The sequence below is a fragment of the Emys orbicularis genome, chromosome 10 (assembly GCF_028017835.1).
Source record: "Emys orbicularis isolate rEmyOrb1 chromosome 10, rEmyOrb1.hap1, whole genome shotgun sequence".
NCBI lineage: Eukaryota > Metazoa > Chordata > Testudines > Emydidae > Emys > Emys orbicularis.
In genome coordinates, this window is record NC_088692.1 from 41,255,598 (window position 1) to 41,327,686 (window position 72,089).

Genomic DNA, 72,089 nt, shown 5'->3' on the forward strand with positions numbered 1-72,089 from the left:
GCCTGATGCTGCCATCCTACAGCAGGCAAAACTCCAGTTAACTCCAGCGGGAGCTTTGCCTGAGTAAGAATGCAGAGTTGACTTTAGGGTTTGTAAAGAGCTTCATCCTGTTTGCTAGATTAGGATGTTTTCCATGGTCCCAGACCGGGATGCTGCAGAACATGCATTTAATGATACTATAACAGCCGCCACCTGACACTTCATGTTTGTCACTTGGCCACTCAGAACATCCAGGCAGCCATGAGGACAGAACTCAGATGCTCCTCTTAAAGCACAGACCACTTGAGCCCCAGGAGAATCACCATAAGCTGTTAGCAGTATGAGGCCTAGGAGACGCATCTGAACAATTCTGATTGTGCCCAGTAGAGGCACAAATTCATTAAAATAGGAAGCAATTTCTTCAGGGATGTACTCTGTCTATTTACTGTCCCAGGGTCAACCCAAGAAATGCCTGAGGGAAGTATCTCACTTCTTGCAATCTGATCACTAACCATGGAACCTAGCTGTCTTCTGTCATGGTCGGTGGAGCTACCCCAGTGTGAGAGCAAGGAGAATCAGGGCCTTGTACTGACGGGGATTCAAGGATACTGGGGCTTAGGAAGCAGCATAGGGTTGCCAACTTTCTGTTTTCTGAAAACTGGACACTACAACAGGAGAACCGGAACCCCCACCTCCCCCGTCCCCACTTCTTCCCCTGAGGCCCTGCCCCTGCTCTGCCTCTTACCCTGAGGCCCCACCCCCATCACTCACTAATCTCCCCCTTCCTCCTTGCTGGATCCTGTCCACCCCCACCCTCCAGTTGGGCTCCCTCTGCTCCGGGGTTAGGACAGGAGCCTGCCTGCCCCTGAGATGTAGATACAGGGCTGACCTTACCATGTGGCGAACTGAGACGGCCACCTCAGGTGCCAGACTGTGGGGGGGCGCCACTAGGACCCAGAGTGTAGAAAATTGTGTCTGCTGCTGGTGCATATGTAATTCTCTCTGCTCTATATGCACAGAGATGGAGTGTTGTGCTGGAGGAAGGAGGGCACAAGAGACATAAGAGGCAGGCAGGAGAAAAGGTGAGAAGGAATAACAGAAAGCAGCAGGAGCTGCAGGGGGAGAGAGAGAGAGAGGAGGAGGAGCCTCTTATGTACCTCTCTAGCACCCCCAGGAGCCTGGACTGATTAACACCAGCTTCTCAGGGAGCTTTCTGTTTCCTGCTGCTTCCCTGAACCTACTTGAGGAGAACAGGCAGTCAACTGAAGTAGTAGGAGCCAGTTAGGCCCTTAAGATGCTGATATCTTCCCTCACTCAGGCCCAGCTACCAGCCTGCTTATTTGTCCCCTTCAATTGAGTGTTGAGAGCCACTGTAGCTGGCACAGAACAGCAGTCATGAGTGAAAGAAGAAAACACCCCTCTGGGGCAGCATTCAGAAAAAGAAAGGAAGCTTTTCTATCTAAGCAGGAAGGAGCTCTCCTCAGGGCTGCCCGGGGGGGGGGGGCAAGTGGGGCAATTTGCCCCAGGCTCTGGGCTCCACAGGGGCCCCCACGAGAATATAGTATTCTATAGTATTGCAACTTTTTTTTATGGAAGGGGCCCCTGAAATTGCTTTGCCCCAGGCCCCCTGAATCCTCTGGGCGGCCCTGGCTCTCCTGAGATACATAGACACAAATGTTCACGGTGAGCCTTCTGGCCCCAGTGAGGATGTGAGTAGTGAGGAGATGCCTGATCTTCCAGTTAGTCAGAGTGCAGGTGACCTGGCAGCTACTGCCGCATCCATATCTCCATCTCAAATGGATGTAACCATGCACATTCCTGAAGAAAAGTGTAGATCAGAGAAGAGTGTGGTGGAGGTTCAAGAAACAGCTGCTGCTGAGTTTAGTTCCTTAAGTCTAGATGATCCAGGACTGTGGACTCACTTGAGCAGTAGCCTGAGGGTCTTCCTTGTACTGCATGGGCCACAGCAAGTGAAAAACTTCATGTTCCCCAAAGACAATGAAAATAGAAGTTTCCATCCAACACATTACTGGCGTGAAATCCCCAATGGTGACAAAGTGGAGAGGTCATAGCTTATGTACTCAAAAACCCAGAATGCTGCGTACTGTTTCTGTTGCAAACTCTTCCAGTCTAATGTTCCAGCCATATTGGATTCTACGGGAACAAAGGACTGGAAAAATCTGGCTAGAAATCTGGCATGCCATGAGAAGGCAGCAAATCACAAGAGAGCATTCCATAGGTGGAAAGAGCTTGAGATGAAACTAAGGTTAAAGGCCACCATAGATGATCAGCATCAAGAGAAGATTGCATCAGTCTCTGTACTGGCAAAATGTTCTGAAAAGGCTCATTGCCATTGTGAGAATGCTTGCTGCCCAAAACCTAGCACTGCGTGACACTTCAGATCAGCTGTATGTGCCAAACAATGGAAATTTCCTTAAAACTGTGGAGCTGATGGCTGAGTTTGATGCTGTACTCCAGGAGCATCTAAGAAGAGTCACCACCCAAGAAATGTACACACACCACTACCTTGGAAAAACAATTCAAAATGAGATCATACAGCTACTGACAACAAAAGTCAAATGGAAGATTGCGGCAGATCTGAAGTCAACAAGATATTATTCTGTTATTCTGGACCACACACCTGACATCAGCCATATGGAACAAATGACTTTAATGGTGCATTTTGTAACAGCAGAACCTAGTGAAAATGTCCCTGCAATGGTGACTGTCAGAGAGCATTTTCTATAATTTATTGACATTGATGATACTACAGGAGCTGGTATGACAAATGTGCTTAAAAAGCTGGAAGATACGGGAATTGCGATAGCTGACATGAGAGGTCAGGGCTACGATAACGGTGCCAACATGAGAGGAAAGAACGGAGGAGTGCAGACACGGATCCGAGAGTTAAACCCTGGAGCTTTTTTTGTCCCATGCAGTTCTCATTCGTTGAACTTGGTGGTCAGTGATGCAGCATCAGCTTCTAGTGAGGCTGCTGAATTCTTTAATGTAATTCAAAGCATCTATGTATTTTTCTCTGCATCAACTCATCGATGGCAAATTTTGAAGCAACATCTGGGAACATCCTCTCTGACACTGAAACCACTGAGTGCCACATGATGGGAAAGTCGAGTGGAGGCAATTAAAGCCTATCAAACACTAAATTGGGAAGATAGATGATGCCATAGTTGTCATTATGGAGGATAATGCCATGACAGGAACTGTTCGTGGGAGAACAGTGGCAGAGAGAAATGGAATCACCAGAAACATACATAACTTCAAATTTCTGTGTGGCTTAGTGTTGTGGCATGACATACTGTTTGAAATAAATGTTGTAAGCAAGAGACTCCAAAGTGTTGACTTTGATATATCTGGAGCAATGGAACAACTGGACAAAGCAAAGTCATACATACAGTCTTACCGGTCAGATGAGGGATTTCAAAACGTTCTGAAGAGTGCACAGAAGTTGGCAGAGGAACTTCACACTGAAGCTATTTTCCCATAAGAGACCCCAAACAACAATTCAAAGTTGAATTCTTTAACCAGGTGCTAGATTGTGCAATACAATCAGTTGAAGAACGTTTCATGTAGCTCAAGGAACACAGCAATATATTTGGGATGTTGTATGATATTCCAAAACTCCTCACTATACCCAGTGATGAGCTGCCACAATCTTAACAACTGGTTCCCTCCTCACCCCATGAGAGCGTCATGGCCCGCCCCCCGGGACACCTGCCCCTTCCAACCCCCTGTGTTCCTTGGCAGCGCCTGGAGCCGGGCCGGGCCGCGCCTGGCAGCCAGTAGCGTAGCTAGGGGGTTCAGGGGAAGCAGCCGCTTCCCCTCAGTACATTTTTCAAAAGCGGCGCCTGCCAGGCCGCCGCTGGGGTCCTGCAGGCAAGTGGGGGGGGCCAGCACGGCTGGACTCCAGAGGAGCCATGGGGGTGGGGCGGCGGGCGTGGCCAGAGGAGCGAAGGGGCCGGCTCCTCAGCCATCGCGACCCAACATCGCCGCCACCACCTCCTGCGGTGGCTCAGGGCTCGGCGGCCGAGCAGTCCGCAGCTGGCGGGCAGATCCCCTCTCCCCGGCAGCTTCCTGCTTCCGGGCCAAGGGAAGCAGGAAGCTGCCGGGGAGAGGGGATCTGCCCGCCAGCTGCAGAGCGCTCGGCCACCGAGCCCTGAGCTGCCACAGGAAACGGCCGCGCTGAGCGTGGGGCGCGATGGCCGAGGAGCCCGGCCGCTTCGCTCCTCCGGCTGTGCCCGCCGCTCCCGCAAATGGCTCCTCCGGAGTCCAGCCGTGCTGCCCCCCACTTGCCTGCAGGACCCCAGCGGCGGCCCGGCAGGCTCCGCTTTTGAAAAAAATGCTGGGTTGCCCCGGCCGAGGGAACCAGGAAGCTACCGGGGAGAGGGGATCTGCCCGCCAGCTGCTGCCCACCCCACTGCTCTGCTCCCCCCAGGCCTCGGGAGAAGCGAGCAGCGCCCGCCTGCCACCCCTACCCCTGCGCCCAGCCCCCCCCACCGAGCCCCTCCGAGGGGGGGCACAGCATGGCCGCAGTGTGGCCAGAGGAGCCAAGGGGGGCGGGCGCGGACCGGCCAGAGGAGGAGCCAAGGGGGGGCGCCTTTTTTATGTTTGCTCCCCCTGCACTGAGAAGCTGGCTACGCCACTGCTGGCAGCGCCTGGAGCCGGGCCGGGCCGGGCTGGGCAGCGCCTGGAGCTGGGCCGGGCCGGGCCGCGCCTGTCAGCGCCGGGCCGGGCCACGCCTGTCGGAGCCGGGCCGGGCTGGGCCAGGCCGCGCCTGGCGCCGGGCCGGGCTGCGCCTGGCAGTGACTGGCGCCGGGCTGGGCTGCGCCTGGCAGCGCCTCGGGCCGGGCCGCGCCGCGCCTGGCAGCCCGCTGCCCAGAGCATGCAGCGGGGCGAGCTGAAGCTGCAGGGGAGGGGGAAAAGCCAGGGACTAGCCTCCCCGGCCGGGAGCTCAGGGGCCGGTCAGGAGGGTCTCATGGGCTACCGTAGTGGGTGCCCGCCCCGCCCCTAAGAGCCAGAGGGACCTGCCGGGGGGCGAGGTGGGGAGTCCCGGCGGTGTTTACCTGGGGCGGCTCCAGGGAAGCATTCGTCAGGTTCCTCTGGTTCCTAGGGGCAGGGTAGCGTAGCTGGGGGGGAGCAGGGGGTTACCTGCCGCGGCACGTGGCCCTCCTTGCGCCCCCTGCTCCAGCTCACCTCTGCTCTGTCTCCCTGGGCCTGAGCGCGAAGCCGTCGCTTGCTTCTCAGCCATCCCAGGCTTCCCGCGCAAACAGCTGATTCGCGGGAAGCAGGCGGGGAGAAGAAGCAGGGCGGAGCATTCAGGGAAGGAGGCGGAGGCGGAGCGGAGGTGAGCTGGGGCCGGGGGCGGGGCGGGGAGCTGCTGGAGCTTTACCGGTTGTTAAATTTAAAAGCCCTTTTATAACCGGTTGTCCCGCGTGGGACAACCAGTTCTAAAAGGGCTTCTAAATTTAACAACCGGTTCCCACGAACCGGTGTGAACTGGCTCCAGCTCACCACTGACTATACCTGAAGAAGACCTACACCAGCAATGCAGGGCACTAGAGACAGTGTTGACACATGATGACATGCGAGATATTAATGTGAGTGATTTAGGTGATGAACTGAAAGCCCTTTCAAGATGCATTTCAGCAGGATCAACTCCAAAGGTTGTTCTGGAATATAAGTGCACAAATAAGATGACCACCCTCTTTCCAAATGCTTTTGTTGCTTTGTGCATACTTCTAACACTTCCTGTACCAGTTGCCAGTGGAGAATGCAGCTTCTCCAAGCTGAAGTTAATAAAAACACATCTACGCTCCACAATGACACAGAAGAGGCTGGTTGGCCTTGCAACCATCTCAACAGAGCATGAGCTGGCCCAGACTGTGGACCTTCAGCAGGAAGCAGTTCAAATCTTTGCAACCAAGAAGGCACGGAAAGCACCACTTTGATTATTCAAATAGATTAAAAATGCCAGTGTTTACTATGCAGACAAGAAAAGTTACATTTGCTGTTCAGGCGTTTGAAAGTTAAGTGTTACTTAAAATTTTTGAACAAGGCATTTTAAGTTGTTAGTTCTCCTTTATTGGGGTAGGTAGCAGAACAGTACCATGAGAGGAGTAGAACAGGAAGAAGGCAGAATTGAGACCTTTCAAAGTTTTGGCCCAAGCGAGGGGACATGGGGGCGTCATTTGAGCTCCCCGCCTCAGGTGCCAAAATGTTGTGGGCCAGCCCTGTGTAGGTAGGAGGTGGCCCCAGTTGAGCAGGGGCTGGCATGGGTTGATGACCCAGCGCCTCATCCTTTGGCCCCCTGACCCTTGGTAATTGGACTTTTGGTGTCTGGTCAGTAAATGTGACCGGACACTGTACAGGCAGGGCTGGATTAAGGTTATGAGGGACCTTAAACTAATGGGAGGGAAGGGCCTAAGTATGAATTACATATTGCAAAAAAAATTATGAAGTCATCAAACATTTATCTACATACATATTTTCGTATTATTTATGTAAAATTAACAAGTTAACTCTCACTACACTCAGTTCTTCAAACAAACAATTTTTTCCCCCTAGCTTAGCTGTAGCAAAGTCATGAATGAGGTCATCGTAATTCAAAGACCTGACTATTTTATTCTCAATGCTCAAGAGGGACAAAGCACTGAGATGCTCTCGAGTCATGGTGGATCGGAGGGCATTTTTTACCCTTGTTAGAAGAGAAAAGGAATGTTCGCCACTACAATTAGTGATCATTGGTGACAAATACAGCCATAATGCAGTTTCAGCATTTGGGAAACTTTCTATCACATTGAATTCAGTGATAACTCGGTACATCCAAATAGATTTGCTTTCATCATATTTTCTCAATATATCTGAGAGTGATGTGAATTCAACAAATTGAAGACATTCTTTAGTAAATCTACTGAGAGATCGTCTGGATACTTTTGACACAGACGTTTGATACCTTCACTGACTTTGGAACTTGAAATGTTAGGTGAAAAATTTGTCAGTACACTTATGAAAATATTGACAAAACCTTTAGCCTTGATCCGATGTTCTAATGAACTCTTCAGTTTGTCGATGATTGTGATGAAGGTATTAACTCTGAAGGCCTCCTTGTCACCGAATGAGTGGGCAGTTGCATCATCGCATGTCTTCTGTCTTTTGTGAGGTTTTTACCCACGAAAGCTTATGCCCAAATAAATCTGTTAGTCTTTAAGATGCTACCAGACTCCTTGTTGTTTCTGTCTTTTGTGGCGTTTGGCTGACTTATATTCATGGTTAGCAGTCCTTGCAGCCTCCTGAATTTCATACTCCTCAAAACTATCCTGCATTTGTTGAAGAACAGTTCCAAGACTCCTCCTCAGCTTTACAGCAGTGGAAAGGTCAATCTGAGCACTTTGCAAGCTTAGACTACACCTGCTGAATGGCTTAAGTATATCATTCCAGACCTCACACAAAATACCAGTTTCCAAAGTGCGCATTGCATCACTCAGGATCTTCGCATCTTTTCTTGTTGCTGATTTTTGAGATTCATCATCCTTGATGCCCTCTAACGCTCCAAGGATGTTGGGGTATCCCAGAACAACTGCATTCACAGCTTCAGCGTTGGCACTCCACTGTGTCCCTGAGAGTGATTTGGACACTGGGCATCCCTTTGGTAGTGAATCTCTAAGAATCATCCAATGATTGGTTGATGAAGAGAAAAAATTATACAATTCTTGGACAAATCCAAAAAAAGAAACTCTTTCAACACAACAACCTATGGCAGTCTGGCCAACAAGGTTGAGTGAGTGTACAGCACAAGGCATGTAATCAACCAAAGCATTGCATTCTTTCATCTTTGTCTGCATCCCTGAATATTTGCCACTCATATTACTTGCATTGTCATTAGCTGTTAACTGATAATGCAGCTGCTCACTCATTGCACGACTGGTAATGTATGCAGTATTCTTCCAATCATTGAAGCCTTTCAGAACATTCCCTAGTTTTTGGTAGCAGAAAACAGATGGCAATAAAAACAGTACACTTTCTTCTTAGAAGGCGAATAGATGAGCCATTCTTGCTTGCCAATCTGGTAGGCTTCATATGTTCAAACACTGATTTGGTCAGAACAATTCTGATTGGTGTACTCTTGCTTTTTCAATGAAAAGTAAGCATCTAGATTCTGGCATTTCTGTGCGCCCTTCTCAGTGCAATATGCAGTGAGGTCTTGAGAAGTCATGTCCCACTCACCTGGATCGTTGGAGAAGGATATTTTTGTATTACTATCACTGGGAAAGTCTTCAGAGGAGTGGGGTGAGACTGCAGCTAGAGAAATCACAGGAGGCTACTCCTTTTCATCAGGTGCAGGCTCAGCAGGTTCACTTGGGCTGGTATTCGCCTGGACTTCCTCACCACCAGACTTAGTAGAAGGAAAAAATGTTAGAGAATGAGTACCTTTCAGCACTACATCTTGCCTTTGCCATCTTTCTTTGGCCTCCTTCAGTTTCTGCCATCCTCCTTTCTTCGACATGGTTTCTATTGTCCAGTGTAGGCCTTCTGTGTACAAAGTTCAATATTGCTTGGGCCCACAAATGTTTACTTAGCCCACAAAGACAAAATCACAATCACCATAAATTGAATTCACTATCTTGATGGATTAATTTGTACAAACAAATATCTAATGAGACAAAGAATTTCCGATGGCCCCACTACCGTCACTCAGCTGTTACTTCAATATGGAATGGAGGGCATACAGTAGGGCCTAAATATAGGAGGGCCTAAAGTAAGGCCTAAAAATAGGAGGGCTTAAGGCTATAGCCTTATTAGCCTATAGGTTAATCCAGCCCTGTGTACAGGCCCCCTTTCAATCGGACTTTCCGGTTGAAAACCGGACACCTGGCAACCCTAGCAGCAGCTTGCTTGTAGGAAGAGGCAGGTAACTTCCCACAGACACACTCAGCCCTACAGTGCCTTACTCTCACCCTCCCTGTTCTGTTCTCATGTGCATCCCTGCAACCTAGGTCAGCTCCGTGGGGAGTGGCTAGGTATAGGGGAGACTAGAATTAGGTACAACAGGAGTTTGGGGCTTGTGCAATGATTTGATGAAAGTTGGCCTCAATTCCAGTCCTTGGGGTAGCTGTATCAGAACAACCCTCACAATATAGACAGGCTAAGCTGCTCTTTGAAATCAGTGGGAGTTAGGCACCTCATTCCCTTTGAGGATCTGGGCCCAAGGGACTTGTCCCAGGTCCCACAGTGAGTCAGTGGCAGAGACAGGACCAGAACCCAGGACCCCTATTCTCACTTCCCTCTGCTCTGAGTGCTGAATGCCACATCCCCTGTGAACCTGGACTGACAGCAGTGGCAGGGGGGAAACTATTAAAAACGTAAATATGCATGGGAAAGTCTCTCCATCTGTGGGTGGGTTGGCCCTTTAAGGGAGTTGGGCTTAGTTATCCTCCTCCCAGATGAGGGGTTTTGGCTTGGGCAGGTGGTTGGGTCAGGTGACTGAGCATCACATGACAATAGCCCCAAGGCAGGGCTTTCCATAAGACCTACAGGAAACAGCTGTAATGGAGCAGTGAGAAGGCCTGGGAAATAGCTAGAAAAGGCTGAGGGGAAGAGTGTCTGGAGTGGGGCCACTGGAGCTCTCCTGCCTGGGGGGAAACAGCTTGAGAGAGAGAGCCAGCACCTGAAGCCCTGATACAAGAGTAACTGGGGAGCCCTGAGGAAGGAATCAAATGTGCTTATGGAACCCTGAGCTGAAGGTGAGGAGTTGAAAGACTTCATTTGCTTGGACGTCTTGTTCACTCCCAGAAGCAGTGGGTAGACTTCATGACGTGGCTGGAAGCACTGGAACTGGTGCAGCCAAGAATGGGAGACTAAAGTGCTTACTGCTGGCTGAGAGGAAACTGAGGCACAGAGCAGCAGGTACTAAGATGATTTTGTCCTGTTCTACCTAAGGCACCTAGCACACTTGGGGTGTTACCACAAAGTAAATAATTGGTCTGATCTATGTGAACTGCTTCCTATGAATATAATTCCTTCTCTGCCAGGACATGCCCCAGTCACCCACTCTCTACTCCATTACAGCGTCTAAACAAACAGATGGGGAGATGCTGGCTGGGGAGATGCTTTAGTCCCTCTCTCCATTCAGACACAGGATGATTTAGCACTTGGAGCCACTGGTGTCAGTGCTCAGATAGAGAGATGGGGAAGTGTTTACATTCTGCTTCTGTCTTGCTCCAGTTAGCAGGCGTGTTAAAAGCACTCAGATTCCTTTCACTCACAACAGAATTGTTCCTTCTTCCCCCACTCCTCTCCTATGAGCCTCTGCAGCTTTCTGATATCACCCAGTCCCTTGAGGCACCTGAATCCTTTTTTCCTGGCCTTGCTGTGCTCCCTGAATTGGGGCCATTGTCAACAACTCCTCTTTCTGTTTTTTACCACCCTATACATCTGTCCCCACCTTCAACAGCAACCCCCTTCTCTCATTTCCATCCTTCATTTGCTCAGCAGAGTGGCTGTAAAAGAGGGCTTCTTCCAGTTCCCCACACCAATAGCTGACTGTCTTTCCCTCTTCTCTTAGCATGGACACTGCTGTGTTATGGCTCATAAAATGAGTTCTTGCTGCTGCTGAAGGCGCCTTACAGCACCATGTTCTCGGTAAGCTCTGTGCCGCCTTTGAGGCTTCAGCATTCTGTGGCACTGCTGTACCAAGGCATCACTGGCCCATGGCTTATCTCTCTAGCCATTCCTTCCTCATTTCTGGAGGTGGTTCGTCCAAGACGCCACCCAGAGTCCCATTGACTTTGCTGCTTCTCTTATGGAATGGAACAGGGATGAAAGTAGGAGGGTTTTAATAGAAATTGCTCAATAAACCTGTGGGATATTTAAAATATTACATCCTTTCTCTCTAGGCTTTTGACCCTTGTACAGAAAAGGTACAATTCTCTACTAAATTCTCTAGAGGGGGCTGAAAGACCTTTAGAAAGGTGATTGTTTTCTGTTCGATTCTGTAGGACTCTTCTAGAAGGGTTGGCTCTCTGCTCTGCTCTTTTCTTTTATCTACTTCTGCCTCCATCACCTCTGAGCACCTGTAGCTGCCATTCAAGCCAATGGGATCTGAAGATCAGGCCTGAATATGGATTAGGGCGTGGATCTTTGAAGGTATTTAGGCTTCTATTCCCATTGATTTCAATGGAAGGTAGAAGTCTAAACACCTTTGAGCATCTGGGCCTTGGAGCCTTGCTTTGGGCACCCCATCAGGAAGTCTTGGCCTCCATTTTTCTCCTGCCACCAGAAGCAGAATGAACTGCCCAAGGCTGACACTCTGGCGGAGCTTCAGACAGTGGGAAAGGGAAGCTCATTGGGCTTCAGTAAAGCATAGCCTAACCCCAGTGCTTCACCTCCCCCAGTTGCCATGGTGAGGCATTGTGCAAGCCAAACAAGTTTCCCTTGGGATGGACCTAGGAGAAGTGGCCTAAACTGGCCAGCCACATACAGCTGTGGCCTCAATGCCCAGCAGTTGTCAAGTGGGCTCAGGCATACCTGGGCTCCAGTGTCTTGCCAAACATAGCTGTGGCCTGCGGGAGGGGATGAGAGAAAAGAGGGAGGGGAGAGGGAGTGTGACATGGTTGCAGGTGCTACTTAGTGCTAATTGGACAGGGGAGGAAATCTTCATCAAAATGCTTGTATTAAAACCCAGCAGCTATTTCCCAGGTCACTTCCCCAGGGGATTTGCTGGCCGCTTTTTGGAGGATGAGCTGTGTCACTCAAGGGCTAAATGGAGGGCCAAAGCCTGGGATCTTGCTCAGGCAAAGCTCGCAGGACCAAGCCCTGAAATCCCCTGTTTGGTTTTCACCCAGACCTTATTCAGACAAATGAAAGCCTTCCAGCCAGCTCCTCAGCTGATGGAAATCAGTGCTTCAGTGGAGCTCTGCCATTTATCCTAGCAGAGGGTAAAAAGGGGAGGTTAGAACCTCAGGAATGTGGCATCTAGTTCCACTCTTGGCATTGCTGGGACACACCCATTCTTCAGCCCAGCTCCACTCGGTCATTCAGACTCTTTGGGGAGTGATAGCCCATCACCGCACCTTGAGCTACTCCCCTCGTGCCACCTGTCCGCAACTAGTGCAAGTGTAACCCACACACCTCCTGGGTGTGCTATTCTGTCCCAATTAGTGGCACTGAGACCACTTAGAGAGAGAGAGAGATAAAATGAGTCTGCTCTACAGCCTTAACCAAGCCAGCTGGCTTTTAGCTCATGCAGTAGAGCAGGGGTCTCAAACTCAAATGATCACGAGGGCCACATGAGGACTAGTACATTGGCCCGAGGGCCGCATTTACTGACACCTCCCCCGCGCCGCCCTCGGCCCCGCCCCCACTCCACCCCTTCCATGGGCCCCGCCCCTGCCCCGCCTCTTCCCACCCCTTCCCTTCCCCCATTCCAACCCCTTTCCTGAAATCCCCACCCCAACTCCGCCCCCTCCCTGTGCCTCTCCCAGGGGGTGCAGGAGGGGTGTGGTGGGGGCTCAGGGCAGGGAGTTGGGGTGTGGGGTGCAGGAGGGGTGCGGGGTGCAGCAGGGGGCTCAGGGCAGTGGGTTGGGGTGCAGGAGGGGTGCGGGGTGCAGCAGGGGGCTCAGGGCAGTGGGTCAGGGTGCAGCAGGGGGCTCAGGGCAGTGGGTTGGGGTGCAGGAGGAGTGCGGGGTGCAGCAGGGGGTCGGGGTGTGGCAGGGGGCTCAGGGCAGGGAGTTCGGCTGCAGGAAGGGTTCGGGGGGTGGGCTCCGGCCCAATGCGCACCGGGGGCAGGGCAGGCTCCCTGCCTGCCTGCCTGCCTGCCCTGCCCCCGCACCGCTCCAGGAAGCTGACGGAATCTGGGGAAGGAGAGGCGCAGGGGTGTGTGTGGCTGTTGCTTCAGGCACCGCCCCCAGCAGCTCCCATTGGCCACGGTTCCCCGTTCCCGGCCAATGGGAGCTGCTGGGGGGCGGAGCCTGAAGCAACATCAACACGCACCCCCCTGTGCCTCTCCTCCCCCAGGTTCCGTCCACTTCCCGGAGCGGCGCGGGGGCAGGGCAGGGCAGGCAGGCAGGGAGCCTGCCCTGCCCCCGGTGTGCGTCGGGCCGGAGCCGCTCTAGGTAAACACTGGGGGAGGGCAGGGGGGCCGTGAGGAGTTCGCAGGCCGCAGAAAATAACTCCGCGGGCCGCGTGTTTGAGACCCCTGCAGTAGAGGCTCACACACTAAGCTCCAGAGGCCCCAGGTTCAATTCCGCCCACCAACGACCAGGATCTATCAGTGTTATACAAGCAGCGGGCTTTGCCTGAGTAAAGTGCGCTATAGGTGGCATCCTATGGCTCCATGACTTATTTGCTTTCACCCATTTGTTTTCCAGCTGATGGGTCTGCATTCCGAATCCTGGCTGCATAGCGCACTCTGAGATGCTGTACTAAAGATGATGGATGCCATCATAAAAATAGGCCTGGCAGGCACACTCCGCAGCCTGGATGGAAGGTAGTGACTTTTCTCCTTCAAGGGAGGGGTGTTTATAACTCTTCCCATGTGACAGAAAGCCAGTGAGAGGAGGGAGGCTAGTAGCATTACATTGTCTGAATGGAGCTGATCTTAACCAAGGAGAAGGATCTGTCACCACTGGGCTCCTTTGTTTTAAGAAATACACTCTAAGATCTTGCTCTGATGCTCCAGAATGGCCCTAGCTCCTCCTGTGCATTCCCTAGCCAGGTTGTATTGAGCTCTCGTAAAGCTTTGCTAATGCCCTGGGTCTTCAGTGACCTACTGGTATTGCCGACCTGGGTGCTCAGAGATCTGGTGAAGCAACTCAGACCTCCTTGGTACCAGTTCCTACTCCACTAGCACTGTATTTCACAGAGCTGCATGCTCCCATACATGGCTAGGTGTGTGCATGCCTGTCTGTGGTGAGTCTGCTGTGCATACAGTATGGGTGAGGGAAGGAAAGTTCTATAGACAAAAGCAACCAGAACTAACCCTGTTGAGCTCTAATAGGAGACTGTGCAGTGATGAGCTAGTTATACATGATGAAAAGCTTGGGTGGGGAAGAAATGACAAGAGCCAAGGCTAGCTCTGTTCATCATACATGATAAAGAACTCATGTCACAAGCTGCCTCTGTCTAGGGAGAGGTAACCATTAGCTGAGGGGAGGGGGTTACCCCCAACTTCATTAGCATGTGGAATAACTTCCTTAATGATCTTCTGGGAGCTGGTACTGATTCTGAATTGGATATTTATGGAATAACCATGTCTCTGGTATAGCAAATGAATAAGTAGACAATTCATGCCTGTGGACCTTTTGCTTCTTTCTGTCTTCAGTGCCCATGAGTGTGTGCGTTTGTCTCTGTGGATACATGTGTCTATGGCTGACCAGAGAGGAAGGTGGGCCCACTGGTTAGGGCACTAGCCTAGTGCTTGGGAGAACTGGGTTCAAACCCCTGCTTTGCCATAAGACTTGACCTTGGGCAAGTCACTTAGTCTCTGTTAGCCTCAGTTCCCATCTGTACAATAGAGATACTAGCCCTGTCTTCTCTCACAGGGGTGGTGTGAGGATAAGTCATCAAAACATGGGAGGAGCTCAGATCCTGTGGTGCTGGGGGGGCATTGAAGTACAATAGATAGAACCTGTGTGTGCATGTAGCTGTCTGCATATATGGAAGTTTGTGGTACATGTCTGTCTGTTTATATATGTGGTCATGCATGGCTATGAATATTCATGTCCCTGGTTATGTCTGATCCTCTAAGAAAAGGCTGAATATGATGCCAGTTGCTGTGCTAACTGCCTTGGAATCCTAGAAAAACCCCTATATCTGTCCATCACTGTACTATCTAGGGCATGGTGTACAACATGAACATCTTCAGCATTTGCAGCAAGAACTCTGGAGAAATTCTTCTTTTGTCTGGTACTGGGCATGTTTCTTGACCTCTGGCAGTTATAAATCAGGGCAGCAGGTGAGGGAGATCATTGAAATGTCCCTCCAAAACAACATGCTGAGCTAAAGAAGCAAGTGAGCTAAAGGGAGTTGTGATGGGTTGTCACCCTTGGGGTGCAGTCTGGGAGCTGTTGGAACCGCTGTGCCCCTTAACCATTCAGCTGGGCTGGCCTCTCTCACACTGCTCTGCTGGTGACTCGGCCAGCCTCTCCAGGACCTGTTATCACCCAACACGACAGCAGGTGGCACCACACACCCAAATGAGTTACCTGAGTGCTTTACCTACGCCACTCATAGACAAACAGAAGGCCTGCAACCAACTTCCCAGCTCCCCAGCCTTGCACCCTTACTGGAGTATAAACCCAGAATTATGCCATCTTGCCCTGCCCAGGGATCTGTATGGTGCAAGCTCATTAATTAATTTGCTCCCCCCTCGATGTGGGGAAGATATGCAACAAGTCTGTGTTAACCAAGCTGAGATTTTCCCATATATGTCACTCAAACACACTGGTTAAGATAAAACAAGTTTATTAACTACAGAAAGATAGATTTTAAGTGTAAGTGATAGCAAACAGATCAAATCCTAGGTTACCTAGGAAATAAACAAACGCTAACTAAGCCTTAAATCCACTAGATAGGATTTAAGTATCAAAGGGGTAGCCGTGTTAGTCTGGATCTGTAAAAGCAGCAAAGAGTCCTGTGGCACCTTATAGACTAACAGACGTATTGGAGCATGAGCTTTCGTGGGTGAATACCCACTTCGTCGGATGCATGTCAGATAGGATTTGAATTAGCAATATCTCACCCAGACTGATGATACAAGCAGGTTTACAAATTCTTGAGGCACAAGCTGCATCTGCTTTGCAGCTTGGGTCTCCCTCCCCCGTTCCAAGTCCTTTGTCTTTCAGAGGTTCTTTCAGGTGTTGAGTTGTAGAGGAGTGAATACAAATCATGATGTCTCTCCCCACCTTATATAGTCTCTCCATATGGTGGGGACCCTTTGTTTCAAGCTAAGTTCCCAGCCCAGTTTATGGAAAAATAGGTGTACCAAAATGGAGTTTAGTATCATGTGGTCTGGTCACATGCCCTTGCATGTTTTACTGAGTCATAACAGCCATTATCCATAGGCTGTCTGGAGTGTTCTCAGGAAAGCTTACCAGGTGCGGGATAAGCTTCTCCCAAGGCCTATTGTTTTTCTTAATGGCCCATTACATTGAATAGGCCCTTCACAATCAGCTGTCTAGACTGGAAGCATCTTGCCTATTGGATATCACTCAAGTGTAACCACGTTTGAAATACAGATACATAGTCCATATTCATAACTCCAGATACAAAAATGATACATACACACAAATAGGATAATAGTATTCAGCAAATCATAACTTTTCCAATGACACATCACATGACACATTCTGTACAAGGTGCATCATAATTATGTCATAATTACATTATAATCGTGCCACTATGTTGAATATGGGGTGCAGAATGTCACAGGTGTCACCCAAATCCTCCTGGATTCTGATCTCTGCTTCTTCACAACAGAGAGAGAGGGTGAAAAATGTGAACAGAGGAGGAGTTAGTTTGCATAGTCAGTGCAGTCTACTGTCTGATTGAGGAGGACAGCATATTGTGTTGAGCCAGATCTGCAGCTGTTGTAAATCTGCCTAGCTCCACTCAGGACAATGGATTTACATCAGCTGAGGATCTGACCCTTTCTCTAGTGTTTTATGTGGGATTTTGTAAAAGGCTTCCCCAGAGTGATAGAAATGATGGAAGAGAGTCTCTCGCTGTCATAGAATCATAGAATATTAGGGTTGGTTGAGACCTCAGGAGGTCATCTAGTCCAACCCCCTGCTCAAAGCAGGACCAACGCCAACGAAATCATCCCAGCCAAGGCTTTTCCAAGCCGGGCCTTAAAAACCTCTAAGGATGGAGATTCCACCACCTCCCTAGGTAACCCATTCCAGAGCTTCACCACCCTCCTAGTGAAATAGTGTTTCCTAATATCAACCTAGACCTCCCCCACTGCAACGTGAGACCATTGCTTCTTGTTCTGGCATCTGCCACCACTGAGAACAGCCTAGCTCCATCCTCTTTGGAACCCCCCCTTCAGGTAGTTGAAGGCTGCTATCAAAACCCCCCTCACTCTTCTCTTCTGCAGACTAAATGACCCCAGTTCCCTCAGCCTCTCCTCTTAAGTCATATGCCCCAGCCGCCTAATCATTTTCGTTGCCTTCCGCTGGACTCTCTCCAATTTGTCCACATCCCTTCTGTAGTGGAGGGACCAAAACTGGATGCAATACTCCAGATGTGGCCTCACCAGTGTTGAATAGAGGGGAATAATCACTTCCCTCGATCTGCTGTCTCTTTAAAGGATGTCTGAAATTATTCTAGCAATCAACTTAGTGCGGGTGCAGAGTGTCAGACTGATGACAGTGGGGACTGAAGTTCTCTGCCCACCTCCAGAATAAGAAATGCCAATTGTCTCCCATTGGCTTTTGCCAATGGGCCTCAAATCAGCTGCAGGTCAATGGGATCACTTCAATGGGATCAATTTTGTATCCATGGCCCCATTCAGTCATTGACCTCTCTGATGAGGCTGCCAACTGCATGTGGAAACTTGCCCATTAGAAACTGGGCTGAGACTCACCAGCTCATTCCACCAAGGCCAATGAACAGCCACCAGATACATGACCTCTGTTCCCTGCTGACTTGGGCTGAATTCCAACCAGTGTCCTAGTGATGAAAGGCTCTATATTGTGTTATCCGCCCGCAACGCCGTCTGCTCCCCACAATCTGTAGCTTAAAGCATGTAAACCCCTCCAGCTTCGACGGGTCTGCTTCCTAGAATGCTTAGGTTACATCCGTATTGGGTGTGTACCTATGTCCTCGTTCATGTGCATGTGGGTTCATTTTGGGGTTTGCTCTCTATCAAGGTGACATGTTTAACTCTGGCAAATGGTATGTTCTAGCACAGCTTCTCCTCAGGACAGCAGGAGGTTCCTACACGGGCTAGTGGAAATTTAGCCAAATGAATCAGTTTGGTTACCCCAAGGAGAAGTACAAGAATGTTTCTGGGCACCTGTTTCTAGCCTCTGGGATAAGTAGAAAATTGCCACAAGCAATCTACTGGAGATGTAGGCTCGGTGCGCCCTCTAGTGACCAGAGACAGGAGCACAGATACCGCTCTGTTCTTGTGGCTATCACACAGTTTGATCCTGTGTAAGCTATACAAAGAGTCACCTCCAGTCAAGGAAGGCATGCTGGCTAGGCAAGGTGGAGGGTTCATCTGCCTTCGGAGGACGAGGGTCCTGCTTTGTGACTCAGCCTCATGAGTGTTCGAAATGTCCATACAGCAAAGCCTGCTCCCAGATGGGAGAGACTGCTGACTCTTGCTGTTCAGAGCTTGGACTCCGACCTGGATCTGAACATCCCCAAAATGTTCCGGGGTGGAGGGCCTTGAGTGGGGCCCATCACTAGTTAAACCATCTCTGGCATCTGGTTTCCAGCTGGCAGGTCCAAGAGAATCAATGCAGGATTTCTCCACTGAGCCACTGAGCCCACGAAAGCTTATGCCCAAATAAATTTGTTAGTCTCTAAGGTGCCACAAGGACTCTTCGTTGTTTTTGCTGGTACAGACTAACACGGATACCACTCTGAAACCTGTGTGAAGTCTGTTCTTAGAATAATGCAACAGCAACTGTTTCTAAATATCTGATGGATCCAATTCTGCCACCTCTGCTCATGCCAAGTAATACCTTACTCCTTGAGTAGCCCTGTTGATTTCAGTGGGAGTGCTTAGGGGTAGGACACTGCTCAGTCTGAGGAAGGGTGGCAGAATCTGGCCCTTTGTAATAAATTAGGTGCCCAGAACCTTATAGACCAATCAGGAGGTCGTTGCCCCACCTGACAATCAAGGTCTAACCATCAGAGGAGTAAAGTTCTGGAACAGCCTTCCAAGGGGAGCAGTGAGGGCAAAAGACATATCTGTCTTCCATACTAAGCTTGATATGTTTATGGAAGGGATGGTATGATGGGATAGCCTAATTTTGGCAATTAACTGATCTTTGACTATTAGCGGTAAATATGCCCAATGGCCTGTGATGGGATGTTAGATGGGGTGGGATCTGAGTTACTAGAGAATTCTTTCCTGGGTGTCTGGCTGGTGAGTCTTGCCCACATGCTCAGGGTTTAGCTGATCACCATATTTGGGGTCGGGAAGGAATTTTCCTCCAGGGCAGACTGGCAGAGGCCCTGGGGGTTTTTCACCTTCCTCTGCAGCATGGGGCACGGGTCACCTGCTGGAGGATTCTCTGCACCTTGAAGTCTTTAAACCACGATTTGAGGACTTCAATAGCTCAGTTATAGGTTAGGGGTTTGATACAGGAGTGGGTGGGTGAGATTCTGTGGTCTGCATTGTGCAGGAGGTCAGACTAGACGATCATAATGGTCCCTTCTGACCTTAAAGTCTATGATTCTACATGCATGGCACGTGGGCTGCTGGCTGCATTTGGAGGAGGATATGAGAATCTCGCTGAAGTAATTTCCATAAGGCTTGGTGGGAGCGTGTGTTTTGAGGAGGGCTTGGGCAGGCTAAAACTGACAGTTTGAGTACAGGGAGAGTCAGAGCAGTGATGTGAAGGTGAGACAAGGGAGGGATACAAAGGAAATGCTGGGGTCATCCAGGGCCTGTCTTCATAGCCTAGCCTCAGTCACGTGACATAGGTCACCCCCAACACACAGCAGTGGTCAGTGGCTCCTGTTAAAGGGGGGGGGAGGTGAGAGGCAGGGAGCAAGAGATAGGCCCAATCCAAACACCCCAAAACTGTGGGCAAGTTCAGAATGGAATTTCACAGCTGCCCTTAGGAGCCAGATTGTCAAACAAATTCAGCAGCTAGCCGCCCCCCTTGATCCAATAATCCAGCTATTTCACTGAGCTCCTGCAAGGGCAGTGGAGCACTCAGCACCCCCAGTGGGGCTGCATTTTCCAAAGGGCTCAGCAACCCGCCACTTGTGATGTGCTGGACCAAACCCTTTGCTTTGGGGGTGTTTGGGTGGCTCTCTGGTTTGAAACTAGGGCTGTCATTGCAATATTAGCTGTGGATTATCGGTCCCGGGAGAGCTGCCATCTTTCCCAGAAACTTAGTATTCCCTTCAGAAGGCTCTTTCCTGCAGATCTCCCACGTGCCTGTTCTCATGCCTTTTATTCCAGGCAGTGGAGTGGGCGAGCAGAGCTCTAGGTTAATAGACTGAATTTCTTGGCACCCCTATATCTTACTGGCTGAATGTGTTCTGATGTGACTGCTTTTGAGTAAACAATATTGTGCCTACCGTTGGGTGTGTTGTAGTAAGAGCTGGGCTAGAGAACTTGGACCAACATCGCAACATCAAACACAGATCTAAAAACCTTGAGTGCAAACCTGCCTGTCACCCTGTGTCCTTGGACAGTGCTCTGGCCCTGTACACATTAGCTAACTGACTCTCACAACAGCTCAGCAAGGGAAGTAGTGCTCTCCATGCTGTACCTATAAACACTGCATTGTCTCTGCACCTACAAATCCCACAACACCGCCCCCCATCCCGTACAGGGAGGGGCTTTTTTATAGCTATAAACCGTATTAGGAGAGGCTGTCTGTACCCCTACAAACCCTGGAACCTCCCATCGCACACCAGGAGGGGCTGTCTCTGCACCTCTAACAAACAGTAGTCTTATGGTCCATGAGTATGAAAGGGACTGGGGTCAGAATCATGGGGCTGGCTTTGCTCATGCCAAAATGCCCAAAGCCAGAAAGATGCCAGGTTTGCTGGCCAGATGTAGCTCCTTGCTGGTTAGACAGCTTCCCGCTGTAAGTGACAGTGGTGGGAAATAGAGATAAGGTTTTGGCTACACTGTTACGGGATTATATTTCACCTATAACGCGGTAAGATTTTTTGGCTCCCGAGGACAGCTTTATATCGAGGTAGAGGTGTACCTTCTGTTCTCGCAACTCATCTTCCTCTACATCAGGCAGTTACTAGCAGGGGTGGCTCCAGGCACCAGCGCATCGAGTGCATGCCTGGGGCGGCAAGCCGCGGGGGGCAGCCTGCCGGTCGCCGTAAGAAGGAATGGTGACTAGTAACCAGGGACGGCTCTATGTATTTTGCAACCCCAAGCATGGCAGTCAGGCAGCCTTCGGCGGCATGCCTGCGGGAGGTCTGCCGGTCAATGAATTTTCGATTTTGAAAAGTTTTTGGGAAATCAACAACGTGAAACCGCGTTATATTGAACTTGCTTTGATCCACTGGAGTGCGCAGCCCCCCCCCCCCCCCCCCGGAGCACTGCTTTACCGCATTATATCTGAATTCATGTTATATCGGGTCACGTTATATCGAGGTAGCAGTGTACCATGTATCAGGAGGTAGCCGTGTTAGTCTGTATCCACAAAAACAACGAGGAGTCCAGCTTATCAGTGAGAGGAAGGACGGGCTGGTGACCAGAAAAGCCCTAGGCTGGGTTCAATCCCCTGTTCTGCCTAGACTCCCTGTCTGACCTTGGATGAGACATCTCTTGGTCTCATTTCTCATCTGGGAAATGGGGATAGGCCTCCTTCCTTTGTCTTATAGCCTGTGAGCTTTCTGGGGCAGGGATGTGGTGTGTGTATGTGGCGTAGCACAATGGAGCCCACATTTCAGCTGGGGCCTACAGACACTACTGGGATAATAATGTATGATGGGGAGGGGGAGCCTTTTAATCAACTAATGTGTGTGATATTGATCTTCCCTTTTCACCCACAATCCTCACCAGAGATTGGTGCCAAGGGGCCTGTGACTCTTTAGCAAAACTCAGTTTTTACACTAGATAGCCAGCCAGGAAAATCCTTCCTCTGTTGTTTCAGAAGGTGTTTCTGTCATATCCATCTTTTCACCCATTCTGTATGTCTGTCTATTCAATCCTTCTCTCCATTCCATCTGTCTGCCTATCTAATCTATCAATCATAATCACATTTGCAATATAATCATCCTCATGGTGTCTGGGCACCACAGCACTTCTGTGATATAGGCTTTGTTCCTAGGAAAGAGGCCTATAAAAGTATCACATCAGCATTGCACTGTTCCAGGGAAAATGATTTTGAAACTAGGTGCCATCACCTGACCAAAACCCACATGAAAGGATGAAGGTCCTGATCCTGCATTGAAATCTGCATGCATGCAGCCCTGCACCCAAGAGATCATGGGGCTTTGCATGGGGAAAGGGCAGACTCTGCACTCATGTGGAGCTCATTGCAGGATTTGGGTCTAGGTATTGGATAAAGCAAATGAAAGTCACAGTAAATGACTCCTCAGGAAGGCTGCTCTGGCCACAGTGTGAAGGCAAAATAGTGAGTGTGAGGAAATTAGGGCATCTCGCAAGAGACGTCCAAGAGGCCGGCCTGGTGGCAAGTGCATTGAGCTGTCTGTAGGAGAGCCAGGATTTCTGCTTAGGTTGGCAAAGCCTGTGGATGCTGGGGAAGCAGCATGTTGATTGCTAGTCATTCGTGCTGCGGAGGCTTGGGAGAGTACCATCCAGCCCTTCTAGGCCAGAGGGAAAACTGGTACATGGGGGATGTAGGTGGGGCAATTATTTGGAAAGAAACTCAAAGCTGGATAGTTTTGCTTTTCCTTGTGAATTCCCGATCAGCCACATTTTCACCACTTGTTCATGCTGCCAGAGGCTGGCATTTGACAATAATCAGGAGGACATTTCCTTGAGAAAGTATTTTCCCAGTGAAACTGACATGATTTCCCATCTGTGGGGGGAAAATGGGCCCCTCCATTTCAGGGGGATGGAAAAGTGTGTCATGTGCTTGTCACAAGAATCCTACATACCGAGCTAGCTTTGATCTAGCTCAAGTACCAATAGCAGTGAACCTATGGCAGCATGGGCAGCAATTGCTCAAGTGCATGCCCAGGGTCCTGGGTGGCTTAGATTTTTAAAGATATTTAGGGACCTAAAGATGCAGATGGGTGTGTAGTAAGGTTTTCAAAGTGCCTAGGCTGCTTCATTTATCCTGGAGGTATCCCCTTGGTCCCTAAAAAGAAAATATTTGCTCCAATATTCACTCTGCCCCCATTCCCATTGAAAGCAGCAGGAGCATGGTTGGGTAGCTTTGGGATTATGGATTTCTGGATCTGGCTGTGGATTCCTTTTCTTGGAGTGCTTCACAAACTGGATTTTGTTCTTTCATAGAACTACGTTCAGGAATAGACGTTGCCTGTGGAACTCGACCCCTTCAACAGTTGGGGGCGCTGAGATCAGAGGTTTCAATTTGGGCCCAGCTCTGGTCTCTGCATTTTAAAGCTTATTTAAATGGTGATTATTTTTATTACTATTATTAGAGCCACCTTTGTGCAGATGACAAAAGCTTCTCTGATACAAAGAGGGATTTTTGAACACAAGGCAAGTGGATCTCTAGGATACCAGGGCTAAATATAAACAGAGTGCCTGCCTGCCATCTCAACAGCCCCCAGGTGCAGCATAGATTAACTTGTCAGGTCTATTTCATTGACAACTGAGAGCTAAAAACAACTCCTACAACAAGTGTTCACAGTGAATTTATGAGCAAGGCATCTTATTAGCCTGGTCAGAATTACCTTTGTATGTGCCAGGGACTTCTTAAATTAAACAAGCATGGTCTTGCGGTTAAGGCACTGGGTCTGGGATTCTGGGTTATAGTCCTGTCTCTGCCACATGCTCGCTGTGTGTCCTTGGAAGTGGCACCCCATCCTTCTGTGCTTCAGTTTCCTATCTATAAAATGGGGATACTGTCATAATCTTTCCTTTGTCTATTTAAATTTGAAACCTTCAGGGTAGGGACTGTCTCTTACTATATGTATATACAGTGCCCAGGACAGAGGGCGCCTGATCTTGGTTGGAGCATTTAGGTGCTATCACAATAATTACAGTTCTGCCTACTAGCTGAACTACAGCTTCCATTCCTCTTGGAGTGGCTTCCTCAACCCCGCATCAAAGCTCTGCTGCCGTATGGGACTACACCTAGCCAGCATGGATTGGACATTGGTGAGGGGTTGTTCCAGAGAGGTGTGGGGTGCTGTGGACTCTGCTGCTATAGGGACACTGTAGTGGGACGGATTGGCCGCCCACAGACTCGGAGGGGGAGGAGCCCCTCATTGAACCCTGGTGGGCGGAGCCACGCCACACTCAACCCTTCTGTTGGAAGTTAGTGGGCGGGATCAGAAGTACAAAAGGTGGTCCGGAGAACTCAGCTGGAAGGCAGCCGCCGGAGGAGCCAGACCCCTCCTGTAAGTTCCCGAGCTGGGAGACTGCTGCAGACCCCAAGGGAGCCAAGGACTGGCCAGGTCCACCAGGGCCATTTAAAGACCCGAGCACGGAGGAGCTGCAAGCACTGACAGAGGCCTTCTTCCCAGATGACCAGGACGACCCTCTACATCTACAGAGACAGGTACACCCTGAGGGGGAGTTAGGGAGTGGCCCGGGGTAGCCGACCCATGTCTGGCTGTAACGCTGACAGCAAGTGACTCAGCGTGTTGCAGTCAGGAGCCTAGCTGACCTAGTGACAGACCACTCTGCCACTACTAGGGCCCTGGGCTGTGATGCAGTGGAGTGGTTGGGCCTGAATTCCCCCCTGCTACCCCAATCTATGGGTGGCAGTTTCCCACTCTCTTAGGCAAGAAGCCTGCACTTGTCGGCCCTCCACCAGAGCTAGGAGGCCCAACTGTTTGCTGCTCAGCCTGAATAAGAGACCTGAGCCAGAGACTCTTTGCTGCCCCGCCCGACCAGGGGACTCCGTAACTGTGTGTGTTGTTCAGCCCTTAATGCCGGCCCAAGCTCATGTCTCCCATTGCCCTGCTGATTCCCCATGTCAGGCAACCCCCAAAGACGTACTGGGGCGGATTGGCCGCCCACAGACCCGGAGGAGGAGGAGCTTCTCCTCCTCTCCCCCCCACCCCACGGACTACACTTGGTGGAGAATGCAGGCATCGGCCCAACCCTGGTGCCCTGACCTGATCCGGCCCCGTCTGGGGCTGTGGAGAATCCCCCTCACTTCCTCAGTGCCCATAAGGCTCTCCAAGATGGGACCCGAGGATGACCCATAGGCATTCCTTGTCACCTTTGAGCAGGTCGTCATAGTGGCAAGGTGGCCCCAGGAGCAGTGGGCCACTCTCCTGGCCCCCAACTTGACCGGGATGGTGCAGATTGCCTATCGGGGGCTTCCTCTGGAGGAGGCGCAAGACTATGGGCAGGTGAAGTCGCCCGTCTTCTATGCCCTCAACATCATGCCAGAGACCTTCTGTTGGCAGTTCCGGATGACGACCTACCTGCCGGGTGCCCGGCCCCATGTCGTAACCCAGGCAATTAAAGACCTCTGCTAGTGATGGCGTCTTCCAGAGCGATGCTCAACGAGCGAACTCACCGAACAGGTCGCCCTAAAGCAGTTCATCAAGGTGCTCCCACCCCACGGTAGGGCTTGGGTACTCCGCCACTGCCTGATAACCTTGAGTGCCCCTTGATGGAAGACTTCCTGACCGCAGAGACCCCCCATCGGACCAGGAACTCGGGCCATGGGCCCCGCACCGAGCTGACGGGTCTCTGGGTTGGCACGGGGCCCGAACCCAAGACCAGACGCCGATTGGGCATCTGCAACCCTGACAGCCAGCCCCAGGACGTCCGTCAGCAATCCGGACCTGTGTTTCACGGAAACCCAGAGCACCCCAGCAAGGCGGGCTGGGGCTCTCACCGAAGCCCTCCCCCAGAGATGCCACCTCAGCCAGGACGTCCAGAAGTGGGACCCTGCTTCTCCTGCAGCCGTTTTGGGCATTTTCAAGGGAATGTCCTGAGATGGACTGCAGCTTTGGCCAGGTCTGTACTGGAGAGTCCCTTGCCCACAAGCAGTCCACCCTGAAGCTGACAACACCTGTGGGGGTGGGGCCGAGACGAGTCGTGGCCCTCCTGGACTCAGGGTGCGGGCAAACCCTCATCCATCAGGGAATCGTCCCCAACCCTAGAGTGGGGGGGGGGGGAGATCAGACTCCAGTGTCCATGGGGATGTGAGAGCGTACCCCCGCGTCAGGATATTCCTGATGATAAATGGTGTCACAGAGGAAATGACAGTGGGGTTGGCCCTCACTCTCGCCTATCCCGTCATCCTCGGCTGAGACTGGCCGGGCTTTAATGACTTGTTGCGGGAGGCCAGCCTCGGGGTACCTCCTACCTGGCCGGCCCTAGAGGGAGACCCCATTGGAGACGGGGACACCAAGGCCAAAGAAGATGCAGAGGGGAGACCGGGAGGAGAGGACCCCAATGAGTCTGGGATCCCGACTCTGCCTCCAGATCCCCTGGGGAAGGCCCCTCGACAACTCCCCTATCCAAGACCAGCAGGATGACCCTACACTCCGTCATGCCTGTGACCAGGTGGCCCACATTAATGGGGCCGTGACGGACACCCAAAGAGCAGTGCAATGGCCCCTATTTGAACTTGTAGTAGATTGCCTCTATTGGGTAGAGCGGGACCCACAAACCCAGGAAGTTCGGACCCAGCTGGTCGTTCCCCGGTGTCATCGGAAAGGCATTTTGAAGCTCGCGCACGACATTCCTGCGGCCGGCTATTTGGGACAAGAAAAGACCCTGGCCCGAGTCCTATCCCACTTCTACTGGCAGGGAGTCAATCACGAGATAAAAGACTATTGCTGCTCATGCCCCAAATGCCAGTGGGCCGCCAGACCAGGGATGCCGAAAGCGCCCTTGGTCCCCTTGTCCCTGGTAGGTGTTCCCTTTGAGCGAGTCGCAATGGACCTGGTGGGATCCCTCCCAAAGATCAAGGCCGGGTCTGGAATATCCTCATCCTAATGGACTATGCAACCCGCTTCCCCGAAGCTGTCCCACTGAGAAACACCAGTGCCCGCACCATCGCAGCCAAACTGGTGCAGGTATTTGCCCGCGTGGGGCTTCCCCGGGAAATCCTGACCGATCAAGGGACTAATTTCACTTCCCGGCTGCTCCGTCAGGTGTGTGCCCTCTTGGGCATTAAGAAGCTGTAGATATCAGTGTATCATCTGGAGATGGACGGGCTCATCAAGCGCCTCAACAGGACTTTGAAGGTATGTTGAGGAAGTTCCCTTCACAAGAATTGCAGTAGTGGGACCAATTGCTCCCACCATTGCTCCCACCATTGCTGCTAGCCATCTGTGAAGTACCCCAGTTGTCCACCAAGTTCTCTCCCTTCGAACTCCTGTATGGTCGATCTGATGAGAGAGGTCTGGGAGCACACCCCTTCAGCTTCACAGGGGCTTCTCCAATATGTGTTGCAATTGCAGGACCGACTCACTCGGGCAGGGGCCCTTGCGCAGGGGACCCAGGAGCCGTGTTATAACCAGGGGACCCGAGACTGAACCTTCAAGCCCGGCAACCGAGAACTCCTCCTTCTCGCCTCTGAGGAGTCAAAACTGCTTGCCCCATGGCAGGGCCCTTATGATGTAGTCTGGCGAGTGGGGCTGGTCATGTACGAAGTCCACCAACCAGACTGAAAAAGAAAAAAGCAGATTTATCACATAAACCTTCTGAAGCCTTGGCATGCATGGGATGGACTGCTAGTTACCCCTCACCCTCCCGAGCTGGACTTAGGTCCCTGATATCTCCCCGGAACAACAGAAACAGGCTCGGTGCCTGCTGGACGCCTTTCGTACAACCTTTACCGCCCGCCCAGGCCAGACTAGCATCATCCAGCACACCATTAAGATGAACCCCAGGGAGGTGGTTCTGGAAACCACTCGCCCGCTCCCATGACAGATATGGGAAATTGTTGAAAGGGAAGTCCAACCTGCAAGCCAGCACAAGAGAGATCAAGATTATCTGTGGGATGTTCCTAATTTCTACTTGCTCTGGGAATTGCAGGGTGAAGCTTTGCTAGCCCAGGATGTTGTAGAATAGGATCCTACTGAGTGCACTTGCCTAAGACAATTGCTCTACATTCACTATCACATATGGCAAAGTCCTGAAGTCCTCACGCAGGCAAAACTTCCCTTGATTTCAGTAAGAGTTTGCCTGAGTACAGGGGAGTAAAAGCTGAGTAGCAACCTCAGCATCTGGCCCCTTGACTTGGATGGGAGTTTTGCCTGAGTAAAGAATTCCAGGATTAGACCCTTGGTGAAATGAGAACCACCTATTTCCCCAATGTAATATTCCACAGACTATCTCTTTGGGTTATTCTAATCAAATTAATGTTTCATACCCGGATAAGAACAGCTCTTTGGAGATGAATAGCTGTATAATGTGGTTGTGTTTCAACTCCTGCTGGAAGACTTTAGGTTAATGTTAGCAGGTGGTTGAGATGAGAGATTAAAAAACCCTCAACAATCAATATTCATTCATAATCTGAAAGGAAAACAATATTTCTTCTCAAAAATATTAACAGCACGGACATGATGAATCTTTGAATTATATTCAAATTGGGGAAGAAACCAGCCCTCTTAAAGACATTGCAATTCCTTGGACTCTGATGCGTGGACATGTATGGATTCTGACTAGCCATGATCCTGTGTCTAGGGCGCTAGACTGGGACCTGGGTTCCGTTCCTGGCTGTCTCACCGACCTGCTGGGTGATGTTGGGCAAGTCACTTCACCTCTCTGTGTCTGTTTCCCCTCCTGTCCTTTGTTTAGATTGTAAACTCTTTGGGGGCAGGCACTGTCTATATGTTTATACAGCACCTAGGACATGGGGCCCTGATCTCAGCTGAGGCCTCTAGATACTATATAGTAATTATAATAATAATGGGGTGAGGCAGTCCCTTAACTAGCTTGGCCCGGTGTGTTTAGAAGATTAGGTTCCAAGTCTTGAACATAACTTGATATTTTCTAGGAAGTCAGTGTAAGAAGCAGAGCATCAAACTAAGGTGCTCTAGTCTACACAATGCCCTGCAGTGCCAGGCCCACCAGCCATGTGGAATGGTTGGAGAAGGGACCTAGAAAGCCTGTGAATCTTGCAGTGTGTTTTCCATGCTCCAGCAGAAAGGCTGTTTAGTTTCACTGAAGACATCTGCATGAACATTGCTGCTAGGGCTGTCTATTAATCACAGTTAACTCACGCGGTTAACTCAAAAATATTAATCACAATTAAAAAAATTATTCACGATTAATCGCACTGTTAAACAATAGAATAACAATTGAAATTTATTAAATATTTTGGATGTTTTTCTACATTTTCAAATATATTGATTTCAATTACAACACAGAGTACAAAGTGGACAGTGCTCACTTTATATTATTTTTTATTAAAATATTTGCACTGTAAAAAGATAAACAAAAGAAACGGTATTTTTCAGTTCACCTCATACAAGTACTGTAGTGCAATCTCTTTATCATGAACGTGCAACTTATAAATGTAGTTTTTTTTGTTACATAACTGCACTCAAAAACAAAACAGTGTAAAACTTTAGAGCCTACAAGTCCACTCAGTCCTCCTTCTTGTTCAGCGAATCGCTAAGAGAAACAAGTTGGTTTACATTTACGGGAGGTAATGCTGCCCACTTAATTACAATGTCATCTGAAAGTGAGAACAGACATTCGCATGGCACTGTTGTAGCTGGTGTCGCAAGATATTTACATGCCAGATGCGCTAAAGATTCATATGCCTCTTCATGCTTCGGCCATCGTTCCAGAGGACATGCTTCCATACTAATGACACTTGTTAAAAAAAATGCGTTAATTAAATTTGTGACTGAATTCTTTGGGGGAGAATTATATGTCTCCTGCTCTGTTTATAATATTTCATGTTATAGCAGTCTCGGATGATGACCCAGCACACGTTGTTCATTTTAAGAACACTTTCGCTGCAAATTTGACAAAATGCAAAGATACCAAGATGAAATTTCTAAAGATAGCTACAGCACTCGACCCAAGATTTAAGAATCTGAAGTGCCTTCCAAAATCTGAGAGGGATGAGGTGTGGAGCATGCTTTCAGAAGTCTTAAAAGAGCAACAGTCCGATACAGAAACTACAGAATCCAAACCACCAAAAAAGAAAATCAATCTTCTGCTAGTGGCATCTGACTCAGATGATGAAAATGAACATGTCAGTCTGCACTGCTTTGGAGCGTTATCGAGCAGAACCCGTCATCAGCATGAACGCATATCCTCTGGAATGGTGGTTGAAGCATCAAGGGACATATAAATCTTTAGGACATCTGGCATGTAAATATCTTGCAACGCCGGCTACAACAGTGCCATGCAAATGCCTGTTCTCACTTTCAGGTGACGTAAACAAGAAGCAGATAGCATTATCTTCAGCAAATGTAAACAAACTTGTTTGTCTGAGCGATTGGCTGAACAAGAAGTAGGACTGATTGGACTTGTAGGCTCTAAAGTTTTACATTGTTTTATTTTTGAATGCAGGTTTTTTTGTACATAATTCTACGTTTGTAAGTTCAACTTTGATGACAAAGAGATTGCACTACAGTACTCGTATTAGGTGAATTGAAAAATACTATTTCTTGTTTTTTACAGTGCAAATATTTGTAATCAAAATTAAATATAAAGTGAACACTGTACACTTTGTATTCTGTGTTGTAATTGAAATAAATATATTTGAAAATGTAGAAAACATCCAAAAATATTTAAATAAATGGTATTCTATTATTGTTTAACAGCGTGATTAAGCATGATAATATTTTTTAATTGCTTGACAGTCCTAAGTGCTGCAGATTTCTGCCAAAAACTCCAGGGAATATGTTCTTTCTCCAGTGAGATTTGCCCATAACGGAGTCCAAGCGTTAAGGGTGGTGTTTAAGTTAGAGATGGAGCTGAGATGCTTCCCGAATGAATTGCTGTACAGTGCATTCATCTCTCTGTATTAGCATTTCAACCGCTGGCCCAGATCAGCCCCCTCCCAACAACAAGAACACATGGGAGGGCCAAGGTTAAGCAGGGAATTCCACTGCCTTGAAACTGCATTCATACAGTGTGAGTGGGTGGTGGCTCCATGCGATCCCTGGGGAAATCGTATGGCTCTAGAGGTAGCCACAGAATACCAGGGCGTCACCCACCAGGCACTGGCCTCTGTTCTTGTGAGCCTCCCCTCCTGCATGCCAACATAGCAGGTAATTATATGCCCCCCAGTGCTGTAGTATCTGAGCACCCAATAATCCTTACTGCATTTAGCTTCCAGACACTCCAGAACTAAGGCAGTGCTGTTATCCCCATTAGAGATGGGTGTGATGGGGCCCCAGGGTGCAACCTGGACTGTAGGACCACTGACCCCCTTTGTCCAACCAACCTGGGGTATCCCTCTCTAAGTATGATGCTGTTGTTAAGCCACAGACCTCTGGCAGATACTGCACTTACACAGACATCCACATGCAGGGACACATCCAACTGGGTTACATGAATGCTTTGCACTCATGAACCAACAATAGAGAGGCTCCAGCCAATTCCCCCCCAGCTTCCCAGCCTCACACCCCAGAACTGTATTGTCTTGCCCTGGTCAGAAGCCTGACCAGTGTAAGTTCATTACCCAGTCTGCCCCTCCCCTAGAGTGGAGAGGATACACACTAGCTTTTGTAACCTGAGCTAAGATTTCCCAAGCACTTCAACCAAAACACACTGTTTTAGGTAAAATATAAAACAGATATATTAACTACAGAAAGATAGATTTTAAGTGATTATAAGTAGCCAGCATGGAAATCAGAGTTGGTTAATTAAGAAACAAAAATTAATTCACAGTCTGAGTTCTACAAACTAAATAGGATTTGAATCAAGTAGTGTCTCACCCTGAGAGATGGTACAAATGGGTCACAGATCCTCAATCCACAGGCTGGGACTCTTCCAGCCTGGGACCACCCTCCCCAGTTCAAAGTCTTTGTCCTCAGACGTGTTTCCAGATGTTGAGTGGGGGGGAGGGGGAGGAAGAAGGGGAGAGGCCAAGTGATGTTGTCATTTCCCCTCTTTTATACTTCCTTCCAGCTTGCTTGAAAGTTTGTGATATGGAGACCTGCTCCCATTGGTCAAGCAGTGTCCATTGTCTATTTGCTCTCTCTGAGAAGTCTTCTGGAATGGCTGCTGGGAGAGTGGATTCCTTTTAATGAGCCATCAGCATGTCTGGCTACTCCATTGTTGTACCTGAAAGGCTGGTTGTGGGTGTTCCCAACCTCACAACATATTTCAGTACCATATTCAGCAATGTTTCATAACCTCACGTACAATGATAGCACATACAATACACCAGGATACTAATGTTTAACAAATTAAGACTTTTAAAATGATACCTCACAAGGCATGCATTGTAAAACACACATAATTATATGACAGTGGTGAATATGGGGGTTCTAGGCTGTTACTCTGTACTTCAAAGGACCACAATGGGGAGCTTAGGCACAGCCCCAGGATGACTTGGCCAGAATCATCCAGGAAGTCTGTGGTAGAACAGGGACTTGAACCAAGGTTTTGTGAGCACCAGGTTTGCAGCCTACCCAGTGGGTCATGCTTCCTGGCCGGAAGTATAGCTCCATCGGGAACCTCACCTCGGCGCAAAGCACTGAATTCAAGGAGATGGTGGAGAGAATGGGCCAGGATCTAAGAATGTGTGTGGGCAGATTCATAGATTCTGGACCATTGTGATCATCTAGCCTCATCTTCTGGATACAGAGGTCATTCCTACATCTAGTCCAATGCCTCGTGGTGGACCTAGAACGTATCTATTAGAGAGAAATGGATGATGGAGAATTTAACCTTGGGAATCTGACCCAATGATCCTTGTTAACCCTCCTTGTTAACAATACAGTCTTATCTCCAGTTTGAGCTGGATGATGCTTTGTTGCCTCAGGCTCTCCTCCCATGGACATATCATGGGCTGAAGAAACATGTTTTCCACCGCTTGCATGGCCCCTGTGTCAGAGTGGAGGGGCCACATCGCCACCCCCCTGATATTGTTTCACTCCATCTCATGACTAACACATGCATATTCATAGCACACGTCAGTATGTATTTTAGTAAGAAAGCACTCTGAATGAAATTGCATCCTTTAAAACCAGAGATAATGTATTTCCAAGTTAGAATTTCTTATAATAATCATCTCCTTCAGAGAGATGTGCCATCTAATAGCTGCTGTGCCACATGCATTTTTATTTTAATCATGAAATCAATTTATGAGCAAAATTGCAACAAACACTACAAAAATTTACCCATTATGATGCTATAGAGTCTTCTGATTGTTTGTCTTCAGTATCGAGGAAACCTTACGAGCTGCTGCTTGGATTTGACACACCCCTACTTACTTCACTCTTCAGCAGCTCATGCTGATACATAAAATGTCTCAAGAAAGTCCTGATTCTTAGGGCCCGATTCTCCTCTTTCATCAAATCTTGAACTTGATGTAGAGCTGCACAGTATTGCCCAGGCTGGGTTCCAGGAAGGCAGGAGTCTCCTGGGATCACCATCCCATGGGAAGCTGCAGTGTGATCTCCCCATTCTGGGATGGATTGTACCCCCAGGGGGCACTAGCAGGGACTGTAATTGCACCTGGCCCTGAACTGGGATGTAGGTGAAGGAGGGTCCTGGTGCCATCTCCTCTCATGGGGCCTCACCATGATCTAGCCCTCAGGTTTCACTCCAGCAAACTCCCATTGACTGACTCCTGGACATGGTCTGTTTATACAATGGCCCAAATCAATGCCCAGACCAATATGCTGGGATGTTTGAAATTGGTCCTGTCTTTCCATGGCTGTGCTGGTGTGCATGACAGTACATATGAGAGGGAGAGAGTCATTGCCCCATGGCAGTTACTATGAAAATGAAATCTGTCTTTGTAGCCTGGTTCCAGCTCCCCCCATCCTCAAGGTGCACAGCCCCCTGCTCTCTCCATTCAGATTCTGTTTGGAAACAGAACACTGAATGCAGCTGAATAACATAGTGAGGATGGACCACAGGCCCTGAGAAGCGACAGCATGTACAGTGTGGGCCGGATCCTTAGCTGGTATAAATCATTCCATTGACTGCAATGGAGCTATGCTGCTTTATACATGCTAGTCCTTTGCAAGGAACCAGCTCCCCTGACTCAATTATAGCTGAAAAGCTGGGGGAAACTAAGTGCTTGTTTGAATCCATCCTCAGCAGCAGTGTGTCCCTCTCCCTGTGGAAGGGCCTGCTGTGCTCCAGGCATTGTCCTTGGAGCACACTAGCCCTCCATCTCCCCCATTAGATCTCTGATTGGAGGTCCATGGTCCCCATTCCCAGCCCCTGGGGTTTGTCTCATCTCTGCCGTAAGCGCTCAGCTGGTGTTCGCCATTAGCATTTCTGAGCCAGACTGCCAATTTCACCTGATGTTGTTGCTATTTATTCTGAGCTGAGAATAATTAGGCCCTTTCTTAAAATCATGTCTTGGACTGCAAGGAAATAGGAGCTGGGCAGAACACCACCAGGGGGCATTGTGAGTTACCCGCATTGGGATGTAGCTGCTTCCCTTTCAAAAGCGATCCATGCTCCCAAGCTTCCTTCCCCAAACCCATCAGCTGAATGCTCTCAGAGCTATTAATCCTGTCTGCGTGACTTGCTGCAGCAGGGACCCATGGCCTCAGTAACGTGCCGCCTTTCACATGAAAATGTGACATTTCCATTTGCTTCCTCCTTTCATGCACCTCACGCAGCGCTCTGAATATATTAGAGTTAGAGCAAATCCAGACAAGCATCTTGCACGCTGAAGGAAATGCAAAGCTGGTGACATGAGGTGGATGAAGGGTTGCTGCAAAGGATCATGCTTGGAGCACTGAGACTCCCCTATTTTTTTCTGCTTTACAACCTCCTCCCCAGACCCCTCTAACTCCCAGGCCTGCTGCCACTATACTCTGGGCTCAGAAAGACAAGGTGATCTAAGGTAGATCCCCTCTAACCAGCTTGGATTCCATTATGCTCAGCTAGATTCCCTTAGACAGGCTGTCACAGGCTGTGACTGGCCCCTTAAGAGAGAGCAGGAGGGTCCAGTGCACCTGGACTGATTATCTGCTGCTCAGCTAGTTGTAAGGGGGGCCCCTGGGACTCATAAAGAGGGAGATGGCTGCAGACACTGCAGAGAGCAGCAAGGCTCCTGCAGGGCCCTGACTCAGCTGGGGGAAGACCCCAGCAGGGGAGGCCTGTGGAGAAGGCCAAACTCCAGGCAAGAGGTGCTGGGAGAGCAGGAAGACAGACCCTCAGGGATGAGGGTCTGGGCTCAGCTGAAACTGGGATGAACACTTTGTAGATCAGACTTCGTGAAGGACATAGTAAATTGGACTTCAGAAGGGGAAATGTTCTGAATATCTGGCCTGTGTGGACTTCTTAAGAGAGCCTGAGTTAAAAGGAAGCTGAGGCAGGCCTTAGCAGAACCACAATTGGCGAGAAGGGGGTGGTATAGAGCAGCCATGCCCTTTGATATCTGCCCACACCTACTCTGCCGACTGGGCAAGGGAGATTGTGTAACTTGCCTGCCAAGGAGCCAGAAGAAGGTGACACTTTAAAGGGTTACTTTAACTTGCAGCTTCGTTGGGGTTTGTTGTTCCCAGGAGTGGAATTACAGCAGGGTGGAAGGGGTGCAAGAGGAGAATCAGGCCTTTGTGTGTAAAGTACAGCAGTTTAGGCCTGGTCTACACTAGGAAATTAGGTTGATTATAAATGTGGCTGTGAAAATCCACCCCTCCTGACCCCTGGTGTAGAGAGCACTAGGTTGATGGGGAAAATTCTTCTGTCGATCTGGCTACGGCCTCTTGGGGAGGTGAATTACCTATGCCAATGGGAGAACCCCTTCCATTGGCGTAGGTAGTGTCCGCACTGCAGCACTGCAACAGAGTGGGCATAAGTACACCTCTATCTCGATATAACGCTGTCCTCCGTTGCCAAAAAATCTTACCGCATTATAGGTGAAACTGCGTTATATCGAACTTGCTTTAATCCACCGGAGTGCACAACCCCGCCACCCCGGAGCACTGCTTTACCGCGTTATATCCGAATTCGTGTTATATCGGGTTGCGTTATATCGGGGTAGAGGTGTAGGTCTAAGGGAGTATAATTGTGGCCTGATTTTTCCCCTCACTCCAGTTCTACACCACTGTAGCTCCATTGACTTCAGTGGTGTTACTCCTGATGTATATCAGTGTATGTGAGAGGAGACTCAGGCCTTGTCTATGTTAGCACAGCGTGTGTGTGTGTGTGTGTGTGTGTGTGTGTGTGTGTGTGTGTGTGTGCGCTAAATTTCACGGGTTTACAGATCCCCTCTGAATTTCTAATTCCCACTAGGCACCACTTTGGGTACCTAAATACCTTTGTAAAACTGGCCCAACACCTTTATAGACATTAGCCAGTTTATTAGACATATGTGATGTGTCTACACTGTGGCTGGGAAGCGTGACTCCCCGCATGGGTAGACAGACTTGTGCTAGCTCTGCTTCAGTGACCATGCTAAAAATAGCAGTGTGGATATTGCTGCATGCAGGGCCGGCTCTAGATTTTTTGCTGCCCCAAGCAAAAAAAATTTTGGCTGCCCGCCCCCCCCCCCCCCCCCGCGCGCTTTTTTTTTGGCTTTTACACATGTTTGCACTTTGCAGTTTTGTTTTGACTGTTTAAAATTTTAAAAAAATGAAAACAGAGAATTTGTAGTTAGTGAAATAAAACAATTTCCTACTAGTGTAATTTTAACATTTAATTTTAACAAAAACACAATAACAAACAATTTGAGTTCAACTATACACTGTAATGAAAAACTTTAGTGTCTTCCAGTTTCTCATAAATTAAAAGAATTTATATGAACTGAATTTTTCTGGTTTTTATACTTGCGTAGTCTTTTAATAAGTCAGTGAAATCTAAATTTTTTGCAATAGTACTTTCAATTGAAATTAATGCCAGTCCTGACATACGATTTTGAGACATGGTGGACCTCAAATAATTTTTTAGTAATTTCAGTTTTGAGAAACTGCGCTCACCAGAAGCCACTGATACTGGTAATGTTAAAAGAATGCGTAATGCTATAGCAGTGTTTGGAGTGAAAAAATCATTTCTTGCTATAAATTCTAATACTTTTAGAGGAGAAGTTTTAGGACTTATTAGCTCAGATAAAGCTATTAATTCATCATACAATTCTACTGCATCAATGTCAGCAGCGTTATCAGTACTGAGCACTAAATGTAGGTCTTGGCACTGCTTCATGAGGTCTTCTTTGGAAAACTGATTTTTAATATTTCCAATATCGTATAAAAATTTGAAAGTTTCACAATGACCATGCAACTGACAAAATCTTTCTTCAATGGAAGTTATAGCTACATCCAAAATACAATAGAAACATTCAACTTTAAACCTTTCGTTTGGATCGAGAATAGGATCATCATGAGCCTCATAACAAAACTGTCTTGTTTTTTTCCAAGGACGAATGAATTTTTGAGGTGCAAACGTTGGTTCAAAATCAAGATCCTCTGCTATTGTTGTTGCTTCTTTGACAGTTTCTTCAAATCCTTCATCTGAACGGTATTTTTTTAAATATTCCAGCATTTTATTCAAAATCATCTTTGCCTCGGATATGTCTATAGTTATGTTCTGCATAACTTTGCTGGTCAAATTAATTTGATTTAGAATATTGTGCCAAATAACCGTGCAACATGAAAATTGAAACTGCATCATTTTCTGAGCCAATGTTTCAGCTTCATGTCGAAATGAAGGATCATACGACAAGTCCTGGCTTATTTCGAATAGTGCATCGTAAATCTCTCCTGATGAATATCGGAATAGTCTAATAGCTTCTATCCTGCTTTCCCATCTAGTTTGACTCAGAGGTTTAAGTGTGAGTTTTTGTTCAAGATGCTTCTTCAAGACTGCCCAACGGTGTGTGGAAGCACTAAAAAAGTTGTAAATTGCTTGCACTGTGGTAAAATATGAAACGGCATCTTTAGATGATTTGGCGGCATCACTGACAACCAGATTGAGCGAATGTGCATGGCAAGGAATGAAAAAAGCTCGATTGTTTAAATTCAATATTCTTTGCTGTACACCTGCATGTCGTCCTCGCATGTTTGAGCCGTTATCGTACCCTTGGCCGCGCATATTTTCTAAAGGTATTCCATAGTGTTCCAATCTCTGTAGAATTACATCTGTGAGGGCTTTCCCAGTAGTTTCATTCACTGGTATAAATTCTAGAAAGTGTTCACAAATTTTCTGCATTTTCATCAATTTTCAGAAATCGTAAAACTATTGACATTTGCTCGGTTTTGCTCAGATCTTGAGTACAATCAACTATAATTGAGTAATATTTGGCATGTTTCAAATTCGATAAAATTTCATTACGCACTCCATTAGAAATTAATTCTATTATCTCATTTTGTGTATTTTTACCCAAATAATGGGTGTGAATCTCTCCATCTTTCACTCTTCGTACATGCTCAGCCATAACATTATCAAATTTTGCCAATAACTCAACCAATTTTAAGAAATTTCCATTGTTATTCTCATATAAAATATCCGAGGATCCATGGAATGCGAGGCACTGTTCGGCTAGGAAATTAATGATTGCCAGTAAACGTTCCAACACTGCTTGCCAACGTAGAATTTCTGAATTTAGTTGATGTTGCTGTACCGCATCGATTGTTGTACCGGTACGTAATCTGTTTGACAGCTCAATCCAATTTGTCAATGAGCGTAAATGATTTTTTGATGTTTCATGTTCTTTCAAATGCTGATGCAAATTTCGCCAGTCATTAAAACCTGCAGTTGCCAGAAAAATGTCCGAGTTACAGAACAGTTTGCAGCAAAAACAAAAAACTACATCTTTGGTCTGTGAATACACTAACCACGATCTATTAATTTGTTCCCCATTTTTCATTTTTTTCTTCATACTGGATGGCATAAATCGACGATTTGACTCATTAAATGGATATTCAAATGTAGGATCTAGTTTTGAAGGACCTTTTTTCACAATAATAATTCGCATTGTATCAGTAATTATTGTCGGCCATGTACTTGGATCCGATCCTATGTCAGTCTCTCCACCTTCCAATAATTGTTCTTCAGTTTTAGATTTGGATAACAGTTCTTCATTTCTGGACTCTTCAGCTGAAGTAGTAAATCTTTGGATGGATTGTGATTGTTCGTCTTTATCGGTTAGTGAAGATAATCTTTGGTCAGATTGTTGTTCATCTTTATCAGTTGATAAAGGTAATCTTTGGTTCGATCGGTCTTCATCAGTTGATGAATAATCACCTTCAATGCATTGCTTAGAGCTTTCTCCTTGATTGTCGACTTTTTTAAAATACTTTTTTGAAGTACGAGATAGTTTTTCTAATTCTTTTTGCCGTTTCTCTCTTTGTTGCCGGTAAGCAGCACCAGAAAGTCGTTTTCATTTTTGTCCCGGCATTTTAGCCCTATAACCACTGGCACCGACGCAAAACGGAAATTAGCGCGAATGGCGCTGATAGGGCAGCACAGTACACACACGTAATCGTGATTTGAGTGACTGTGTCACAACATAACATCATATTTTTCACATCACACTCCTATTGCACTACTGTATTTGCCGTAGATAAGGCGCTAGTCATTGGGGCGAGAGAGCTCCCCACGAGCTCGGATACACACTGGACCCAGCCCTGCTTGCGTTTTCCCAGCGCTGAGGCCGGCCAGCTGGGAGCCCGAGGGGCATGCAATGGAGAGAGCTCTGGGGCTGGAGGAGCCAAGGAAGAGGTGCTGGGCTTGCTGGACAGATGCTGCCCCTCTCTGCCAGGTCTCTCGCCCCCTGCAGGGGGGGAGGCAGAAGGAGACTCCAGGCACTGGAGTGCTGTGCGGGGCTGGGGAGGGAGGCAGCAGCCTCTGGGGCTCCAGCAGGCAGAAGCTCCCCAGGGGTTCTGGGGACCCTCCCGCCTGGCCCAACTCTTACCTTGCTGCAGATCTGGCCTGAGGTGGAGTCATCTCTGGTCACCGCCGCTCCCAGGGCCAGGGGTTGGTGCTGCTGCTGGATCCCAGCCCTGCTCATCCTTGGGCTTCGCCTTGGCCCTGGCACGAGCTGGGCTCAGCCCGAGCTGCCGCTCCGCTCCCCTCTCCCCTCCCCTGGCAGGAGGCGGCGCAGAGAGGAGGAGGAGGAGGAGGAGGCACAGGCGGGGACAAGCCGAGGAGGAGCGGACCGCCCGGGCGCCATGTTCCCCCGTCCTCTGCAGCCGGAGCAGGGCCGCACTACCGGCTCCCGCCTGAGGGGGAGGGGGTGGCCGCTTCCCGCTGCCTGCGGGAGAGCGGCGTGAACAAGCCGAGGAGCGGCCCGTCCTCTGAAGCCGGGGCAGGGCCGCGCTACCGGCTCCCGCCGCTCTCCCGCTGTCAGCGCCCACCCCCCAGGCAGGCGCCGGTAGCACGGTCCTGCCCCGGCTTCAGAGGACGGGCCGCTCCTCGGCTTGTTCGCGCCGCTCTCCCGCGGGCAGCGGCCACTTCCCCCCAGGCGGGAGCCGGTAGCTCAGCATTTTGCCGCCGCATACATTTTGCTGCCTCTGGCTGCATGGACAGTGGTTTGAGCTAGCTGCTTGATTCCAACCCCACTTGATCGTCTGGATGGCTAGCCCAAGCCACTGCCCATGCTGCAACATCCACACTGCTGTTTTTGGTGTGCTAGCTTAAGCAGAGCTAGCATGAATTTGTCTCCCTGCCCTGGGAAATACACCCCAGCTGCAGTGTAGACATATCTCTGGAGTCCTGCATCATAGCCACCATCCTTCAGTGGAGCTATGCTGGTTTATTTGAACTGAGAAACTAATAGGACAAATCAAAGTAAAAAATCAGAGCGGATTCTACACTCAACCCGGCGGGAATCAGGAGTAACTTGATGACACCAAGTGAGTTATATCCATATGAAACTGACAAGAGAGGAGAGTCAAACTCAGCATTTTGTCCATCTTACTAGCGTCATTGTAGAATGAGCATCTCTCAGGAGTTAACAACCACATTTGTAACTACCTAGTGCTCTGTTTTTAAGATTATTTTACTTTAAGAATATCAGCCTTAATTTTGAATTTTATGGCTCTGGTCAGATTGAGTTGAAACTTGACCATCCTCTGATTAGAGGGGTTTTTTTTTTGCATTTCCTTTCTTTTCATTTGTTTAAATTTGTATTTCTCAAAGATCAAAAGAATTCCCCCATGTACCCATTTAGAAGACTCTTAACTAGCTCCTGGCATTCCAGTGAATGACCCCGTTCCATAACCAGTTATTGCGGGATTCTTAAAAATGTCTGTTATTCAGCAGATTGCCCATAATGGTTTCCCTTTAATGCAAACCCATACTTTGATTCATGTCAGGCCATCGACCAGATCATGATGATGATGATATATTTGGTTCTGTGCAGATTAAAAAAGCTGTGACAAATAACTGTGCAGAACAGGGGTTTTAAAGATGAACAACTCAGCCATTCAAAAAAAATGCCCAAATTGTTTGATGAGCTAATAATCTGGACTTCAGCAGAAAACCATGACCCAAAATAACGTGTGGCCAATTCCAGCAAAGTTACAATGGAGTTGGACAGGTGGGGGAGAAAAAGTGGGAGGAATTTGTGACATTCTATACCTTAGGGGAGCGTGCTGTAACCCCCATATTCCTCATTTTCATATAATCATGATCTTACATATAAAGCATGCATTGTAAGGTATCAGGGCAAAGGTTATGATCTGCTGAAAGTCATTTCTCTATCCATATATGTGCATCATTAATGCATATAAAGTTATGAGAATTGTGTTGTATGGTGGTCACTAAAACATGCTGTAAATTGGGGAATCAGCCAGATATTAGCTCCTCAGAGGCAACAGCAAGGAAAGTAACCAATGCCTGGGTGGAGTGTCAAACAACCGATCAACAGCCATTGTCCAGCAAGGGAACTACAATGCAATGACTCACGTGCATGAGGCACCACCAGGGGAATTGCTCAACTTTGCTGGGAGAGACTCAGCAATGCCCCCCAGACATGCCTGGATTTGTGCTCCCCAAGCACATGGACTGAGAGTATAAAACAGACAGAGTGGACACATACTGGGCCCTTCTTCTGCCCCCACTTTCACTGCAAGCAACCAAGACACTGAGAAGAAGACAAGACTCCAACAGGGGAGATTGGCCCAGGTTTAAGGAACAAACCTGTATATTAAGGACTGCAATATCCAGTGAGGTGAGAAAAACTGCTTAATCTAGATGTTGCCCAGTCTAATAGGGTTGAGAGTTTAGATTGCATGATTTTATTTTATTTTGGTAACCACTCTGACTTTTTGCCTATCACTTAAAAATCTATCTTTGTAGTTAATAAATGTGTTTGTTTATTCTACCTGAAGCAGTGCGTTTGGTTTAAAGCGTGTCAGAAACTCCCCTTGGGATAACAAGCCTGGTACATATCAATTTCTTTGTTAAATTGACAAACTTGTATAAGCTTGCAGCGTCCAGCGGGCATAACTGGACACTGCAAGATGGAGGTTCCTAGAGTTGTGTCTGGAACTGGAGATATTTGCTAGTGTCATTCGGTTGCACAATCCAAGGAGCAGCTTACATGCCAGAGGCTGTGCGTAAACAGCCCAGGAGTGGGGGTTCTCACAGCAGAGCAGGGTAAGGCTGGCTCCCAGAGTCGAGGACTGGAGTGACCTAGCAGATCACTAGTCCAGATAACACCAGGGGAATGTCACAGAGTTGCACTGTATGTAAGAGAGCAGTATGATAGTTCAGAGATCCAGTATGAAACTGGAGAAAAGCCTGTTGATAGTCTTTAGGTTAAGTTTAGAGGTGAGAGCAACAAGGGTGGTGTCGTGGTGGGCATCTGCTATAGACCACCAGACTAGGAGGATGAGGTAGACAAGGCTTTCTTTGGACAACTAACAGAAGTTTCCAGATCACATGGGTTCTCATGGGGGACTTCAAGCACCCTGACATCTTCTGGGAGAACAATACAGCAGTGCACAGACAATCCAGGAAGTTTTTGGAGAGTGTTGGGGACAACTTCCTGGTGCAAGTGCTGGAGAAACCAACTAGGGGCCGAGCTCTTTTTGACCTGCTGCTCACAAACAGGGAAGAACTGGTAGGAGAAGTAGAAGTGGGGGGCAACTTGGGCAGCAGCGACCATGAGATGGTCGAGTTCAGGATCCTGACAAAAGGAAGAAAGGAGAGCAGCAGAAGACAGACCCTGGACTTCAGAAAAGCAGATTTTGACTCCCTCGGGGAACTGATGGCAGGATCCCCTGGGAGGCTAATATGAGGGGGAAAGGAGTCCAGGAGAGCTGGCGGTATTTTAAAGAAGCCTTATTGAGGGCACAAGAACAAACCATCCTGATGTGCAGAAGTAATAGCAAATATGGCAGGCGCCCAGTTTGGCTTAACAGAGAACTCTTCGGTGAGCTTAAACACAAAAAGGAAGCTTACATGAAGTGGAATCTTGGACAGATGACTAGGGAGAGGTATAAAAATATTGCTCGAGCATGCAGGGATGTAATCAGGAAGGCCAAAGCACAATTGGAGTTGCAGCTAGTAAGGGAAGTGAAGGGTAACAAGAAGGGTTTCTACAGATATGTTAGCAACAAGAAGATGGTCAGGGAAAGAGTGGGACATTTACTGAATGGGGGAGGCAACTTAGTGACAGATGATGTGGAAAAAGCTGAAGTAATCAATGCTTTTTTTGCCTCGGTCTTCACAGCCAAGGTCAGCTCTCAGACTGCTGGACTGGGCAGCACAATATGGGGAGGAGGTGAGCAGCCCTCAGTGATGAAAGAACAGGTTAAGGACTATTTAGAAAAGCTGGACATACACAAGTCCATGGGACCGGATGCAATGCATTCGAGGGTGCTGAGGGAGTTGGCTGATGTGGTTGCAGAGCCACTGGCCGTTATCTTTGAAAACTCGTGGTGATCTATTTTGAAGCACTTGGAGGAGAGGAAGATGATCAGGAACAGTCAACATGGATTCACCAAGGGCAAGTCATGCCTGACCAACCTGACTGCCTTCTATGATGAGATAACTGGCTCTGTGGATATGGAGAAAGCAGTGGACGTAATATATCTTGACTTTAGCAAAGCTTTTGATACGGTCTCCCACAGTATTCTTGCCAGCAAGTTAAAAAAATATGGATTGGATGAATGGACTATTAGGTGGATAGAAAGCTGTCTAGATCATCAGGCTCAACGGGTAATGATTAATGGCTCGATGTCTAGTTGGCAGCCGGTATCAAGCGGAGTGCCCCAGGGGTCGATCCTGGGACCAGTTTTCTTCAACATCTTCATTAATGGTCTGGATGATGGGATGGATTGCACCCTCAGCAAGTTCGCAGATGACACTAAGCTGGTGGGAGAGGTAGATATGCTGGAGGGTAGGGATAGGGTCCAGAGTGACCTAGACAAATTGGAGGATTGGGCCAAAAGAAATCTGATGAGATTCAACAAGGACAAGTGCAGAGTCCTGCACTTAGGATGGAAGAATCCCATGCACTGTTGCAGGGACCAACTGGCTAAGCGGCAGTTCTGCAGAAAAGGATCTGGGGATTACAGTGGATGAGAAGCTGGATATGAGTCAACAGTGTGCCCTTGTTGCCAAGAAGGCTAATGGCATATTGGTCTGCATTAGTAGGAACATTGCCAGCAGATCAAGGGAAGTGATTATTTCCCTCTATTCAGCACTGGTGAGGCCACATCTGGAGTATTGCGTCCAGTTTTGGGGGCCCCACTACAGAAAGGATGTGGACAAATTGGAGAGAGTCCAGTGGAGGGCAACGAAAATGATTAGGGGTCTGGGGCACATGACTTATGAGGAGAGGCTGAGGGAACTGGGCTTATATAGTCTGCAAAAGAGAAGAGTGAGGGGAGGATTTGATAGCAGCCTTCAACTATCTGAATGGGGGTTCCAAAGAGGATGGAGCTAGGCTGTTCTCAGGGTGGCAGAGGACAGAACAAGGAGCAATGGTCTCAAGTTGCAGTGGGGGAGGTCTAGGTTGGTTATTAGGAAAAACTATTTCACTAAGAGGGTGGTGAAGCACTGGAATGAGTTACCTAGGGAGGTGATGAAATCTCCATCCTTAGAGGTTTTTAAGGCCTGGCTTGACAAAGCCCTGGCTGGGATGATTTAGTTGAGGTTGGTCCTGCTTTGAGCAGGGGGTTGGACTAGATGACCTTCTGAGGTCTCTTCCAACCCTAATCGTCTATGATTCATCGTTTCTACACAGCACACCACTGGAAAAAATGAGCCATTTCTGCTAAGGAAAAGTCTGGCACTGGAAGAATAGGAGTTGCTGCAAGTCAGCCTTGAGAGGCATTGTCAGAGCTGCATATGGGGAACCCAGGACTGTAACAGCATAGGATACTGCAGGTCAGGACTCAGAGCTGTGTGTAGGGAAAAGCAGGGGTGTTGCAGGGCTTGATTTGGAGGGTTAGCAGAGACTTAGACCAGATCAGAATAGTAGCATTTTATACAGCTGTAAGTGACTACACCATGCAGTGTGATGGATAGTCTGGCCCTGTATATTTGTTCTTTCCTGATTTGTTGGTTGGTTTCTATAATCTGAAATAAATCGACCAGCCAGAGAAATGCACACTTTGCTCTTTGTGTTTGAGGAAACATAACATTTTCCACTCTTTGGGCCAGATTGTCAGTGGAGTGACACCAATTTATACCAGATGAGGATCTGGCCCTATATACTGTGAATTAATTCCTTAGTTTACCTTTCCTGAACCACTGAAGCCAATGGGAGCATTGCCATTGACTTCCATAGGTGTAGAATCAATCCTTAAACAATGAAGTCAGTTTCATTTTCATTTCTAGTCAATTTCACTTCTGGTTCTTAGTGTTGCAGTGATTGGGTTGTAAACACTATTTGTTTGACATTATTATTATTATTATTAATCACCTGTTTGTACAGCACCTAGCATCATGCAGTAATGGTCCTTGGCTTGCCTGCCAGGTGCTACTGCAATACAAATAATATCATATAACAATAACATGAATTAAAAATCAATGGAAAACATTTCTATTGGTTTTAGGTGTTGTAAATACTTGTTGTTTTAACTAACTCTACACTTTTTGGCCATTTTGTTTGATGAGAGTCCCTTAATATTAATGGGACTTTAAAACAAATTGCTGTTGTTTCACACATGCAAAAGACCTCCGCAGAATCCATGCTTATAAAGTGTTAGCCCAGAGCACCACTCACATTGTCAGAGCGAGGCCCTGCCAGCCCCTCTGTATGTTGGGATGGCAAAGCTGAACCATTCTGACTGCCAGTGCCCTCAGAAATTCCAGCTCAGACAGCAGTAGAGCTTCCCCATATTAACTTTACTGAGAGACAATTCTGCTCAATTCAGATATCTCACATGGGTATTCCAGCGATTCCCACAGTGACTCCTAATTTACATTGGTGTCAGTGAGAGGAGAGTTGGGCCAACGATTGCCACATTGTACAATCACAGCCTTGTCCCTACCACTGGGCCTGATTCTGCTCTTACTTCAGATTTACACCAGTGTAAGTCAATTGAAGTCAGTGGAGTTGCACCAGGTTCTATAGCAATGTACCATCAAATAAGATCAGAATCAGGCCTTCTGCCTTTATCACTCCCTATTCAACCCCTCCAGTCAGCTGGCTCTGGACAGCTCCCTCCATCCATCTCCTCACTGGTGGGGGCAGAACCTTGTTATTTTGCCCTGAGTCCAGACCTCATTTGATACTATTGTTGACTTGTTTGAATCCTGCCTAAAAAATTGACTCCTCTCACTTGCTTGTGCTCAGTGCTATCAGCCCCCTCTTCACCCCCATCTTATCTAACCAGTGCTCCAAGCATGGCCCTGCTATCTGAGCTCCCATCTAGCTCATTGGGGGAGAGGGATAGCTCAGTGGTTTGAACACTGGCCTGCTAAACTCAGGGTTGTGAGTTCAATCCTTGAGGGGGCCATTTAGGGAACTGGGGCAAAAATCTGTCTGGGGATTGATCCTGCTTTGAGCAGGGAGTTGGACTAGCTAACCCAGGGCCACCCAGAGGATTCAGGGGGCCTGGGGCAAAGCAGGGGAGCTGTGGTGCTTGTACTCACCCGGTGACGGTGCAGGTCTTTGGTGGCATTTCAGCAGCGGGGGGCCCTTCAGTCGCTCTGCGTCTTCGGCAGCACTGAAGGGCCCCCCACTGCCGAAGGCCAGGGCTTGCGGGGCCCCTGCGGGGGCCAGGGCAAATTGCCCCACTTATCCCCCCCCCCGCCCCCCGGGTGGCCCTGAGCTTAACCTCCTGAGGTCCCTTCCAACCCTGAGATTCTATGGTTTAGTTCTCATCTCACATCATACTGCATTTTCTGTTAAATCCTCTCTTGTGCAGCTGATCGCATGCACATTCCCATTGGGCCAAGTTCTGCTCTGTTACCATGGTGTAAATCCAACACAACACACTGACTGCAGAAGGCTTCAGTCCTTTTGCTGGCCATATCACACTGTAAGTTTGTATCAAATGTGCTGTCCATTCTCCTCCCCACAGCCTTGTCCATTCTGGCGTTTTTGTTAAAATTTCCTGCTGTGGGCCCATCCCCCCAGTGCAGAGTCACAGATGTTGGGAGCTCCTGCCTTGAATGGGGTAAGATCACAGGAGGCCAAATCTTTGGGTCTGGGTTTGTAAGCTGCCAGGATGTGGGCAGCCTGCCTAGTGGATGGAGCAGGACCTTGTCTGGTGGTTGTGGTGGCAGTTCAGGGTAGTGGTGAGCATAGATCCAGGAATCAGGCACCAGACTGAGGGTGAAGCCAGAGTCAGAGTGGAGGAGCCAAGCCAAAGGTCAAAACCAGAGCCAGGAGCAGGCCAGGGAGGCAAGACCAGACTGGAGTGGACAGGAGTCAAGGCTAGAATGGGGCTGGAACAATGGCTGGAGGCAGTAGCAAGGCCAAATCACACTTGGAGTTGCAGCTAGCAAGAGATGTTAAGAGTAACAAGAAAGGTTTCTTCAGGTATGTTAGCAACAAGAAGAAAGTCAAGGAAAGTGTGGGCCCCTTACTGAATGTGGGAGGCAACCTAGTGACCGAGGATGTGGAAAAAGCTAATGTACTCAATGCTTTTTTTGCCTCTGTCTTCACGAACAAGGTCAGCTCCCAGACTGCTGCACTGGGCAGCACAATATGGGGAGAAGGTGACCAGCCCTATGTGGAGAAAGAAGTGGTTCGGGACTATTTAGAAAAACTGGATGTGCACAAGTCCATGGGGCCGGATGCGCTGCATCCGAGGGTGCTAAAGGAGTTGGCGGATGAGATTGCAGAGCCATTAGCCATTATTTTTGAAAACTCATGGCGATCGGGGCAGGTCCCGGATGACTGGAAAAAGGCTAATGTAGTGCCCATCTTTAAAAAAGGGAAGAAGGAGGATCCGGGGAACTACAGGCCAGTCAGCCTCACCTCAGTCCCTGGAAAAATCATGGAACAGGTCCTCAAGGAATCAATTATGAAACACTTAGAGGAGAGGAAAGTGATCAGGAACAGTCAGCATGGATTCACCAAAGGGAAGTCGTGCCTGACTAACCTAATTGCCTTCTATGATGAGATAACTGGCTCTGTGGATGAGGGGAAAGCAGTGGATGTGTTATTCCTTGACTTTAGCAAAGCTTTTGATACAGTCTCCCACAGTATTCTTGCCGCCAAGTTAAAGAAATATGGGCTGGATGAATGGACTGTAAGGTGGATAGAAAGCTGGCTAGATCGTCGGGCTCAACGGGTAGTGATCAATGGCTCCATGTCTAGTTGGCAGCCGGTTTCAAGCGGAGTGCCCCAAGGGTCGGTCCTGGGGCCAGTTTTGTTTAATATCTTTATTAATGATCTGGAGGATGGTGTGGACTGCACTCTCAGCAAGTTTGCAGATGACACTAAACTAGGAGGCGTGGTAGATACACTAGAGGGTAGGGATCGGATACAGAGGGACCTAGACAAATTAGAGGATTGGGCCAAAACAAACCTGATGAGGTTCAACAAGGATAAGTGCAGAGTCCTGCACTTAGGACAGAAGAATCCCATGCACTGCTACAGACTAGGGACCGAATGGCTAGGTAGCAGTTCTGCAGAAAAGGACCTAGGGGTCACAGTGGACGAGAAGCTGGATATGAGTCAACAGTGTGCTCTTGTTGCCAAGAAGGCTAACGGCATTTTGGGCTGTATAAGTAGGGGCATTGCCAGCAGATCGAGGAACGTGATCGTTCCCCTTTATTCGACATTGGTGAGGCCTCATCTGGAATACTGTGTCCAATTTTGGGCCCCACACTACAAGAAGGATGTGGAAAAATTGGAAAGAGTCCAGCGGAGGGCAACAAAAATGATTAGGGGTCTGGAGCACATGACTTATGAGGAGAGGCTGAGGGAACTGGGATTGTTTAGTCTCCAGAAGAGAAGAATGAGGGGGGATTTGATAGCAGCCTTCAACTACCTGAAGGGGGGTTCCAAAGAGGATGGAGCTCGGCTGTTCTCAGTGGTGGCAGATGACAGAACAAGGAGCAATGGTCTCAAGTTGCAGTGGGGGAGGTCCAGGTTGGATATTAGGAAACACTATTTCACTAGGAGGGTGGTGAAGCACTGGAATGCGTTACCTAGGGAGGTGGTGGAGTCTCCTTCCTTGGAGGTTTTTAAGGCCCGGCTTGACAAAGCCCTGGCTGGGATGATTTAGTTGGGAATTGGTCCTGCTTTGAGCAGGGGGTTGGACTAGATGACCTCTTGAGGTCCCTTCCAACCCTGATATTCTATGATTCTATGATTCTATGATTCTAAGCATAGCTGTGGGCATGGTATGCGTTGAGTGGCTGCTGTGCCACTGCAAGGCTCAAGAAGCAGCCCACAAACTCTCCTGTCCATGCAGGAAGTATTGTAGTTTGGAGAAGGCTCATTGGGCCCAGCTGAGCTTGCTGGGTTGCCTAGCAAGCAGGCTGAGAGATAGCTGTGTTCCTGACATGGGTAAACTCCCTTGTCATCATATAGCTCTGCCAGTGGACCTCACTCCTGCCTTTCAGTCCCACTGCTATTCCAGTCCTGCCTCCAGCCCCATCCCTAGGTCTGCTGATCACCTCAGTCCTGACCTGCAGCTCCTGTTATTGGAACAGGGCCACGTGGAGTGGGTGAGCAGCAGCTCAGGCTGCCCTGACCCTCCATAGCAGCTAGGTAGTGGTTTCACTTCCACTTCTTGACCTGGGGAGAAGGATTCGGCTCAGTCATGGTGGGAATTCCCAGCAGGCTGCTCAGTTACTCACGCTGTGGTTTGGGTGAGCTACCTAAAGTCCAATGCCTGGGTTCTTTCCACCATTTGTGGAGCAGGCTTGCAAAGCGAAATGAATCTGACATTTCACCTGGTCTACCAGATGATGGACTAGAGCGAATTCCATAGCTCAGGGCCTTCCCCTTCCCACCCCAGAGTGTTCAAAGCTGGCCCCCCTCAACCGCAGCACTCCTATAGAAGGCAGCTATGGCAGAGGCCTGAAGAGCTGCAAATAGAATAGCATAGCCCCACTCATGCAATGTGGGCTCTGCCCACAGACCCCTTTACCTGGAGGGACAGGCATCCTCTGGTGTGTGAGGTCTGCTCTCTTCTAGCCCAAAGCTTATACAGGCCAGGTCACCCGCCCTGTGCTCTCTGCTCTTACCACCTACATTACCACATTCACAGAGCTTAGTGAATGATAGGGAATTGGCTTAGTCATGTACCACTGCTTTCTACTGGATGCAATCGGAACTGCTCGACTGTCTGTAATGAGCCCTTTATTGCCAACAATTAAAGGCAATCCCTACTTCAAGGGCTATTGGAGCAGGAGGGCCTGGGTTCTATCCACTTGGCTACCTCAAAGCTCCAAGTAGCCACTGTTTCCAGTGTAGTGACACTGGCCACCAATTTGTTACTCCCTCTTTCTACTAACCCTGATTAATTTTCTTTTCTTTTCTTAATGTGAATTCTAAGCATCATCAGCCTAGAGAGAGAGAGAGAGAGAGTTGAGCTCTGCAGATTCACACAACCGGACTGAGAGTTAGCAAGAGAGTTTGTCATCCAAACATTTATTTTTACCTGGTCTGAGAAAAAAACCCAAACAAATGACCAACACAAACCAAAACAAACAGCCCCCAAACGAGCATCCTCTCCAATGGCAAATGGAGCTGCCTATTGATTTGCAGCAGGGCTAAAAATAACTTTAAACTCTTCATCCAGAGCTGTGAAAAATATTCTATTGCTAGGAGACCATGGTTACCGGGAGACAGACATTGCTAGGCTACACTGGTTGCCTTGGTGACAGCTGGGGGCCTGAGTCATCTGCAGTGCAGTCTATCTTTGGCAAAGGCTGGTCAAATAGTGATGGGGTTCCAGCTGACAGCTCAGCTCCATGTTCTGTTGATATTTGTTGCTGGTTGAGAAGGGGGAGGGAGCTCCAGGGAGAATAAGTACAAATAAATGGACCAAATAAAGCAGTCGCTAAGGAGAGAAATGAGGCTGCTTTTGCTTTCAAATGCTCCAAGCATGCTTGTGACTGCTGGGATGAGAGTATTGCAAGGGTCAATTAAATGCCAGTAATTATAAAGTAGATTTGTGTGTCCTCCAAGATCCAAGCACATCGATTGAGAGGAAGAGACCCACCCATTCGCTGGCATGTTAAATCCTCTTCCTTCCCTCTCCCACTCTGGGATTACAGCTGTAGTAGATGTAGTACCTAGACAGACAGCTAGCCCTAGTGTCAGTATTACAGGACCCAGTCAGGATTTGGCCTACAGGCTCAGTTCTGCATAAGTCAATGGGATCATTACCACTGACTTTGGGAGAAGGATGAAGCCCTAAATGAGCTGCTGTGCTGCATTTGAAGCTGCGCAGGGGGGTTGAAATCTCCATTATGATGCATTAGTCCTGAAAGTGACTTCATTTAGCAGTAGATAGAAATTACCCATGCTCACTCAGAGCTTAGCAGGGCTCCCTCTTGAAGTGAACAATCCAGTCTCTGCCTCAGATTTGCTGGCCTCGCTCAGCAGATTTTCAGGGCTCTACACGCCATGCCCCAACTCACTGGCGATGTTGGTGGGCCTTGAGAGGAAAGGGGGCTTTATGGTTAAGATAAAGTAAGGGGCTGGCTGGCAGGCACTAGGAGATCAGGGTTCTAATCCTGGCACAGTGTGACAGGCAGATAAATCACTTCCCTTTGCTGTGCCTCAGTTCCCCTATCTGCAAAGTGGTAATAATGCTATTGCACTATCTCAGAGGGGCTTGTAAAGGTGAGTTCAAAAGCACAGCAAAGAACACTAACCTCTGGCCTTTTTTATTTGCTTCTTTATGATATATGAAGAAAGGGCCTTATTCCCCTTTCACTTACACCATGTATATCTCCACCATGAGCTCAGACTCTGGGCTTGCGGTGTCCCTGCAGCAGTGGGACATATCCTGTCCTACAGCCCTCGCCATGTGGTCTCTTCTACAGTGCACTCCCATCGGCCAAGGTGAGGAGACTTGGCTGCAGGAAATCAGGGGTGGGATTTCCTGCCAGATCTCTAAACCAACCAAGACTATGGAGGGGTGAGGAGGCCAGCTCCTCCTCTCTGCCCATCAGGGCTCTGGGAGCTGGCCTTCACAGCACTGCTGTTGATCTGTGGAGTCAGAGAATGCCTCCAGCAACACAGAAATCCCATCACTGCCTTAGAGATCTATCCTGGAGGGAAGAGTGCTGCCAACTGGTTCATCATCACTGCTCTTGCTCCTCTGAGCTGCCTCAAGTGAGCAGCAAAGGTAGTGGAGCCTGTTTATTTTGTGCTGCAAACCACTAGGTGGTAGGGCATTACTTGGTGATCAGAATGGAAGAAGGACTATAGAAGAGCAAGATCTCAAAATACTCTTGGAGCCCAATCCAACTCTCTTTTCATTGACTTCAGTGCAGGCTGGATGGGCCATTGCTAATTAGCAAACACAATTATTATCAGCAGTTAAGGTAGAAATGCCTATAGTTGAGGTTGCCTGACTTTCCATTGTAAGACCCTGTTTTCATTTGCTTATCACTTTGCCAAACTAACTGTTCAGGATGAAATTTTCCATGCCAGTTATTGGCCTCAAGTTGAATTGGTTTGGAAAGTTTCAGCAAGTTTGGACATTGGTCTAGCCATGTCCAAGAACAAGATTAGGAAAAAATTGATTGTGTTACCAAAGTTACAAATCGTAAGAATTTTTTAAAGAAGCTTTAGTGCCTCCGTGCTGTGGAGCAGGGACTTGACATCTGGTAGGAGGCTGCTGTGGAAAAAGGAGTTTGTGATTGTGTAATTAAAGACTATCATAATCCATATGAGCAAGGTGGGATGAATTAAAGTTACACAAGCAACCTTAGTTCTGGCATTTCCTAACTTTTGAGGGCTTGACTTTGCAACCTTAATGTTCTTTTAATGCAGGTTTCAAGAGAGAGAGAGAGAGAGAGAGTGAGAGTGTCGGGGGGGGGGGAGGAATGGCTTTCTCTTTGATGGAATTGGAAGGTCATTCAAGTGTATGATTCCCCTTTTAAAGACTAGTGAATTTGCAAACTCTTCAGTCATCCTCATCTGATGATGATGATACACCTTGTCCATAGCAGGGATTACATCATACTGACCTCATGCAAAGTGATGCAGCTTGGAAGTACTCAGTGCATTACAGGGCCCCTGAGACCGTGATAGCATAAAACTGGCAGTGTCATTTTTTGATGCTAACTAGCTAAAGCAAAGGAAGAAAGGCTAATACCTTGGGATAACCAGTGTCATGATCCAGTCAGATGCACCATAAATGTTGTGTATTAACTGTTTCCACTGCAGAAGCTGAGGGGAGATTAAATGGAGGTGATGATAAATCCTGGGCTGTCCCAGGTTGGGAGAGATGATGGAGCCTGATATAATTAAAAAGGGTTATGAAGATCTGTAACTCTGTATGACGTGGAAGAACTCACAGCCTCCTTCAGCCCCTTCCCTCCTCTCTCTCATCAGGAATATGGACTTGATTCTGATCACGACTGGGGCAGATGCATCCCAACACTGGTCAGAGACTCAGAGGAAGTAGTTTTGCTTCCCCTTATATGAGGACTGCTCAAGCTCAGGGAGTCTGAGGACTGCACTGAGTTGCACTCCTTGCTGCCATAGCACTGATGGGGCTTGCAAGAGCAGAGAATCACCAGGGCACAGGACTGTCCCTGCCATACCTCTCCCCTTTTCCAGCCAGTCCCTAACACTCTGCCATCCTGGAGTGCCCCCTGCACCAGGGGCTCCTGAGGAGGTAGTATAAAGCTGGCTCAGTGCCTAGCCTATACCAGCCTGGGGGCTGCCTGCTGTGCCAATGCAGCTGGGGCTAAGGAGCTGGGCAGGGATGGTGTCCCTAGCTTCTGTTTGCCAGAAGCTAGAAATGGGCAACAGGGGATGGATCACTTGATGATTAACTGTTCTGTTCTTTCCCTCTGAAGCACCTGGCATTGGCCACTGTTGGAAGACAGTATATTGGGCTAGATGGACCTTTGGTCTGATCCAGTATGGCCGTTCTTATGCAGGGCAATATTGAATCTGGCCCATTCACTTTGCTGCAGTTACTCCAGATTTACACCAGTGGGGGTGGAAGCAGAATCTGCCCCCAGGGAGTGATTTCTCTTCTTTCCTCCTGCAAATTGTTCATTTCATGCATCCTTCATTGTCGTCCAGAAGGGGGTTCTGTCTGGGCTGATGAGGAGCTTCAGGCAAGTTTCCAGGCCTTATTGACTTCTATTCTCCCTTCTGCCCATTTGCACTCTTCGCTGGCTTGGAAGAAACTTTGGACCATACGAAACACTGGGGCTCGAAGGATTAGAAAGAGTGAGGGGAATGAGTCTGAGTAAGTGATGTCCATTTCCAGGATGCAAAGGTGAATACTCACAGGACAGCTGGGCCTAGCTGGCTGAGAAAGGAATAGCAGCACTGATATATATGAATGGAGGATATCCAGAAGGATTAAGAAAGACAGGAACAAAAGCACTGTGTTGCTCAGAAGCATTTAAAAAACTATGGCTCCCAACATTTCAGGGAGTTTTGCATGGGCTCAAGGGTCCATCCACACAGAGCTCCTTATAGGATTGTAGCCTATGCAGAGGAATCACTTCACTCACCACTGAAATGCAGCCACCTCTAGTGTGGGCGCAGCAGCTGTTCAGCAACACACAGCAGCACTGCACAACAGTTGAAGGCAAGGAGTGAAGACTGTGCATCCACCTGAAACTTCAGGGTAGAATTTAGGGAGCAGAATGTAATTACCCTGATTTCAAATTGGACACTGGACAGCATTTGAACAAAGTGCAGTGGAATGGAATCTGTAATAGTCACAGAGGGATGAGGAGCTCATAAGAGATGGCACCTCTAACTCTACAGAGCTGTCTAATGTCCTGGATACCTCAAGATTACTGCTCGCACAGCAGGTGGCTTTCCCTGAGGCCTGACCTTTGTGGCCATTAGAGCACTGTGCCTCCTACACCTTCACCTTTAAAAGATTGGTGTGTGTTGATTCCAACACTACTGATAAAGACTGTTTTCCAAAGGAGAGACAGATGATGTTCTCTGGAGCTAAGGGGAAAATCTTGTCCTTTGGATCCAATGGGAGTTTTGCAGCTGGCATAATTTATACCGGGCTTTTTGCGCAGGGTGACTGAAATAGAGTTATTTCATGGAAGGGGGGTTTGCAATGATCTCTTATCCCTACCTCCTAGAATATTTTGACTGACTTTGTAAGTGCATTATTTATCACTGGATAATAGTGATACAGGTTGGAACGATTGGCAAACTCTGCCCGCAGCTGCAATGGCGCCCTTATCCTGTTTTTGGATCCATGTGTATGGACCCTTGCACCTCTGTGGGGCCCTGTTGACTTCACTGGGACATTGTCTGCATGAATCTGATTGTAGGATCGGGACGGTAGATGCTGTGCAAAGGAATGGTCTGATTTTACCCACTGTGGGCAATCTCATTGGCTTCAGCACTGTGTTTGTGGGACTGGACCCTAGAGCTGTGTTGTACACACCACTCACACCAGAGAATTAGACAGTAAGGATGAAATTCAGTGCTCAGCTGCACTAATGCAACTCTGCTGAGCCAGCTGCTGATCTCTGTGTTCTTTGTTTTTATGTTCTGTGTTTTTGTACCTGACATCAGTAGAGCTCTTCTGGATTTACACCTGGATTTACACTTGAGATTGAGTCCCGAGGATTCCCGAATGCTCGCACCAGAGTTCAGACATAGTCCTAGCAGGTATTTCCCCTTGTTCTTAATCATGTATATCAATAAAACAGGACCAAGTGGTTTCATAGCCCGAAGCTCTCTTGGTAAGGTGGGAGGTAATTTTCTGTGAATTGGCTGGTCACTCAGACCAGCATTACCATCTTGCAATATTACGAGGCCTTTTAGCTCTTCTCCAGTTCTCGACAGTTAATCTATTTACAATCATGCTGGATTTCCATTAGAACCTCTCGTGTGGCTCATTAACATTTCATAGCTCTTCCTTTTAATGGGGATGCATCACATATACTAAATATTGCTACAGTGGAATTGTTTGCATTTCAAATGGCCTATTCAATTGCCTATCGCGGGCCAGCTTGCAAAGCTGACCTGCTTCCACATGTCTGTTTCATCTGGCTCTGTGCCAACAGGCTGAAGCCTTCTCAGGTAGGGAAAGTTGGTTAAGGGAAGAAATCTTAGGTAGCCTTAGGTAGCGTGGGATCTGTGCTGCATGTATGTTCCCCTGATATAGACACATCCCTGCATCACAGTGACCAGTTGTTATTTTAATTACAGGCATTTCTGTGGTGGTCCTCACTGTAGTGTCTAAGCACTTCACAGGAATGAGTGACTGAATCTCCACAATGTCCCTGCCACATAGGGCAGTATTATTCTCCCTTCCGTGTCCCTACAGCTGGGAAAGCTGAGGCACTAAGCAGTTAAACCACATGTTCAAGCTCATAGCTTGTGCCAGCACTGTGACTGGAACCCAGATCTCTTCAGTCTCAGTCTGCTGCCTTAATCACAAAAGCAAACCAATGTCCTCTCTTGCTGAGCATAGACCCAAACTGCCTTTTGAGACTGCTTAAGGCCAATCAGCCAGTAGGTTTCACTGTGGAGGAACACAAGGCTGATCCTTGGATGAACTTCAGCAATTCTTCTTCTCAGTTCAGTCGTCTCTGAAATGAAAGACAGAGAGTTTGGTTTTCCTCCTTGGCCTGCCCCCGTGAGGTGCTGAGTATTGCCTGCAATAACATGTGGGTGCTCAGCACCTCTCAAGCTGAGCAAATAGTCACACGCCTGCAGCCAGATCAATGTTGGTGCAGCTGCACAAGTAGCAGAGAACAGAGGCCAGGATTTCACATCAACCATGCTGATTGGCAAGACATGGTGCTGTCTTTGGGCCATCAGAACCGCCCTACAGCCACCGTTAAGAATGATTTGCCCTTGCCATCCTGTGTAGTTTCTTCACCACCTCCCCAGCCTCGGGGTTTAAGGTAGGATAGTGGTTTCCTTTGTGGGATTGTCAGGGAAGTGAGCAGTTTTGCAGCAATGATGCAGCGAACATAAACAAGAGGCAAATCTACGCTCTGCCAGGTGTGTAAAACCTGAGTTGGGAAGCAGAAAAGTGGTGCTTCTGTAGTGCTACTGCTCCACTGTGGTTCAGACTCTGGACACTGAGGGCTGTGTCTGTGTATCTGTGTTTCAGGGCTGCATGCTATTTTCCCCTGGGGTGCTGCTCTGGAAATCCGTCGCACCTCCCCTATTGTATTTCCTTTTGAGGAAGATTTAGATCAGACCCTTTAACCAGGTCACTTTCCTGCCTCAGGCTTTGTGGTTACCAGGACAGTGTTCCTACCCCAGCCCCAAAACTGGCATGCCAGGACCAGGAACTGAACTTGGCTCTCCCACTTTGCTGCTGAAGTATGACCACTAGGCTGACCATGTGTCTGTGTGCGTCTATGGGCCCAATCCTGCAGACTCTGACTTGCGTGCTTAGCCCAACATGTGGGAGTTGGCGCTACATGCAGGAGGAAAGGTTTGCAGGATTGGGATCTGCGTTCCTTATGGGTCTGTGTTAACGTGTGTTTGTGTTTGGGTGTTCCTGTACATTTATGTGTGTACAAAGAGCGCTGGTTCTGAATGGTGCAGAAATCTGGCAGGAGCAGCTGTTCCCATGAGACTACAGCCAAGATGATAGAAATCTCTGCAGGTGAGCTAACCTAGTGAGATCTCCATCAGACAAGAGGCAGGAAACTGCCAACACCAGTTGCTTTTATTATGATTAGTGTATCGCCTATAGGCCCCAACCAAGATCAGGACCCCATTGTGCTAGGCACTGTACAGACACACCTAGTAAGAGAGAGTCCCTGCCCCAAACAACTGACAGCCTAAATAAAAAAGACAGACAAAGTGTGGGAGGGGAAATTGAGGCACAAGCAGGTGAAATGACTTGCCCAAGGTCACCAGCAAGTCAGCGGCAGATCTGGGTTACTCTCGAGAGATCATTTCTGCCATTCAGGGTCAAAATCTGCAGCTTGTGGGAGTTCACGGCTACCATCCTGAACTTTGCTTTAACCTCAGGCCTGAAACCTGAACCCCAGCTAGCCTGATCCTGATTTGAACAGCAACTCCAAAGCCCCTCTTCAGAGGGTGAACGGGCATTTGTCTGCCTGTATCACAAACCTTGTTTGCCTCAGTTGTGGTGTCGTGCATGCTTCTGTGTATGGGTGTGGTCTCTGGGCCAGTGCCCCCAGTCAGTGAACATTGGCATAATCCCATTGGCTTCAATGGAGAGTCCACAATTTACACTAGCTGAGGATCTGGCCCATTGATTTCAATGAAGCTATGCTGATTTACACCAGCTGAGGATCTGGCCCCCTCTCTGGATTTTCCCAGGCAGTTGTGTTTGTGTGATCTAAATGCGGAACTCATTCCTGATGCAGGGATGGAGCGCGAACAATCAGCACAATGGGCTGAATGCATCCTGACCCTAGTGTATCTCCAGCTGCATCTGGGATGACCTTGGCCCACTGTGACCACACTTCCTGCTGGAGCAGAATCTGTGGAGCCCTGGGAGCTTGCTGTGTCTATCTCCAGGAAGCCTCCCAGGTCTGCAAGGGCCCGTTGCACTGGAAAGTATGGTACCAGGGAAACCAGGTCATCTTCAAGCAAAGCACAGTAGGGAGAGAAGGGGACAGAAGCAGGGAATGGAGAGGCCGGGGGGACCGTATAGACAGAGAGAGCAAGTGGGGGGGGGAGGTGAGTGAGAGAGAGAGAGAGGGATGTTTCTATTTTAAGACCTCTGGTCTATTCTCCACCCCTCCCCCACACAACACATTACATGCCTGCCAGATTGAGAAACCTGACCTGCCTTTTAAATAATCAAGAAGGGAGCAAGGCAGCCAGGCCTCTGCAGGGCTGGGGAAGGCAGGGGAGGCAGGTTTCAGTGGCAGATGGGGTGGGGAACCTTTAATGAGTGACCCTGGCTTGAGTGTGAGGGGGGGTTGCCCCCATGCTTGCTGACCGTTCCCTTCCCCCGGGTTTAGTAGGGACACTGGCTGAGTGGCACGTATGCCCATGGAAGCTTGTGGGGTGAGGGAGTTGGCATGCTCAGAGTGTTAAGGGACAGCTAGTGGGGTTCGAAGCTCCAGCTGTGGCCTTGCTAATCCTCTGAGTCTGGGTAAGTTTTCTGTCCCTTGGGCAACAGATCAGGAGAGTGGTCCATGCAGGCCCCCAGCCTATGAGCACAGACGACCACTGGAGCATGTGGGAGTGAGGGCGTTTGCTTCCCTTCCCAATGCCCGGGGTAGGAATTCAGCTGGTTCTCCCATCTCCCTGACTTGAAAGCTCATCTGTAGCTGGACCCGGATGGCCTGGAAAGCTAGCTAGCAGGTGTGTTACTCAGCCTGATGGTCATACCCACTGGCTGGGTGGCAGGAATGTGGATCGAGGGTGAAAGGCACAGCTGGGCACGTCATGCCAATGACAACCCAGAAGGACTCATCGGGAGCAGCAATATCTCATACATTTCATGTGAGTCACAACAGCTCAGCTACTCGCCACTAACCCCGCTATGTACGGGAGCTCGTGACAAGCTGCCTGTTTCATTACCTGGGGAAGGGTTACATTGAAACCACAGTGCTGGTGCCCCGAAAGGAGAGAGGGGAGTACCAGGTGCTTTGTGTCCAAAACCAAATATTCAGAGTTAAAATATCTATCTATCTATCTATCTATCAATCACCTTAGTTTTCTCCTATCTAGCTGTTTTGTCTTTTTGCAAATGCAAGTCCGTATGATTGACCTCAAGAGGGCAATAAGGGAAGTGGGGGGGGAGCCAATAAAAATCCTAATCCTGGATGTTTCCCACAGTGAATGGTTGTAATCTCTGAGGATCCTAGCCGGGGGGCGGGAGGGGCGGAGGAGAGAAGGAGGGAGACTAGCCAGCCTGCAGTCATGCATTAATGATAATAATGGCTGTGTCTCTTTAACTGGGTTTGGTCTACGACACTGTGTGTGTGTGTGTGTGCACGCATGCCAGCGAGTGCGTGTGAGACAGCTTGCATCTTTCAGATCGTGCTCTCTGGATACCAGCTCCGGGTTTGTTGGGGAGGAGGGGAAGTGTATTTCTGTTCCCTGAGATTGCTGTCTTGCTTGCTTGCTTTTTTTTTTTTTTTTTTTTTTTTTTTTTGGTGGGACAAATTCTCTCCCACCCTTATTTTGCAAAACATCAGAGTGGCGGATTCTTCTCTGAAAGACTTGATCTAACGACGCTGTGTGGGAGGATCTAGCTCCCCGGTCCTGTGTCTGACCCCGGCTGGGGGCTGGTGTAGATCAGATTGGGTGATTTGTTCTGTTTCTTCTCCTGATGCTGTTCTGCACATGAAAGGAGGAGCAGCTCCCGAGGAGGCATGGCATGAGCTGGAAGCAGCCGCTGGAGGTAAGGGCTGTATCTCACTGCAGATCCTTTGGCACACAAAGCTCCCTATGTCAGTTTGTATTGATGTCCCTAGGAAAACATCCCACCCAGAGGGATGCGGCTCAGTGCTACAATGAGAACCAGGGAAGATACAAGGGCTGTAATTATAGCCTTCCTTGATGATCATTGCCTCGTAGAGCTTTGGTTCTATAATGGCAGGCAAGCATCACCTTTCTAGTAGAACTAGGCTCCATTCATTTCCATCCAATACAATGCTCTTTGCTGTGCCCCGTGCTGCTTCTCTGACTGGCTGGGGGAAATGCTTTGGTGTCGGCCTCTTTTTTCTCTGCATTGAATAGAAATGGTGGAAGCTGAATTCCCAGATGCCAGTGGTTTGCGGTTGATTTATTTATTTATTTGTTCGCTCCATAGACCTGAGGCCGATGCTGTGATTCGTGTGGTTGGCAATGGGCTGAATGCTTCACTTTCTCAGCCCCCCGAGAGCATTTGGGTTAGCATCCTTTGGGGTGGAGTAGCTGGCTGGGCCAGTGGCTCAGATCATGCTAGCGGGCATTCCCAGCTGAGGGGGTTTCTCTTGCTCCTCAGCACTGTTCAGGATCATTGTCCATTGTGCTGTTCCCTTCGGCCATGCTCTGGCTGTGAATTGATGTGGCAATTGCTCAAGCCAGTGAACCAGAGAGAGTGGCAGCGAATCAACCTCCTGGCTGGCTGTTATGGACCCCACTACCTCACCCTGCCCACTGGTGTCAGGGAGGAGGAGTGGGAGGTGTGATGGCCAAAGAGAAATCTGGGCCCAGAGGGAAGGCTGGGGCATTGCTGCTGGCTTTAGGCTGGAGGCCGGCTGGCTTGTGGGACTCCTGTAGGTGGAACGGGCTGTCAGGCCATAGAAATTTTAGGAAGTCTGTGCAGCTGGCCCATTGAAGCACCAGAAAGTTTTGATTGTGGGGAGGGGGCGCTGGAACAAACTCTGCAGAGGAGTGTAAGAGCAGAGAGATTGCTCAGGGACTCAGCCCCCTGCCTGGCTGTAGCACACTGAGTCAGAGGCTCATCCGAGGCAGCATGGGAAGATGGAACCTTTCATAGAATATGAGGGTTGGAAGGGACCTCAGGAGGTCATCTAGTCCAACCCCCTGCTCAAAGCAGGACCAGTTCCCAACTAAATCATCCCAGCCAGGGCTTTGTCAAGCCTGACCTTAAAAACCTCCAAGGAAGGAGATTCCACCACCTCCCTAGGTAACCCATTCCAGTGCTTCACCACCGTCCTAGTGGAAAAGTTTTTCCTAATATCCAACCTAAATCTCCCCCACTGCAACTTGAGACCATTACTCCTTGTTCTGTCATCTGGTACCACTGAGAACAGTCTAGATCCATCCTCTTTGGAACCCCCTTTCAGGTAGTTGAAAGCAGCTATCAAATCCCCCCTCATTCTTCTCTTCTGCAGACTAAACAATCCCAGTTCCCTCAGCCTCTCCTCATAAGTCATGTGCTCCAGCCCCCTAATCATTTTTGTTGCCCTCCGCTGGACTCTCCAATTTTTCCACATCCTTCTTGTAGTGTAGGGCCCAAAACTGGACACAGTACTCCAGATGAGGCCTCACCAATGTCAAATAGAGGGGAATGATCACATCCCACGATCATGCCCTTACTTATACAGCCCAAAATGCCGTTAGCCTTCTTGGCTGCAGCAGGAGCTTTTGTGCCACTGGCCTGGGCATAACTTTTCACACTGAAAGGGTAGTGGAGAGAGGGAGAGAGAGAGAGAGAAAGACATAAGAACGGCCATATTGGATCAGACCAAAGGTCCATCTAGCCCAGTATCCTGTCTTCCGACAGTGGCCAATGCCAGGTGATTCAGAGGGAATGAACACAACAGGTAATCATCAAGTGATCCATCCCCTGTTGCCCATTCCCAGCGTCTGGCCAACAGAGGCCAGGGACACCATCCTGGCTAATAGCCATTGATGGACGTATCCTCCATGAATTTATTTAGTTCTTTTTTGAACCCTGTTATAGTCTTAGCCTTCACAACATCCTTTGGCAAAGAGTTCCACAGGTTGACCTTCATCCCCACGGCTCAAAGCCTGAGCCAACCTTTCTTGCTAATTCATCTCTGGACCCTTCCTGTGAGTGCAGGTGGTTACTGCAGATTCATCCCATTCAAGGTGCTGGGTTTAACCCCCACAGGGGTCCCAGTGGCTTGGCCTTCCCACCCAGCTCCCCCATCCTCCCCCCTCTTGGAGAGCACATAGCTTTAGTTGCATAATTGCAGGCTAGGTGTAGGATAACTCCGCTCTTGGTAACATCTGGGCAAGCCCAGTCAAACTCATGTAGTTGCAATTGGTGTAACTAAGAACAGGCCACTGTGTATGGAGGGGTGTAGTGGGGGGGAACAGAGGTGATTTGATAAAGCAGCAGCCTTTTCTGTAACCATCCTACTTCCATAGATCCAGGGCTGCTTACATTCAGTGTCGTGTCTGCTGTATCTATTTGCTTAAGGCCATCATCCAGGACTGTGACATCAGGGACCCTTTCTTCTGGTCCTGACCTAAAGGGAAATCCACCTTCTGGGAGCTCAGGGCAGATGCTGAATAGAGCAGAAGCAGCTGAGGCATGGAAGGGAAGGCAGGGGGAAGGTAAAAGAGAGGGAAAGACGGAGGGAAGGTGACAGGAAGAGAGAGAGAGAGAGAATTCTGCTCTCTGGGATGATGTTCACATTGTCCCCAGCTGCCCTGGGTCCATGGTGTTTTCAGCCCTGTCATGCCCAGCTCTGCTGTCCCCACTGGAGCCCAACCCTGGACAGCAAAGGTGCAAACCCATTGAAAGGGTCAGGGCTGGAGAAGGAGGCAGGAGACTTGCAGGCACATTGAAAGCGATGTCTGCAGGATGATGGGCAGTGCCAGCAGTGCCATTATAGGGGCATAGGAAAGTCCCTAAGGAAAATCAAACAGGGTATGCTGGGAGGTCAGGCAAAACAGCAACATTCTGTTAGGCCCAGGACTGGCTTGTGGGGCTGGGCATGTCTTTCTCAAGCAGGAGCACCAAGACATTTATTCTTCAGTTTGTGCCTCTGGTTCCCCTACTCCCTGTATATACATGATGTAATTGCAGGTTACTCCACTTGGCTCTGGCGCTAGAGGCAGAAACATTTGGATGTGTTGGGCTTATCTTCACTGCAACTTGAGTTATAACTCAAGTGTTGCTCCTACCTCCAGTCCTGTCCACACACTAAACCCCTTCACTCAAGTGTGGTGATGGCTGGCCCATCAGGGGCTGTAGCTAAAGCTCATCAGCAGCTAACACGACCACTTTGCAATGTGGCTGCAGGCTAGTGCCCCTTGAGGAGTGCATGCCCTACAGTGCCTTCCCACAGCTTCCCTCCATGTGCCCAGAATGGACACGATTCCACAGAGCAAAGGATTAGGAGGCATGCCCCCGAACTCTTAGCACCACACATGTGTGAGTGCAGGGCCAGGGTGGAGAGTTAGTTTGTACTCGAGCTAGGGTAACTGGAGAGGGTAACTCCAGTGAACTCGGCAGTGCAACGTACCCTTTGGGAAGGTCCCACTAGGAAGGTTGTTGGACTCATACAGTGCTTTGCCCACATGGTTTGCACCCACTTTGATAAGCCCACACGTCTCTAGCCCTCTGTATGATGGTGTGTAAGTGCCCCACTCCTTCCCTGCTCTGTCATGCACCTGACACAGTCCAGCTCCACAGCTGGTGTAAATCAGCCCACTGACTTCCACAGAGTGACACCAGTTTACACTAGTTGAGGATTGGGCCCAGAGAGTTTGAGCATGGAGAGTCTTGCACTTCATCTCAGGCAAATCATGCAAGGGACTAGCCACTTCTGCTTGGCTAAGTAAGAGCCAGGATGGGAGCTCTAGTCACACCAGCCCCCCATTGCCATGAACTTGGAGAATCACTTCTCTCCCACGGCTGGCTATGCTTGGAGCAGTAGAAAGAGCCAGGGTTGGGGCAGTGGGCTGAGAATAGTGCTGGGGGCCAGGAATTCCTGAGTTCCAGGCCAGCTACTGATTTGGTGTAGGACATCAGGCAAGTCACTTCATAATAATAATACCCTGCCCATTTCTAGTGTCTTCCCCCAGAGGATCTCAGAGCACTTTACAAACAGCAGCGAATCCACCTTCCTGTGATGCTGATGAATGCCACTGAGGCACTGAGAAGGGAGGTGACTTGGCCCAGGCACCAATGACAGAATCAGGAACTCAGATCCCCAGATCATTTTTTCTGTGCTTTAGCAGATTCCACACTGCGGAATTGGGGTGATGCTAGCTCCTTTCCGCCATGGGTGAGGATCAATCAGTTCATGCTTGTAAAGTCTTTGGATAACCTGAGAGCCCAAGTACTATTATTATTTGACTCTAATTGTTATCAGCAACATCCTGGGTCGTCCCCGCTACCCACACACACACACACCGCCATGGGTGCACAGCTAGCTGTGCAACTTTCTGGTGAAATGTGCATGCAGGTGAGTTAGTGTCTCCCAGGGGGCACAGTGCATCTACCCAGCAAGGAGTGGAGTGAGCCTGAGGGCTTCTCAAATCAACAGGCAGCTCCAGCAGAGACAGCCTGATCTTTCCGTGCCATCCCAGGGACACACAAACACCCATGTGCTCTGCTGCACTCGGAGCCTGCCAGTGGAAAGTCAATGATGTTTGGGTCCTGCTGCACTCAGAGAGGGTGGCTCTGAGAGGTGGATTCTGCTGGACTCCAATGCTGGCATTTGAGTCCCAGGGATGTTTTCCCCTGATGTGTAGATTCTGGGTTATGAATCCTGGTATTCTAATCCCTACCTTTGTGGGCCCTGCACTAGCAGATCCCATGTTTTCCATCGCTACACTGGTGATTTTGCATTGTGCTCAAGGCTGGGCAGTTGAGGTTTGGCAGTTGAGTTGCCCAGGGCTTACATGCAGGAACTAGGTGGTGTGTTGGAGAGGATGAGGCAGTATTCCTTTTGGAACCAATGCAGACTCTGCCAGGGCACTGCTGGGGCAGGAGGAAATCTTAGGAACTGCAGCAAAGCACTTTCTGCTGGCGAGAGGTAACAGACACTGACTGGAGGCTGCTTTGAGAGATCAGCTGATGTTCTTGTCATAGCTCAGGCTGCTGGCATTCTAGCTGCCATTGCAAGGCACTGGTGCTGCTATGGGGAAGCTCTTGCTGCATCCCAGGACTGGACACTGCTCTGTGGAATCTCCTGCTGCTGGCTTCCCAGCTGGGCACACAATGAGCTCTGCTGTGTGGCACTCAGAAGAACTAGCCAAGCTCCCATTCTCGGACTGTTGGTGTAAATCTTTGCTCACCCTCAAGGAGGGTGAGGGACATTGCTTTATAGTGGGTGGGAATTTTGTTAGCATCAATTTTTCATTATTTTCCCTCACAGCTTTCCTCTGACAGCTGGTCCCTTAGTAGTTTGATGGGGCCGAAATTTACCCCAACAGTAACTGAAGTCAGAGAAGTTACACCAGGGATGAATTTGGCCTCCTATCTCGAGATTGGCTGTGCTTTCCTTCAGCATCTTGGCCCTGTCGCCTCTGACTATAATCCCTGCTGTCTGACTGAGTCGTGGGAAACAATGCATCTTAGTGGGATTCTGTGCCAGGAGAAGGAAAGGGTCTGTGTGAGGGACAGGGTGGACAGGCTGATTCTGCATGGTGATGGTAAATTCACAGGAGTGTTGCATGTCTTTGTTCATTAGTGCCTGGGAAAGTGTGTCGAATTCCACTAGAGGCAGGTGCTGTGTATGTGCAAAGTATTATTATAAAAGGCAAATATAAATTATTGCATGGAATCCACAAGGAGACAGAGAGGTAGGTTATACTTTGGTCCAATCAACCTTGTCAGTGTCCCTTTAAGACCTCTGATAGACTAATAAGCCATTTGCTTGCCTTATCCAAAGAAGTAATAGTAGAGGAAAAGGCTGGTGCTGCAGCACCTAGAGGAATGTCAGAGGAGGGAAAGCCATGGGCATGGGTGTGAGTAACTCCCCAAGGTGTGAGGCAGTGGCAGATCAGGCTATGAAGATGCAGTGATTCCTATTAATCTCCGGAAGTTTTATTTACCTCTCTGTGGTTTGGGTATTTTGCTGAGCTGAACCAAATCAAGCCACATGGAGTAGCATATTGTAAGGCTTCAAAGAGTACTCATGGCTGCCTGCTCTGACTCTGTCCTTTGATCAGGAGACCAGCTTGCTCCTGCCTATAGATAAATGTCTATCAGGGATGGTCTAGACAGTATTTGGTCCTGCCATGTGGGCAGGGGACTGGACTCGATGACCTCTCGAGGTCCCTTCCAGTCCTAGAATCTATGAATCTATGAATCTATAGTAATGGAGCTTTTTGGTTCTAGTGCTGCCTGTGGATTTATCTATTCCTCCCCCGCCCCTGGTGGGAGAAGAAATTGTTTGGTCTCCATGGGAAGTGAATGCAGCAGCCCCTGCTCTGCAAGTAGGCTCCAAGGAACTGGGAAATGCAGAATGTGCTATTTCCGAGGTGCCAGGCAGTTCCTATTGAGGCATTCAGAAACCTCAGTGATGGGCACAGTAGAAAATGCACTGGTTGGTTGGAAGGTAGGTAGATAGATAGCTGAGAAGAGGGCTGGATCTGTATGAAGTGCTGTCTGGCTAGTTTAGACTGTCAGTCTGATCAGTTAGCAGTGGGGTGACGCTTTGCAGGTTCTCCTAAAGCCTTTTTAATCACGTGACTTTTATGGCTGTCTGTGAGGAGGACCAGAAGCAAAGAAGTACTCATTCATGTAAATAATGCCAGGGCCAGAGAATTTCCCCCAACCCCCATGTGTGCATGCACCTTCCTCCCACTGCATGTATGCACACACACACACACAGTGCCTGTACCCGCTGCATGCATACATATACACATACATCCCTACCCCTTATGCATGCATCCACCTGCATGCAAACACATAGAAACCACACCCTATCCCATCTCGCTCCTCCCCATGTACACACACTTTCATGGTGCAGAAACCCTTCCACAGTCTGTGCATACACCTCCATGCACACAGACACACCACCCCATACCTCCCTGTGTATATATACACACACTAGAGATGGAGCAAACCGGCAAAGTTCAGATCTGGATCTCCATTTACACAATGGTTAGGGGTCTGAGTTCACTGACAGACAGACTGAAAATCATGCAGGAAGATCAGGAGAGAGAATGAAGGACCAAGTGAACGACGCACAGGGAGTTAAGTGGAGTGAGGGTGGAGATGGGATAAGGGGATTTTTGGGGCTAGTTTCAGACCCTGTGGGAGTGGGTGTGACTCCACTGAAGTCAGTGTCATTCCACACACAGACACCAAGTCTACATTAGAGCTGGCAGAATTATTCACTTCAAGTACATTATCTGTCAAACATCACCTCTTTTTTCCTTGTGTCTTTGCAAATCATCAGCCAGATTTTCTTCATCATTCTTCAATAGCATTTGCCAACCATTTTGCATGGATGATTTCTGAGCTTTGCTACTCTCATTGTGCTGTTAGGGTCATGTGGTATCACCTCTGCTACCTGACTGGACATGTGGAATCTTTTTAAATAGGAGAGTGAAGGATCTGAATGATGACTAATGGATAGCGATTACTAATAGCAAATACTTTGCCCACGTATACCCCTGACCCATGTGAATCCCTTTGCTCCTATGAGCCATCCCTCAAGAGACAAGCAAGCCAGAACCCAGGTGGGCAGATCCACATGAACTTGGCTGGTGTTTCTGCAGCACCCCACCAGCACTGGCCAGCCTGATCTAATTGCTGGAAATTTCTCTCTGGATGCTCTGTCCTTTCATAACAACCCCTATGGGGAGGGCTCTGAGGGCAGACTTGGGAAGCTGAGTTTTGACTTTACCACTGGGCTGCAGATTAAACCCTTGCTAGTTTCTGGAGTTGCCAGTCCCTCCTGGAGCCCTGGGGATTTGCAGAGGATTCTTCTCCACCATGGAGGAGTACAAGGTGCCTCTAATGAGCTGTTCTCCAGGAGGGAAGAGGATGGACTGAGAAGATCTGGGTGGCAGTCACTTGTCCGGTGAAACTATAAAAAAAATCCCCACGAATACAGATGGGGGAGAAGAAAGAGGCGGCTGAATGAATGGACCACTGGGCTTCCTTCTGGAGAGAAGGGGACTGTTTGGAATTACCTCCACTGGGGCACATGGGAAGCCAACTGCCTATGCCAAATTCTCTGCTGGTGCAAATGGGTGAAGCTCCAGAGCTATGGCTGTTTACACCAGCAGAGAATTTGCCCCTCCCCTGTGTTCAAGCCAATAGGCAAAACTCTTGTAGGAGGGTTTTTTAAACTGGAAAGAGAGGGTACTGGGGAAGGTCTTGAAAGGGAGATTACACCAGTCATGGAAACAGGGAGGATAGGACAGAATGGTTTATGGGCAGAAGATAAAGGGAAGGAACTGGACAATCAGTGTAGTCTCGCTCTTGAAGGTAGGTTATCACATGATCCGAAGTGTCCTCATCGCAACGCGAGAAGCATGGCAGACTTGCAGGGTGAGCTAGAGGTTTTAGTTAATATGGAAGATCACAGCCTAATGCAAGTGTGACTGGCTGGCTGAGTGGTTACGGGGATGGGGCTGGCTGGTTAATGTGGATGACTATAATGATAGTGCATTTACAGATCCAAAGGATCCGAGAGTGAGAGAGACACTACACATGGAGCTCATTTCTTCCACCAGCAATGTGCGGTCCATCTGCAATAAAGCACAACTGTTTAACAGCACATGGCAATCCCATAAAACAGTTTAGGACAGGAAGTGAAGTGGGGTTCCTTATTGAGTTGAGGGAGATTTTGTAGCCTGGACCTCATTTTTCTATGCAGAGGACTGCACTGCTGTCAGCACAGTGCCCCAGCATCACGCTGGCATCACCCTTGTTATGCCTATTTTACTGATAGGTAAACAGAGGCACTAAGTTGGTAAGTGACTTGTGCTGGGTCACCCAGTGAGTCAGTTACTTAGAACCTAGGATTTCTGAGTCCCACTTCCTTGATCTAACTACTAGACCATGCTACCTCACACTGTAAGCTTAAGGCAGAAAACAGGGTAAGACTGTGGAACAAGAAACATAGATTCATAGATTCTAGGACTGGAAGGGACCTCGAGAGGTCATCGAGTCCAGTCCCCTGCCCGCATGGCAGGACCAAATACTGTCTAGACCATCCCTGATAGACATTTATCTAACCTACTCTTAAATATCTCCAGAGATGGAGATTCCACAACCTCCCTAGGCAATTTATTCCAGTGTTTAACCACCCTGACAGTTAGGAACTTTTTCCTAATGTCCAACCTAGACCTCCCTTGCTGCAGTTTAAGCCCATTGCTTCTTGTTCTATCCTTAGAGGCTAAGGTGAACAAGTTTTCTCCCTCCTCCTTATGACACCCTTTTAGATACCTGAAAACTGCTATCATGTCCCCTCTCAGTCTTCTCTTTTCCAAACTAAACAAACCCAATTCTTTCAGTCTTCCTTCATAGGTCATGTTCTCAAGACCTTTAATCATTCTTGTTGCTCTTCTCTGGACCCTTTCCAATTTCTCCACATCTTTCTTGAAATGCGGTGCCCAAAACTGGACACAATACTCCAGCTGAGGCCTAACCAGAGCAGAGTAGAGCGGAAGAATGACTTCTCGTGTCTTGCTCACAACACACCTGTTAATACATCCCAGAATCATGTTTGCTTTTTTTGCAACAGCATCACACTGTTGACTCATATTTAGCTTGTGGTCCACTATAACCCCTAGATCCCTTTCTGCTGTACTCCTTCCTAGACAGTCTCTTCCCATTCTGTATGTGTGAAACTGATTTTTTCTTCCTAAGTGGAGCACTTTGCATTTGTCTTTGTTAAACTTCATCCTGGTTAACTCAGACCAGTTCTCCAATTTGTCCAGATCATTTTGAATTATGACCCTGTCCTCCAAAGCAGTTGCAATCCCTCCCAGTTTGGTATCATCCACAAACTTAATAAGCGTACTTTCTATGCCAATATCTAAGTCGTTAATGAAGATATTGAACAGAGCCGGTCCCAAAACAGACCCCCTGCGGAACCCCACTTGTTATGCCTTTCCAGCAGGATTGGGAACCATTAATAACAACTCTCTGAGTACGGTTATCCAGCCAGTTATGCACCCACCTTATAGTAGCCCCATCTAAATTGTATTTGCCTAGTTTATCGATAAGAATATCATGCGAGACCGTATCAAATGCCTTACTAAAGTCTAGGTATACCACATCCACAGCTTCTCCCTTATCCACAAGACTCGTTATCCTATCGAAGAAAGCTATCAGATTGGTTTGACATGATTTGTTCTTTACAAATCCATGCTGGCTGTTCCCTATCACCTTACCACCTTCCAAGTGTTTGCAGATGATTTCATTTATTACTTGCTCCATTATCTTCCCTGGCACAGAAGTTAAACTAACTGGTCTGTAGTTTCCTGGGTTGTTTTTATTTCCCTTTTTATAGATGGGCACTATATTTGCCCTTTTCCAGTCTTCTGGAATCTCTCCCGTCTCCCATGATTTTCCAAAGATAATAGCTAGAGGCTCAGATACCTCCTCTATTAGCTCCTTGAGTATTCTAGGATGCATTTCATCAGGCCCTGGTGACTTGCAGGCATCTAACTTTTCTAAGTGATTTTTAACTTGTTCTTTTTTTATTTTATCTGCTAAACCTACCCCCTTCCCATTAGCATTCATTATGTTAGGCATTCCTTCAGACTTCTCGGTGAAGACCGAAACAAAGAAGTCATTAAGCATCTCTGCCATTTCCAAGTTTCCTGTTACTGTTTCTCCCTCTTCACTAAGCAGTGGGCCTACCCTGTCTTTGGTCTTCCTCTTGCTTCTAATGTATTGATAAAAAGTCTTCTTGTTTCCCTTTATTCCCGTAGCTAGTTTGAGCTCATTTTGTGCCTTTGCCTTTCTAATCTTGCCCCTGCATTCCTGTGTTGTTTGCCTATATTCATCCTTTGTAATCTGTCCTAGTTTCCATTTTTTATATGACTCCTTTTTATTTTTTAGATCATGCAAGATCTCGTGGTTAAGCCAAGGTGGTCTTTTGTCACATTTTCTATCTTTCCTAACCAGCGGAATAGCTTGCTTTTGGGCCCTTAATAGTGTCCCTTTGAAAAACTGCCAACTCTCCTCAGTTGTTTTTCCCCTCAGTCTTGATTCCCATGGGACCTTACCTATCAGCTCTCTGAGCTTACCAAAATCCGCCTTCCTGAAATCCATTGTCTCTATTTTGCTGTTCTCCCTTCTACCCTTCCTTA